At 45.5% G+C, this 70,584-nt stretch overlaps 3 protein-coding genes across 5 annotated transcripts; 2 read left to right on the forward strand and 1 right to left on the reverse strand.

Annotated features, from left to right (window-relative positions):
* Window positions 1-917: 917 nt before the first annotated feature.
* Window positions 918-16,153, forward strand: NME8 (NME/NM23 family member 8). 3 transcript variants are annotated; one of them, XM_057431444.1, is made up of 16 exons: window positions 918-985; window positions 1,081-1,138; window positions 1,862-1,968; window positions 2,411-2,482; window positions 3,491-3,607; window positions 4,200-4,266; window positions 6,096-6,175; window positions 7,755-7,847; window positions 8,273-8,374; window positions 10,119-10,267; window positions 11,229-11,407; window positions 12,040-12,184; window positions 13,021-13,128; window positions 13,992-14,143; window positions 15,108-15,252; window positions 15,862-16,153. In XM_057431444.1, exons 1-16 carry the CDS (start codon window positions 953-955, stop codon window positions 16,082-16,084), a joined length of 1,830 nt encoding a protein of 609 aa, XP_057287427.1. In that variant the 5' UTR covers window positions 918-952; the 3' UTR covers window positions 16,085-16,153. The 3 variants fall into 3 exon arrangements, with proteins under 3 accessions (XP_057287427.1, XP_057287429.1, XP_057287428.1); XM_057431445.1 differs by having other exon boundaries at window positions 938-985; window positions 1,081-1,129; XM_057431446.1 differs by lacking the exon at window positions 8,273-8,374 and having other exon boundaries at window positions 919-985.
* An 11,792-nt stretch (window positions 16,154-27,945) lies between these two features.
* On the reverse strand, window positions 27,946-37,174 carry SFRP4 (secreted frizzled related protein 4). The gene is made up of 6 exons (XM_057431472.1): window positions 36,394-37,174; window positions 36,208-36,279; window positions 36,054-36,119; window positions 33,329-33,527; window positions 30,531-30,594; window positions 27,946-28,545 (listed from the first exon to the last, which is right to left on the reverse strand). Exons 1-6 carry the CDS (start codon window positions 37,055-37,057, stop codon window positions 28,357-28,359), a joined length of 1,254 nt encoding a protein of 417 aa, XP_057287455.1. The 5' UTR covers window positions 37,058-37,174; the 3' UTR covers window positions 27,946-28,356.
* A 1,137-nt stretch (window positions 37,175-38,311) lies between these two features.
* Window positions 38,312-58,912, forward strand: EPDR1 (ependymin related 1). The gene is made up of 3 exons (XM_057431421.1): window positions 38,312-38,589; window positions 56,458-56,666; window positions 58,358-58,912. The coding sequence occupies exons 1-3, from the start codon at window positions 38,312-38,314 to the stop codon at window positions 58,546-58,548; spliced, it is 678 nt and encodes a 225-aa protein (XP_057287404.1). The 3' UTR covers window positions 58,549-58,912.
* The last annotated feature ends 11,672 nt before the right edge of the window (window positions 58,913-70,584 follow it).

The raw sequence follows: 70,584 nt of genomic DNA on the forward strand, positions 1-70,584 counted from the left end.
CCGTGTCATTCCCAGGCTGGAGAAAACGGAGATGGAGGAGAAACAAGCCTCGGAGGTGGAGCATCAGGAGGGGCTGGGGCAGGGCAATGGCCCTAGGGAGGTGGTTAGAGCCGTTAAGGGTGGGTGGCTGTGGGGTACACCCAGCCCAACCGCTGGTCCAGGGCAGGGGCAAGGAGCAGGGCAGGACAAAGGTGCCCATCTTGGGGGTGAGCAGCACCAGGGCTGCTGTGTGATGGTGTGCTTGTGGTGGAGGGTGCATGAGTACCCGAGCACCCTGGAGATGGGGAGCCTGAGCTGCAGTGTGGCTGCGTTCTCTTAGCATCATAGAATGGCTGGGGCTGGAAGGGAGCTTCAAGATCATTATCCATGCTCCTGTGTGTGTTTGTGCGTGCACAAAGGGGTGTGCACGTGCATTCATGCACCCCCAGGCGTGCTCATGGTGAGGCTGTCCCTGTATAACGGAGGTTCATGTTTGGGTGCCTGCAGAAGGATGTGAGTCTCTGCATGTCCTTGTGGACACATGCAGGTGTGCACTTGTGTGTGAGCTGAAGCGTGCAGGATGTTTTCCATCCATTCCATATTTCATCCGGTTTCACAGACCTCCAGGGTGGGGAACGGATGGTCCATTGCTACAGCACCTGTCATCCCATCCAAGGGCCCTGGGGCCTTTCTGAGACTGCTGAGGCCAACAGGATTTTCAAGGACCCCAATGGGTTAAGGAACTCAATTTTGTTGTGTTTCCTGTGCTACGTGGGCTTTGAGAATCAGCTGTATTTAGCCTCATAGACCACCAAGGTGGGGTATAAACTGCCATTGCTGTAGAGGCTTCTGCTGAGCTCATTTGTAAGGGAATCAGAAGGCAGTGCTGTGTTGAAAACTGTAAAACCAAGTTCTTTTAAAAACCTGTTAAATGTGCTTTGTATTTTGATACGTTTCCTATAACCACAGGGAAATGGCAGGCAAGAAGAAAGAAATCCAGCTCCAGGTACAGATTCTATTTACTTGAACAATTCTAGAGATTAATAGACATTTTCTCTCTCTCTTTTAAGGATGTTAAAATGTCAATTCTTTTTATTTCAGATGCAAATAACCAATGAGAACCAGTGGGGTGAAATGTTGCTGATGAAAGGTGTAGTAGGTACTGTCACTGTTTCCTGTTTAATCTCTCCTGAAGACATGTATAGGTTTTCATACTTACATATCCTATCATCTTTAACAGATAGTGGTCATAAATGTAGATTACCACCATATTATCTTTTCAAGAAAGGTTATACTAATATAAAGTATAAAATGTGTTTATTCACATACAGTCTTCTATTATGAATAAATACCTGTCAGAAGTCATAACCATTATTTTATCTGCTGTTACATGCTGATAATCAGAAAATACCTTTCTAATGTGGTGTTCTGTATGGTAGGGAGCTATATTTAGGTAGAGAGAACAAATCTGTAATGGGATCATAGCTACACAAGAGCAGCAATGGGAAAAACATGATCTGCATGGGCTCAGGGATGTAAAAATCGTGTAGAATAAATAAGATCGAAATCCAACAGTGGGGAAAGAAAAAGAGCAATTAAAAGGAAAAGGAATATGAGAGAAATGGGGTGGTCTGAATTAAGCATCTCAAACGGTATTATGAAGTAGGTTGTTGGTGCCAAACATAATTGAAATGAAAGAGGAAACCGTGATGTATTCACTGAACACATTGATGTATCTGCGGTGCATACATTGACTGAGAGGACTAAGAGCTGCATGTGAACGCTTCCCTGCATGCGTGTGCTTCAACACACTCGCAAATATGTTCCATTTGATAAGCTCCACAAGGCGGCTGTTTTGTAACCCCAAACTATTCCATTTCAGTAATAGATGTGTATCAAGCCTGGTGTGGTCCTTGCAAAGCTGTGCTGAGCCTATTCAGGAAGCTGAAGAGCGAGTTCAGTGAAGACGATGTGCTGCATTTTGCCGTGGTAAGGATGGCAATTCCATGGGGAACTTCTTCACCTTTTGTTTTAAATAGTTCTTTTGACCTGTCTGCACAAACAGAGCTTTCATTTTACTGTTCTTATACCAAGGTATCACAAGTTTTGGCCTGGTTGCATCTTCTTCTGCATAGCTCCTCACAAGACTTTGTTTAGGGATAGACTGGGAATGGCAATCAATGTGGAAGGAGCTATAATAGAAAGGGAGCTGATACCCCACAATATATTTCTTCATAAGATTGCAGAAACATTCAAAAGCCAGATTTTATGAATCTATGCAGGTTTATATATATATACTTTTATATATATATATATATATATGGAACTACACGATCTTAAGGTCCTTTCCAACCCTAACTATTCTATGATTCTCTCTATATATGCATATGTATGCACATGTAAGTAAATCATCTTTTCCATCTGACTTCAGGCAGAGGCTGACAGCATTCTGGCTCTGCAGTCATTCAGGAACAAATGTGAACCTGTGTTTCTGTTTTGTGTTGTAAGTACATCTCATCAGCCTCTCTCCATGTGCTGCCCAATTTTGCCTTAATTTTTCAGTAGATTAAAAAGAAAAGGGAAGCTATAGAACGCATACCTTTACATCTTACAGCGCATAACCCAGTATGTATGCCAGCGGATGTTGTTGACTTGAGGCAGGTTTTCATGCCTGATCTGTGGCTCTCGAGCACATGGCAGCCACAGGAGATTTTGGGTAGCCACAGCTGGGGTAGTCACTTAGTAAGAAAACTCTGTAAGTTTTCCAGGGTTGTCTCACATAAATTGGCTACACTGAAATGGGTATTTATACACGCTTTAACCCAGGGAAAAAGAGGTTCCTTTTCCTGACACTTTAAGAGATTTCAGATAAACAGCTAAAACTGCATTTTTCACACACAGGCAATTGGAACAATCACATGTTTTTTATCTCTTAGCAATGGATGTAAAAAGCCTCTTCTCTTAGAATGCCACTGTAGAACACTGCTCCCTTAGGAGGCAATGGTTTCAATGGTTTTTTGACTTGAGGGTGCTAAGTTTTAAATCTAGGATCTGAGAGCAATGATACTCTCAGGACACTTCCAGATTTGAATCTGAACGCTTCCAAACAAAGCTAGCAGCATCTTTGATTACCAGTAGTTCACTTCACTACCTCTGAATGTGGCAGAGCACTCCCTGACACATAATGTGAATAAAAGATAGAAAACTCCATGTTATGGGAATTAAGAGCTAGTAGATCCTATATTTTGCATTTACATCTGACTATATTATAAATGGTGAGCCTAGAAATAAACATGACAAATTAGGCAGAGAAGGGAGGGAGGAAGCAGAAGCAAGAAAGGTTCTTTCTGAACTAATAGAGGCAGTAGTAGCTTTAGTATTCACTTCCGTGGGCATAGAAGGTGGTCCTGCTGCTGGAAAATACAGTGAGATAAAGCATGTTTCAAAATTCAAGTAAATATGTAATGAGAGCAATGAAAACTCATTGAGAACGTTCTTTTCTCTTTTACAGAATGGCAAAATTATCTCAATAGTGAAAGGTGTCAATGCTCCTCTTCTAAGTAAGAAAATAACAGAGCTAGTGCTAGAAGAGAGAGCAATTGCATCTGGACAGAAAGAGCACACCACGGTACTCACAAACCAGATACTTAAATAAATGAGGTTTTATTACGCTTGCATGTTTTCTCTTAATCCCTGTGATAGGGGGTTTGGTCATGTTTAATTGTTTGTATTTATTTCAACAGTAAAGTGATAGATGTGAGGGTGGTTTGGGTTCTTTTAGAGATTTCTATTAAATAGCACTTTGTAAAAGCTTCAGAAGTTTACAGATTAGCCTATTAATGTAAGAAATGAAGAGATGGACAAGGTCATTGGCACATGAAGGGTTTTAGTAATCTTTTATTCTCCCAGGACTATTTTCCTTATTTAACTTAGTGCATCAGATGAAACAAAGACAGGGGGAGCAGTTATGGCTCATTGCTTGATTTTAAGTAGAAATGGAGATGAAAGAACTTCACTTACAGTAAAGGAAGCTTTTAACACTGTAGCTCAGTTAAGGAAAATCAGGTTGCCCAAAGATCTTTCTTAGACTTTCTCACTTTCCAAGGTAGCAAATATGTTCTAACATTAAGGTAAAATTGTTGTAAAGACCTGACAGCTGCGCTTGGTGGCTTCAGCTTCACACTGGTGACGTGCTTTTACTCCACTGGCAACTGCCGTAGGTAGAAGAACTTGTTTTGCATGAAGAGAAGCCACCAGAAGAGCCTGTTGAGGAGACCGCACCTCAGGGTAAATCTATTTGATTTCTCTTAGAAATGTTAGCAGGAAGAAAAAGAACCAATATCTCTTCAGTTATTTGATTAAGAATTGGGTATGTCAAGCACTAGGAGGCTCCTTTGATTGAGTTAGTAATATGAGAGGCTGTGGTTGAGAATATCAAAGTGACAGGAAGCTTTCTCCTGTAAGGAATTAAGATATCGGGCTGCCATCATCAGCATTTTCACCCCTGCTTTGTGAGCTTTCAGCACTTCAGAATAGCAGCAGTGCTGTGTGCCAGGCAATATTCCTGTGTAAAACCAGTGCCTCAAAGTCACTTCTACACAGCCCCTGTGTTATCTTTGCACTTTTGTTCAGGTGGGGTTTGTTAACCCTTGGGTGTTTGACAGGAATAACAAGACAGGGACAACCTGAGAGGATTGGGAGAGTTCATCTGTGAAGGAATGGCACGCTTGTATCTTGGATTATTTTTGAGTCTTTCACCACATTAAGGAGCTAAAGGACAGGTTTACATTACATGAACCCTGACAGTAGAATAGGAGCCCAAAAAGATTGAAAATAAGCACCATCCTGTTTGTGGGTCTCATACCTACCATTTAGGTCAGGCTTCTCGTGAGCTGGGACCTACATCTTTTCTATTCTTATTGTTATCTGTGGCTACTGAATGTTTCTACTGCTCCATACGCACAGAATGCCACTCATCAGCACTGAGATGGAATAAACTCCTCCATCATCCTCTTCTTTCTGATCTCACCTTTTTTCCCCCCCGTGAGAAGGCATTAGATCATAGTCATGGATTAAGTTGTGCCCCTTCTCCTTCCTCTTCCTGCCTTTATTGTTTGGTTCAAGTGACACATTCCTGACCTCAGCTTTAGCCTGTATTTTTTTCCCATACACCTTCCAGGACTAGTAGTACAGTATTACAAGTCATATAGCAGTTATATCCAGACTTCACACTACCCCACAGCACCTAAATGTGTGACCAAATCAGGGAACAGACATAAGTTTGGGTTCAGCTTCAGGGTAAGGGATCCCTCAGAAGCCATAATACACTAATATTTCATGGTAATATTCTACTTACCACGTGCAGGTGCCTATGAGAGTTCCCTAGTGTTGGAAATGAGTAGTAGTCTGGTGTTGCTGTTAGAGCTACCAGAAAGTTCTCCTACAGGCATTGAATTACATTCTAATGCTTCATTGTAAATCTCTGATCCTGCAAAGGCAATGTAATTTGTACTCTTTTCTGACCATTTTCTCTCACTTTGTTGGGATCTGTGTGCTATGGAGGTTGTAACACCATGTCTATACCTCTTGTTTTAAACATTACATGGTGTTAGCAAGCATGTGTTACTTCAACAGTTATTTATTGCAAATTAGTTTGGCATCCACAGTGCTAAGAAAAAACAAACATCTACTATGACAAGAAATGCATATTTTACTGGAAATCTCTAGTATTCATACAGGTTTTCACTTAGTTAATTTTCCTTAGTAACACTCATTCCTTTCACATTTCTAGTCCTGTACATATAGAGCTCCCTAGACAAAGCACCCATCTTAAGCTTTCCCATCCCACATGGCCACATGTGAACCATTTCTCCACCATATTACCCAGAACACCAGTGCTTTGTCAGGAATGTGGATTCCAGGGATAGCCAAGGACAGTCCTGCTCTCTAAGGCTTGCTCTAAGTGCTGGAGTCACTTTTTGGAAGCACTGTTTGGCCACCTCAATATTAAAACAGAAAACTATTCAGAGAAATCCACTTGCAAGCCATGGTAAATGTAGTTCTGCATTTACCTTGACAAATGGACCCATTGACACATGACTGTTTCCCTTTTCCAGAAAAAGCAGTCAAATATTCTCTTGGTATTATAAAACCTGATGATGTCTCAGAGGGACGTGTAGAAGAAATTAAAAGCCAGGTAAAGATAACTTGGTAAGATTCATTCATGCTGCTTAGTTAAGAGCCATAGTAGCAAGATGCAATATGAAGTAGATCCTAATTTATGCCTAGGCTTTAGAACAAGATCTTTTAACACTTCTCTGTTAAGGATGATATCAGCATGATAATTCTGACCTGAAATAATACGGTGTTCAGACTGATACTACTGCTTTAATACTTTATGTCAGTAGACAAGGTATGATGCATATTGTGCTAATCATCAACACACGAAATCTACACACAGAAAAGTGTCTTTTTCCCCCCTCACGCTGCAGCAGAAATGAGAACTAGAGACTGGGGTGGCAAAGTTAATTCTTCACACAGGCACACATAAGACAGCTAACCAGTTCTTTATGGAAAAGACTTTGTGTGCAGACACATATGGCAATACATAAAAGCATGCAGATGGTGAGGCTAGTTTATGTGCACTAGTAAGTGTACACTAATATTTGTCACTAGTGCAGCATTTACTCCTGAAGTGAAGGATGTGAATCCAGCGAGTATGCAAGGGCGCATCCAATGGTTCAGTATTTGTTGAAGCCATCACACAGTGAAAGAAAGAATGTTTTGCCTTCCACAATACAATGCTATAGTAATGCTCATTTCAGTTACAGGAATTTCTTAGTCTTTCTGTTACCAAAAAAATGCCTCCTAAGGCTTTATATCAAGACAAATACGAGTGACTTTTGCAGGAACGATGATCAGTGCTGTATAGCTTGTTTCTGCAATGACTCTGCCTTGGCCAGAAAGGAATGAAGCTCAGGAAAAGGCAAAAAGAAAAGCAGGCAGTGCTTGAAAGCAATGTAGCTGGAGCTGAGCAGCTGCCAGTTGGCTCTGCCTTTGCCCTGCCTAATGAGGGGTGCACTCACAATTTTTCCACACTCAGCAGCACCATAAGGGCTTTTAAAGAGCAGCATGTTGGTAAGCAGATTAATATGGGCATGTGGTCAGTACTGGGGTTGGGTAGCGCCTTTGTTGTTTAAATATCAGTGTATGGGAAACCTCACACAAGTGGACTACGAATTTTCACATAGGACACACAGGTCTGCATCTCCTCCACATACTTGAATTCAGTGCAGTGGTGTAGCTTAAAATAGATAAAAATATAATCTATTTTATGCTTATCTCCTTTTCCTGAAGCCAAGTACTTTAGCCTAATACAGCTGTTGATAAGTACACATTTATATGACCACTATGATTAGTATAGAGGTTACAATAACAGATTTTGGAAGTGGTGGCATGTTAATCACAACAGTTAAAATGAGTTCATTTAATGTTAAATAAAAGGGATTATTAACATATGAATGACTGTATAAATTGAACTGCACTACATGGTTCACAACCATTAACTTAGGGGCCATTGTAATCGTGAAATTAGCGAAGTGCTTTAAAAAGCTGGAACTTCAGCTTAGGCAAAGGTAGCAATTATTTGGAACATGTCAGAGAATTTTAAACTGAAGGTAGCTTCCAAAATCAATCAATCTTTAGCATTACAATAACATAAGATTTTGTATATATTCGTTTTCAAATGCCACTGAGTAATAACTAAATAATTGCAGATTACAAACGCAGGATTTAGCATCGAAGCAGAAGAGGAGAAAATGCTAACTGAAGAGCAAATCAGAGTGTTCTATGCCTGTAGAGCGAAAGAGGTAAAAACAAGCTAAAAACCTAAACAAAAGGAACGGGTAAAACATATCATTTTAGCTATATGTGTTTGCAAATCTCTGTCTTATACAGTTTTGGTATGTTGAAGAACTGAATTAATGCAGATTTAGTGCATAGAAAAAAAGGAGACATTCTCTCTCTCCTACCGACTCATACAGATATGGCTTGATAGCATTCTAACATTCCAACTCAATTAAATTGAACTCCAATTAAATACCAAGAGATTTTCCAGATCTGTCTGTTATCAGAATGTGTCGGACCCTTAGCCATGGCCCTAAGCATAGGCTGTCAGGTATGAAATGCAGCACAAACCCAAAGTCCAGCATCATCTTTATGACAGGGGGTATCTGTCTGACACGTACTCTTCCAGCCATAAAATGGTATATTTGACTTTTTTTCTTCTTTATAGTGTTTATCACAGGGTAGGACTGGAACTAAGCAAGTGAACAGGCAGGAAGAGAAAGCATCTCCAGTCAAGTTCATTTTTCCGGCCCTATCCTACATTAGGACAGTGACACAAGGTGGTTCCTGCTGAAACTAGAGGGGAAAAAGAAATCCGACAGTAATCACCAGATTCCTGCACTGTGGTTTAGAAAGGAAGTAACAGGGAGGGCTTGTGAGGAATCGTGAGCAGCTTTGTTTTAGTAAAGCTAGGACTCTAGACAGACACAGTTGTGAAACAGAGGTAAAAATGTCATCTTCTTGGGAACAGCAGCCAAATTTGACATTAGTTAGGTGTAAAGGGAGGTGTGGGAGGAACCAAGACAGAGAAAAAGCATGCAGTGCTCGATATATGACAGCACTGTTCCACCACAGCAGATCCTAGACAACATCAGGACAGGGAGAATAAAACTACTATGAACTACCAGAAGCAGTCCAGAGCTCCCTATGCACACTGAGAAGCCAATTATTTGCCATTCTTTCAGTGCAATTTTAAGCTGAAAAATAATCATGTTAAAGTGACAATAGGAACAGGATGCCCAGAGAAGTGGCAAATGCTCCATCCCTGGCAGTGTGCAAGGCCAGGTTGGACAAAGGCTTGGGTGATATGGTTTAATGTGAGGCATCCCTGCCCATGGCATAGGGTTGGAACAGGATGATTTTAAGGTCCTTTCCAACCCAAACCATTCTATGGTTCTATAGAATACAGATTCCTTTGTGCTCAGTGGGCAAAATCATCCCTGATTTAGTACCCTGCAAGCTTGCTGAAGGTCCAGAGGCTGCCTGTTGTAGCAGAATGGAGACTGAAGGCAAAAGACCTTCAGATATAATTGGAAGCAGAAATTGTGTCTTTTCAGTGATAAAGCTGGGTGATCCAGGTCAGCCAAATCTAACAGCCACATCTATTTCTCCTAATACGAGAAAGTGTACTCTTGAAGCCACAAAAGTACAGACACTCCTTTGATGCATTTCACTAAATGGTTTTGTACTTGTATACATTGTACCTCTTGTGAGTTTGGTCATCTTGAGACACGGGTTAAATGTGTGCATAGGTACAAAGGTTGAAAGAGAAAAGAAATAAATTGCAAGCATACATCTGAGTATTTAATCCTCGTATTATTACGAGAAAAACTTACCATACACAATGAGATGAGGCTGACTAGTAAAGAAAAGATCTATTCAAATATTAAAAAGCAGAGAAGATACTTGAGGAAGTTTTAAATATTGAAGGATAGGGTGACATGCAAGGCAAGAAAGATTAAAAACTCACAACAGCTACAAAAATCACTTTCTGATGAAAATGTACATTTATAGCACTGAAGGTTGAAACTGAAGGAATGAAACTAGCAAAGAGAATGAAGGAAAAGCCTACAAATGTCCTGCAAACATCTCAATGTTCTCTATTTGCACCCAGCTACGTGGGCTTTAGTTGCAATAATTATGCATAGAACTGTATTGCAGTTTGTTATGGCACACTGCATGAGCTACTGTGAGCAGACCGTTGGATCACATTGAGTTTCTAACTAATTTTCTTCATTCTTGTCATTTACATATTAAGCCAGTAGAACATGTGCTACTTTCTTAATGTAGTTCTATGACTTCCTTTATCTCAATTAAGTTTGGTTTAGGTATTTTACAACGTTGGCTCAAATGACTGATCAAAACCGTCCCAATTTAACAGGGGTTTGAGTAATGTATGCGAGTGTCATTTTAGAACAGGAATTAGGAGTTAATTTTGAAAGGATGGCTGTTCATTTCTCATGATAAACTCAAAGTTCCTGCAATTCATAGAGAAAAAAAATTATGTTTTTTAGCCCGATTTTGAAGATTTCCTTCAATTCATGCTAAGTGGACCATGCCACATTTTGATCGTCTCTAAAAAAAACCCAACTGATGCTATTCCTCACTGGAAAGAGCTAGATGAGATGAGTAAGAGCGTTGATGAGGCTGAGAAGCCAGACAGGTAACTACCAGTAGAAATGTGTAGATGCGATTCAGTTACAGTACCCAGAGTACACCATAAACCAAGACACATTCTTGCAGATGCTCAAGGGAGAGTAGGGGATGCCTGAAGCGTGCTGTGTCCCTTGGGACCACTCTGTAAAAGCAGGCAAACAAGGGGGGGAGGCGTTTGGGTTGTGTTCCCTCACCTTCAAGATGCATAAGAACATTGTATGGATTAACTGTTCACAAACACGGTACCTTGAAATGTCCATTTTTCTCCTATGCCAAGTGTGCGTTGAGAGTTGTAAAGAGGATGATAATGGCACACATGGCAGCCAACAAGAGTGCTCAGAAATTCAAATAGCAGATCAAGCTTTATATTTAGACAAGAGATTTGCTTAAAGCAGCATGGACTTAAATCCTGTGTTCAAATGAAAAACTTGTCACCATTATTGGTATTCCTGTTGGTGCCTGCTGTCTCCCTTCCTGCACAGAATCCCACAGCGGGGGATATTGCATTTTCTGTAGCTGGTGAAGAGTGACTGTATTTACATAGCTAAATGCAGGCAAGTAACAATAAGAAGTATCTCTGTTAAAGACAAATCTGTAGTGCTATCGGTTTCATGATCATGCTGCGTATGAATTAAGAACAATCCTTTTACTGATCACTCATCATCACTGTACACTTGCCAGTTGTAATTCTGTCTAGTGAAGCAGAAAGACTATTTTGAATAATCTAGAAGGAAGCTGGAAAACCTGCATGGCTGAGATTTCTCTCTCATAGCAAAGGCAATTTTGAGAAGATGAATAATTCTCCTCTCAGAAGCATTACTTCAGTCATGAATCTGATTTTAATGGAAACTTAGTTTGGGATTCTATTATTCTGGTTTGCTAAACTTGAAGAAAGTACATCTTCACAAAGTCAACTATTAACACAATGTATGCAGTGACTTAAATACTGTTACTTTGCGTGTCATTAGGGGGGAAGAAACTGTGGAAACTGGGGCTCTATTAAATGTATGTGATATGGAAGACAGCATAGAAAATGCCAGCAGACAACTTGCCTTCTTCTTCCCAAATTTTGATACCCACAAGACAGAGCAAAGAACAGAAAAAACTTTGGCCTTAATCAGACCATGTCTCCTAAAGGAAAGACGAGGTAAGAGTTGATCACTGCATTCTCTATCTAGGATATATAAAAGCCCTCACATTTTGAAGTTGAAATATCCCAACTCTATTAATGACATGTTCTTAGGTTGTATTGTCTCTACAGTGATCTTTGTCAGGAACAAAGTGACATGGTTAATGTTTTTGCTGTATTGAGAACGTACACATCAATGCTGTTTTGTTCCCTGGGTTGATTGTTCAAGAACATCTTTAGATTGTATATTTGGATGGAATGTCTCTAGAAGAGAAGCTAGCATTTGCAAGCTATAATATAGGGGATCATAATTCCCACCACAACAAAGGAGCTGATATTATTCCTGAATGCCAGGTCCAAGGTAGATCAACAGGAAGCTAAAAGATCTGATCTGTGTTCTGTGCTGCATAACTGGTGTGTGCAGGTCTATACAGACAATATTAAATCAGGAAATCTACTCCATTAGCACAAAACTCCATCCAACCAAGTTTACTTTTCTTCTCAGGCATGTATTTGCATTTCTTCCTAGATTCTAGATAGCATTTCTATTCTTAACTTGAGAATCTCTCTACTTGAAATAACCTATACACAGAAGCTGTGCAAATTAATGAATGAATGGCAACTTTGCATCATTTCAATATACTAAACAGAGTCAATCCTGCAAAGAATAAAGGATGATGGCTTCAAAATAGCAATGCAGAAAGAAATCACCCTAACTGAAGAACAAATACATGAATTTTACAAAGAGCATGTAGATCAAGACTACTTCCCAGTCCTTCTAGAGCAAATGACCAGGTACTTCAAATGAAAAATGAGAATGTGGATCTATAAATAAGAGTGACATTTTCACAATGAATAATTAGCCTCAATAATACACAATACATAAGACACCAATGTATCTGAGAGTTTAGTAAAATGCAAAACAGGATCAGACAATAGCAGATAATAATTCCCAAATATAGTGCACATATATGTTTGAGGGGAGATATTTGTAGAAATTGGTTTAATTGTTCAAAGCCTGGGCCAAAGTTTAATTTATATATATATTTTACTAAGGGTGATCTTGTACTCTCATCCCTGCCCGTGGCAGGGGGTTGGAATTAGATGGTCTTTAAGGTCCCTTCCAATCCAAATCATTCTATGGTTCTACATACACGAGGGTGTAAAAAACTACAAGCTACTCCACATACCTGTATGTAGGAAGTTGAAGGCTGGAGCCAATTCCATTGATGTGGGTGAAATCAGCTGAGCTCTGCCCTGCAAGAAGTCTTTATCCAGGCTGTGTGCTGGACTGGAGAGGAAAAATACACTATGTTTGGATATTGCCTTCATAGGAATTTGGGGTATGGCTGATAACTTAAGAGCTGATCAGCATTTTAGTGGCTAATAATAAAGACACAGCCCAATTCTAGAACATTCCTCCTGTTGTAGTAGCATTCATTTTGAAATTCAGATTTATGTTTAAGCCCCATAAGGTTTCATCAGACTGAAAGTGGTCAAACAGAGATTGGGTTTAAAATCCTCCAGTACCAGGCTTGTTTTCCTAACCTGCTCTGGGTGCAACCAAACGACTTTCACAACTTACAGAGAGTTCAGTTTTACTTTTTCATTCAAGTTTTCCCATCTCACAGTGGTCCAACTCTGGTACTTGCTCTAACACGAGAAAATGCTGTAGCGCGCTGGAGAGAGTTATTGGGCCCAAAGTCTGTTGAGCAGGCTATGAAGGAAAACCCAAACAGGTAATACTCACAATAGTAAACCATTGTTCACAGCATACTATTTACTTTCACATTCCTCATCTCAATGAATACCATATTCCAACTGGTGTAACTATAGTGCCATCCTCTGGGAGCTAATATGTATTTCTGCACTTTGTGAAGCTTTTCTTGGAAGAACTGCTGTATTATGCATAGAAACTATAGCATTTTCTGAGCAATAATGGCTGCTAAACATCGTGAAAAGGGTATTGAAGTGAAAGGAGATCTATTGAATCTAGAGTGAGGGGTCCCTGCCCTGGCAGGGGGGTTAGAACTAGATGATTTTAAGGTCCTTTCTCATCCAAACCATTCTATGAATCAGAGAAAAAATATTGGTAATACCTTGTTATTATTGCTTTTTTTTCCCCTTGAAATAGCACCCTTATTTTTTAGAACAGATGCTTACTTTCTCAGCTTAACAAAAACCTTGCATCAGCACAATTTTTACTTGTGATCAAGTTCCCCATACACATTTTACAAATAGACATCCTAGTTTTACCTGCTAATGGTAACTTTCTCTAAGAAATTACTACTGCATCATCTTACCTGTTGTTGGCAGAAGGGCTGCTTCACCAGGAAAGAGCTGCTTCACCAGGAGAGAGCTGCTATTAGCTTGCAAATATAACAAGATGAGAGTTGGGTGGGGTGGTGTTGATAGATCAGGTGGTTAATTTACAGGCTTGCTCTTTTTGTAGGTAATGGAGGTTGTCTTTACAAAGAGATCATCAAGCACTTATGTCACCACATCAACTTTCATTTATATTCACTGGGTTAAGGCTCATCAAATAGTTAAAGCTCAAAATGGTTATTCCTTTAAGTAACTTTACTCTTTTAATGACTCTTAGTTTACGTGCACAGTATGCTGTCAGCAATGTACCTATTGGTCAGCTGCATGGTAGTTCCACACCTGATGATGCTCAGAAGGAATTGGAATTCTTCTTCCCACAGGAGCACACTTTGGCATTAATCAAACCTGCCGCTGCTGCAAAGCATAAAGGTAAGTCATCTAGAAAGGATGGGCTATGTTTATTGATGTAATTTCCATGAAATATTAGCAGTAATTCATGTCAGATGCATTCTTTTTATTCCCTGGAATATTTTTGCCATGCAGAGAAATGCTTTTACAGGGCTTGCATACTTCATAGTGAGGCCTCAAATGTGATATTCCCTTTGCTTAAGCTCCCTGTAGCCCTTTCTTCATGAGAGTGGTGGTGAACTGAAGTGAGAGAGTGCTCAGCTAAGTTAAACTGTTTAAAAACCAGACACACATGCAAACTAGCTGCCCAGCATCCTTCTATGTCAAAGGAGAGAGGCTTTACAAATCCATGTTACTTATTTCAGACAGGAATCTCTATTGTTCAAAAGGGGTCACTGCTCCATTAGATGCATTCCCATCCCTGTTTTAACTTGCCATTAGACAAAGGGAAGGAGGAGGAAAGGTCAAAGCAAAAAGAACACCTTAAAGGTTTTGCTGCCACTTTTTTTAAGCTCTGCATCCTGGTGTTCTTGTCTGTCAGAGCAAATTCCAGTGCTCTTTCTAATGTTAATCTGTTATTTGCTTTTGTGAGTCTTTCTTACCCTCTTGTAATAACTCTGATTTTAGCAGGCCAGCTGGGGTGTGATAGAGCATTACAACTACAGTCCGTGTTCTGTCCAACATGAGAAGCAATAGTGAATGCTACTGGTATGGTTTATAATAGTGTGGGTTTGTCACCTGCGTTAATGCAGTGACAATGGTTTCTGAACATTTCAGGGGACTGTTGAAGTGTTTGTCATACTGCCCATGATTGTTTGACACTGTAAGGAGAACTTTAATAGCTATTGGTGATTTGTTTCTTTAAAAAAGCACCTAGTATTTTCTGAAGGTTTAGTTTGGGGAATTTTCAGCATCTGAACTTTAAAATGATTTTTGTATCTAAACCATTTCAATGAAGACTTGAGCTTTCTTGTTACCCTCCCAGATGACATCTTGCAAAAAGTGAAAGGTGCTGGATTTACCATCTCAAAGATTAAAGAAGAATCTTTAACTCGTGAGGTGGCTGCACAGTTTTACCAGGATCACAAAGGAAAACCCTTTTTTGAAGACTTATTGTCCTGTATGACTGAGTAAGTGTCTCATTATACAACCTCGAGGTACATAAGTGCACACCAAACTTCACATTTACAGTGCCAACAGAACAGGCTACACCCAAAGTGGGCTGAGGACTTGACACTCTGACACTCTTTCTGTCAAGTTTAGTGGCTGCTGGTATGGAGAGCTCTCCTTTTAAAAGGAAGATTTAAAATTCTTTTAAAACCTATGGACAGTAACTATTATTTTGGGGGTTTTGATTGTTATGCTGTTGGGTTTTTTCCTTTCTCAAGAAAAAAGAACTGATTGCTGATGGGATCCTAGTTCTTCTCATGTAGGACAAATATCTTCCTTATAATATTGTTAGTATAGCTGTTGATAAAACAGTATGCATAGTCTCATTTCAGAAATTATTGGGTAAGAGCCTTTTAGGGAAAAAAGTACAAATCCAAATAGCTGATCATCAGAATAGTTTTTGCTTTCAAATCCAAGATATTGTCTTGAAACACTCTGAAACAAACTTTGAACAGTTTAAAAAATTTAGATAGAATAATGCTTATCATAACCCTTCATGGTACTTCTGAAGTCAAAGCTAAGCCTGCATCTTAGAATAGCGTAAAAGTTTCCTTACATTGATTTTACAGGGGCCCATCAGTGATAATGGTCTTAACAAAGGAAAATGCTGTGGAAGAATGGAGGCATATAATGGGTCCAGTCGATCCAGAAGTGGCTAAAGAGACCTCCCCTGGATCAATTCGAGCTCATTTTGCACAAGATATTTTGTCTAATGCTGTTCATGGATCATCAACTAAGGAACATGCACAGAAAAGCATTGAGTGTGTATTTGGAGAGCTCGATCTAAATTGAGCGATTAAGATGCAGTCGCTGAAAACTGATGCTCAGGTCATTAAATGCATTTGTCTGCCCAACCACCTATATTTAAGTCTGTGTTTTATGTTTTCCTTCATAGTCCATCCATTCTTTTATCAACCACATTTTTATTATCAGCATTGCATATTGCAAAGCATATCAATGTAACGAGTAATACCTGCTACAAGTTTGATGTTAGTAATGATTTCTTTTATGTGTGGTTAGTAAGTAGTTTTTCTTTTATCACTTTAGCAGATTTATGCCTTTCCTATAATTCCAGGAGTGTTCTAAGGTGTTTCGTATACAACTAGCTTAAAAAAACAGGGTCAAAGAAGATCATTAAAACACAATTAATGACATGTCCACTGTGATGCCAGTTGAGTCCTCCAGTTCAGGGAGCCTGCAAAGGAGAAATGGTGCAAGGTAGTCAAGGCACTGCTACAACATTGTCAGGGAGCAGCAGCAAGTGTGAGAGTGCTCCACAAGGGAGAAGGAGCCCAGAGCCAAGCATGACCACAGCACAGGCTGCGCTGAGCAGCCCTGCAGCATCTGAGCAGAGCTGGGTAGCCACATCCATCAGGAATCCCAGACAAAGCAAGTGATGAACCAGGTCCAGGACCCATTGGAAGGTCCAGTCAGGAATAATAGGCAGACAAGTATTCCTGCAACACAGTTCAGGAAGTGATTAAGCCCAAGTGTGAGCTTAAATGTGGCTCCCAGGCACCTTGGCCAATGGTATGGGTGTGCATCCCAGGAGAGGCTGCTTGGGGCTATTAAGACCTATTGGTTCCCTCAGGGCCCTGAAAAACATTTGTGATGTTTGCTCATCCTTTCCCTAAACATCTTCTAACGATTACTGTCACATGTAGGATAATAAACTAGATGGTCCTTTCCATTTATGCAATTCAAACGTGTCAGATGAAGCAAAATATAAAGTCAGCTGTTACTTAACAGCTATTTTTGACATATACCTCCTTGCCAAACTAGTGAATTTGTATCCTGCCTCAGTCTAACTTGGCTGGCCTTCATAAAGAACACAAATATCCTTCTGTAGCTGATAATTCTCACTTTAGCTGTCTGAGTCTGTGGAAGGTTGACATACTAAAGAATGGTATTCAGTTAAAGCAATTTACTTATAGCATTGGTTCTAAGTGCAGTGTCCAGAGAGAACAAAGTCTTTCTCATCCTTTCTTTATTGTCCCTATTCTATTTAAAACAACTAGCTGCTTTAAAGAGCTTCCTGACAAATATTTCTGTTGTGATGGGGCATTTGTTATTATAGACATTCCTCCAGCAGAAGTTGGACTGAGCATTCTCCTGGTGGCCCATTTTCACCTACAGCTGCTTCACTGCCATAAACTCAACTTGAGGCCCGCTAGCCTGCAGGAAGCTGTGATTAGTGCAGAATTAACGTGTCACCTCAGTGAGGTGAGCTCTTAGAAGCATATTTCAGAATTCCTGTATGTTCTTTGGCTTGGATTTTTTACTTCAAAAACCCATTAAAGCTGTTCTTCCTGGCATTATTTCTGGGTCTCTTGGGTGCTGGCACATTGTACTTTAAACCAAGAAGCAGCCTTAGAAAAGGCCTGAATAGAGTGACTTCAGATACATCGATTCAGTTCATTTCCCAAGATCTCTGCTAGTGTTAATGGCTTCTCTACCACTGGGGCAAATACAGCATTCAAAGGTTTAATGCTTTGGTTTAAGCCATGGTTAGACACACCCTGGTCAGATCTGTCGTTATCTCAACCCTTAGGGCCCCACGTTGGGCACCAAAAAAAGCTGTTATGGTTTAAGCCCAGCTGGTAACTCAGAACTACACAGCCGCTTGCTCACACCCCCCATCTTTCCCCCTGCTCCTGGAGGGATGGGGAGGAGAAGGGAAAGAATGTCACTCCCACAGGTTGAGACAAGAGCAGCCCAGTAACTAAGGTGTAACACAAATCACTGCTGCTGCCACCAATAATAATAATGATAAGGCAAATAACAAGGGGAGAGAACACAACTGCTCACCACCCACCGACCGATACCCAGCCTGACCGAGCAGTGATCTGACCCTTCCAAGTAACCCCCCAGTTTATATAGTGGGTATGACGTGCTGTGGTATGGAATACCTCTTTGGTCAGTTTGGGTCAGGTCCTGTCTCTGCTTCCTCCCGGCTTCCCCTCCTCCCTGGCAGAGCATGAGGCTCACAAAGTCCTTGGTCAGACTAAACATTACTGAGCAGCAACTGAAACCATCGGTGTTATCAGCGCTGTTCCCAGGCTGAAAGTCAAAACCACAGCACTGCACCAGCTACTGAGAAGGAGAAAAATGACTGCTGCTGCTGAACCCAGTACAAAAGGTTACATGGAATCAGTTTTTGACAGGAGCAGAAATGCTGAAAACAGAAAAATGTGTTTATGTATTGCGAACATTTAATTCATTAATGCTTATTTTCTTCTCCTAAATATGTTCTTGATCTGAATGTCTTTTAACAGCTTTGGAAAGGAGGAACTGAAGAGATACATTTCAAAACAATAAAAATAACTGCTTCAGTCAGCTGATGAAGAGATTCATGTTCACAAAGGTTTTGTATCTTTGAGATACAGGCTTTGGTAGAATCATCCAAACAGCAAGCATTCAAAAGCATGGTCATTTTGATAGTCAATAGAGACTACTCTGTCCCTTTAACAGTTTAACTCAACACTCAGGTGTTGTGCACACAGTTTAGTCTGCCATCCACTCTTCTTTATATTCTATATTACTGTGACATAGGCAGAGGTGTAATTTCTAAGAATCTGAGGATTTGTGATGGGATCAGCAAGCATTTGCATTTATAGGCAGGAGGAACGTGTTCCATTGAGCATCACAGATTCAGATCTTCTTGCAGTTCAATTTACACAGCTCCTCTGCCTACATATCTTAGGGAATATCTGACTCTGTCCTTTTACCTCTTATCTAAATGCCAGATTGAAAGTGAACATGTCCTTCACAACCGTTTATTTACAGAATCACAGAATCCCAAGGATTGGAAGGGACTTCAAAAGCTCATCTAGTCCAACCCCCCTGCAAGAGCAGGGTAACCTAGAGTACATCACACAGGAACTTGTAGAGGCAGGCCTTGAATTATCTCCAACGTAGGAGACTCCACAACCCCCCTGGGCAACCTGTTCCAGTGCTCTGTCACTCTCACAGTAAAGAAATTTTTCCTGATGTTCACATGGAACCTCCTATGCCCCAGTTTACATCCATTGCCCCTTGTCCTATCACTGGACATCACTGAAAAAAACCTAGCTCCATCATCCTGACACTAACCCTTTACACATTTGCAAACACTGATGAGGTCAGCCCTCAGTCTCCTCTTCTCCAAGCTAAAGAGTCCCAGCTCCCTCAGCCTCTCCTCATAAGGGAGATGTTCCATTCCCTTAATCATCTTCATGGCTCTGCGCTGGACTCTTTCAAGCAATTCCCTGTCCTTCTTGAACTGTGGGGCCCAGAACTGGACACAATATTCCAGGTGCGGCCTCACCAAGGCAGAGTAGAGGGGGAGGAGAACCTCTCTTGACCTACTAACCACACCTTTTCTAATGCACCCCAGGATGCCATTGGCCTTCTTGGCCACAAGGGCACATTGTTGGCTCATGGTCATCCTCCTATCCACCGGGACCCCCAGGTCCCTTTCCCCTTCACTACTGTCCAGCAGGTCAGCCCCCAACCTGTACTGGTACATGGGGTTGTTCTTCCCCAGATGCAAGACTCTACACTTGCCCTTGTTGCATTTCATCAAGTTTCTCCCCTCCCAACTCTCCAGCCTGTCCAGGTCTCGCTGAATGGCAACACAGCCCTCTGGTGTGTCAGCCACTCCTCCCAGTTCAGTATCCTCAGCAAACTTGCTGAGGGTACATTCAGTTCCCTCATCCAGGTCGTTGATGAAAATATTAAACAGCACTGGACCCAGCACCGACCCCTGAGGGACTCCACTAGTCACAGACTTCCAGCTAGATTCTGCCCCATTGACCACAACTCTCTGCCTTCTTCCTTCCAACCAGTTCTTGATCCACCTCACTACCTGCTCATCCAGCCCACACTTCCTTAGCTTATCCATGAGGATGCTGTGGGAGACAGTATCAAATGCCTTACTGAAATCAAGAAAAAACACCTCTACCGCTCTACCATCATCCATCCACCTAGTTACTTGCTCATAGAAGGCTATAAGGTTGGTCAAACATGACTTCCCCTTGGTAAAACCATGTTGGCTGCTCTTAATGACCCCCTCATCCTTGATATGTCTAGAGATGGTGTCAAGAATAAGTTGTTCCATCACCTTTCCAGGGATGGAGGTAAGGCTGACTGTTCTATAACTACCCAGGTCCTCCTTCTTGCCCTTCTTATAGACTGGCGTGACATTTGCCATCCTCCAATCCTCAGGCACCTCTCCTGTTTCCCATGACTTACCAAAGATGATGGAGAGTGGCTCAGCAATGACCTCCGCCAGCTCCCTCAGCACCCACAGGTGTATTCCATCCGGACCCATCGATTTATAGATGTCCAGATTGCTTAACTGATCCCTAACCCAGTCCTCATCCACCAGAGCAAACTCCTCCTTTATCCTGACTCCTTCTGGGGCTATAGGAATCTGGGTCCCCTGGGGAGAGTCTGCAGGAGTAAAGACAGAGGCAAAGAAGGCATTCAACACCTCTGCCTTCTTTATATCCTCTGTCTCCAGGGCACCCACCTTGTTCAGCAGTGGGCCTATATTGCCTCCTGTGTTAGTTTTATCCACTATGTATTTGAAGAAGCCCTTTCTATTGTCCTTAACCTGACTTGCAAGATTAAGTTCAAAGGAGGCCTTAGCTGTCCTAATTGCCTCCCTATATTCTCTAACAATTGTCCTATATTCCTCCCAACTGGCCAGCCCCTCCTTCCATAATTCATAGATTCTCTTTTTCCGCATGAGTTTGCCCAGCAGTTCCTTGTTTAACCATGCTGGTCTCCTGGCTCCCCTACTTGACTTCCTACCCATTGGGATACTCTGATCGCGAGCTTGGCAGAAGTGGTCCTTGAATGCTGACCAACTATCTTGAGCCCCTTTACCACCTAGTACCCTTTGCCATAAGACTTCCCTTAGCAATTGATTGAAGAGGCCAAAGTTGGCCCTTCGGAAATCCAGAATTGTGGCCTTGCTAGGTATTCTATTCCTCCCACACAGGATCCTAAACTGCACCATCTCATGGTCACTGCAGCCCAGGCTGCCATTGACCGTCACCGCTTCAACCAGACCCTTCTTGTTGGTGAGTACCAGATCCAGCAGTGCTCCTCTCCTAGTTGGTTTGTCCACCATTTGCATTAAGAAGTTATCATCAATGCACTGGAGGAACCTCCTAGACTGTGAATGACTGGCTGTGTAAGTCTTCCAGCAAATATCGGGGTAGTTAAAATCCCGCATGAGGACTAAGGCATGTAGTCACAAGGCTGCTTTCAGTTGCCTGTAGAAAGCCTCATCAACTCCTTCGTCCTGATCAGGAGGTCTATAACAGACCCCCACAACTGTGCCCCCCGTACCAGCCTGTCCCTTAATTCGCACCCACAGACTTTCCACTTGGTCCTCATCTGCCCCTGGACAGAACTCAATACATTCTAGTCGCTCTTTCACATAAAGAGCAGCTCCACCACCTCGCTTTGCTGACCTATCTTTCCTAAAAAGGACACAGCCATCCATGACCACATCCCAGTCACGTGAGCTGTCCCACCATTTCTCTGTAATTGCCACCAGGTCATAACCTTTAGACGGCACACAGACTTCTAACTCTTCCTGTCTATTCCCCATGCTGCGTGCATTGGGGTGCAGGCATTTCAGCGAGCAGAGCACGCTAGTGGGACCCTTGGGAGGCGGGAGGCCTTCTGGTCTTCATTCATACTAGAACATTGTCCCACTAGTTCAAACCCAGCTACAACCCCCTCACACTTTGAATCTAACCTAGAGCTCTGTGAGTGAGCTCTGCTAACTCTTGCCCAGGTACCCTTTTTCCCCTGCAGGACAGGGTTTAAACAACTACCCTTTCCCTCAAATGAAACAATAGATTGAGAGTCCTCCCTAGTCTGCCATCCTTCAAGCCCTAGCATGTTTCTCTTGGGCTTGTCCCCAACAGGCCCAGTTATCTCCCCTTCCCTAGTTTAAAGCCCTGTCAATGAGCCCTGCTAACTCCTGCCCCAAAAACCTTTTCTCCCTCTGGGACTGATGTATCCCACCTGCCACCAGCAAACCAGGTATCTCATATAGCAGCCTATGATTGAAAAACCCAAAACCCTCCCTTTGGCACCAGTCCCGTAGCCATACATTAATCTGCAGACTCTTCCTATTTATCTCTTCACCCTTGCTTGTAACAGGTATGGAGGCAAACACCACTTGTGCTCCAGACCCTCTAACCAGCCGTCCCAGGGCCCTGAAGTCTCTCTTCATTGCCCTTGCCCTCCTTGTAATGATTTCATCACTGCCAACCTGAAAAACCAGCAGCGGATAGTAGTCAGAGGCTGCACCAGATCAGAGAGTTTCCTTTTAACATCTCCAATCCGAGCCCCAGGTAGGCAGCAGACTTCCCTGTGGGATGGATCTGGTCACAAATGGGCCCTTCTGTTCCCCTCAGAAGGGAGTCACCCACCACAATTACTCTTCTTTTCTTCCTCATTGAGGAAGTTCTAAGGCCTGGGGGTGAGTGACAAGCCCTAGGTGACTCACTAGATGGATCTACCCCTCCATCTCCATTTACCTGGCCCTGTAGTTCCAGGACCTCGTACCTGTTATTCAAGGGCAACTGGGAGGGAGAAAGGGATTGCGAGGGTTTTCACTTACTTCTCCGAGGAGGGACCTCCCTCCGTACCTCCTTGTCCCTTAAGTTCACTCCTACCTGATGGTAGGAGGGAAGGGGATCCATCACTCGTTCAACCACCTCCCCCTGCCCCTGCCTTAGGGCATGGCTCCACCAATCTGTTTCACTTCGGCATTCTCTGATGGCTCTCAACCCTTCTGCCTCCTCCCTCCGTTCAGCCGCCTGCCCGAGCAGCTCATTTACCCGCTCACACCGCGCACAAGCGGGGGCACCGCCTCTCCCCAGCGCAAGAGCCGGGCTGAGGCATTCCCTGCAGCCAGAGACCTGCCCGGCCGCGGGTCTGCAGGAAGGCTCGGCCCGGGTACCCACGTTACTCCTCACTACAGCTTCTGACCGTGCTGTGACCATGATCCGTGCGGGCCATGGGTCCGCCTAGGTCTCTCCTCACAAGCAAGCACTCCTCCCTCCTCCCGCGCTCCCGCCCGGCCCTCTTCACCCCCTCACCGCGCTCTGCTCGCCCCGCTCCCGGGGCAAGTTTTCCCCCGCCCAGGGCTGGTTCCGCTCCTCGCGGCCCCGCCCGCTGTGAGTCCGCTCCTCCCGTGAGCGGCGCTGCGGGCTCCGGGGCAGGCCCTGCCGGGGACCCGAGGCTCCCTCCTCGGTGGCTCCCGCGCTGAGGCTCCCTGGCGCTGATCCCCCCCCGCTCCGCTCCGGTGTTGCTGCGTCCTCTCTCAAGCCACTCAGCGCAGCACAGAATGGTTCAGCACAGTGTGGTGCAGCACAGAATTAGGTGGTGCAGAGATGTGAGCACAATTCTGCCACGCTAACAGAAGACAACGTAATTATTCCTCTGATTTTTGTCCCAGCAGGAGAGAACGGAACCGCAGGGCGTGTTCATTTGTACAACAGGCCACATGCTTCCTTGCTTGGGAAACTTAATGAAGTCACAGTTTGACAGTAAGACTGTATCAGAGATGCGTTTCAGTTTAGAATGATAACCAGTTAGGTTGCGGTTATGTGCCGCTGCACTGGTTTTCCTTTGCTTTGGCTGGTGACTGAGCTACCCTGGCAAGTCAGACCCTGCAAGTGTCTATTCACTTTATCCACAGTTCTTCGTAAGCAAGTTACTAACTTCCTGATTAGCTTCCTCAGAGGATAAATACTGATGTGCTCTGGGTTTTCATCATACCGTAATCAGGACTCAAAACACTCAGGGTGGTGGTGTGTTTGGGGCATCTCTTCATCACTCTGATGCATCCATTAACCTGTCATCCGTAACACAGGCTGTCTGGAATATTAAGGGTACTTTTGGTTTTGATTTTAGTAATCTCATCTAAAGAAAAGGAGTGTGCCCTCCATTCCAGATGTTTTCCTTTATGCTTTTTGCCATACTGTCTTATCCACAAGCCTTTTACCAGTAACAGCAGGAGCCAGTCTGATATTCATATAATTACCTGGAAGCCCCTGAAGAATACCAGACAAGCAAGTTCAAAATCCTGCATCACCTTCCAACAAGGCTGCTGTTTAATATCAGAGAAATTACAGGAAATACAGTGTCAGCAATTGAAAATGAATGTAGTTTATCCACAGAGCTTTGACTAGGTCTAATTAGAAGTAATGTACCTCCACAGAAATTAATAACTTGCCCATTATTGGCGTTTTTTACTATAAATGGAAACAAAAATCTGAATGTTTGTTGACCAAGATTGATGGATTTACAGTTGTTTCTAAAATTAATTTGGGCTCATGTGGTTCACCCAAAAAATCTGGCTGAGGATCGCACGTGTTGGTTGTGAGTAATTGGAGTAAGTATTTTTTCAGGTTTCATTCATTTGGCATTTAGGTTCCAATGGTGGATAAAATAATTTAAGAGCTGTTTGAGTATTTTGGCCTGGAAAATCTTTTTATTGGTGCAGGAAGTATTCCTCAGTTATACGCAATGACTGGACAGAAGTCGCACCACTGAATTGAATTGAAGTGACCGGGTCATTCAGGTCCTGTTGGAGGGGAAGTTATGGGGTTTGTTAAAATGTGGCTCATAAAAGAGTTGTGATTTGCATTCACAGTGAGCTCAAATGGTGCCAATTATTCACATTTTGAGTAAATATTTTTTCAGGTTTCATTCATTTGGAACCAAGGTTAGAACATTCAGTGCAAACAGTCAATGGTGTTTCTTACTGAACCAGGCACATGTGTGTGGGAGGTGTGCAGGAGCCTATGTTGGGTGTTGCAGGGCAGTCTTTATTTCATATGCAAGAAATGCCAAGGCCATTGGTAGGAAGGCAGCTGCAGCACCACAAAAAGCTTTTGACACTTCAAGTTTGGGCCTCTTTATTTCTCAGCTGCAAATAGGTGCAGGGATTACTTCCAACCATCAGCAAACTATTTGCCCGCTCTGCTAAATGGAACCACAACGGTGATGGGGTGCACTGACACAGCAATGACTACGTCTGGCCATGGATGTGCAAGCAGAGCTGAACCCGACTGCCTCCCACAAGCTGGGGAGCAGAAGTGGTGAGCAGGCCATGTGGGCACTCATTGCCTGCTTGAACGGCCCTCGCTGCTTCCGCATCCGTTTCACATCTGCACAAAGGAAGGGCAGCAGGCTGTGGGCTGGGGGGATGCTCTGGGTCTGGATTGAGCTGGCATTTGATGCTGCAGTGGGTTAATAATTGTAAGGGATGTTCAAACTGGAGTGACTTCTGTTAGCATTGAATTGGGTTGACCCATGGCTTCTTAAAAAGTAGAACAAAATGGGTTTGGGAACACACCCTACCTTATTTACACACCCTGTGTGCACATCTGTTCTTTTTATTACGATACCCCCCCACTTTTTGTTGTATTGCCTTTCCATGGGAGCAAAACACCTCCTATGGTGTTTTCACCATATCAGGATGAAAGTCAGTCAGCATAAAGCATACATAAAAATGTCAAGGAGTTTGCTGACATCAGGCTCGGTGCATCAAAGTTTATTCCAACATACTGGAATGGTCAGTCTAATGATGGGAACTTACAGAGGGAATGGTGACAGCTCTCTGCAGAAAATAGCTCCTGACATTTTCTTCTCTGATATCAAAAGGTTTTAAAGTGGTAAAATAATACATAACGTTGCTATGCAGTCTTGCTGGTCCACAAGTTTCACGCAACAAACACCACACTTGACTACGTTCACTTGTTAAAGTGAAACATCACAGCTTTGGTGTTTGTTATTTCACCATCACATCAATGGGGCTGCTGTTTGTTATTAATAGCTAGCCTTATGTGTATTTATTGGGGTACTTTATGTTGGCATCAATAGGTAACCAGAGCTTAAGGACTCCTACTACACACTAAGTATTTTAGGAGCTTTCCAATCATACTGATCTTTTAGATCATGCTCACTTAAGTCAGCATTTTCAAACTCACCTGATTTAGTTGTCTGCAGTGAAATCCTGCCTCTTTTGATTTCCATTTCAGCCTTTCTCTTTCACTGCACAGGATTGCAATTTCACCTGTAGGCTGCATTTAGGCACCTGAGTTTGGGGTCTGGCTCTTTAGACACGTCAAACACGTAATTTCCACTCAAGTCAATAGCTGCAATATATATTCAGCATTCCCAGCACCTAGATTGAATTTTGGATGTAACTCTGCAGATGTTCCATGGAGATAAAGTTCTGCATCTGCCCAGAATTAACAGGAAAGGCTACATTCGAATGCTGACCTCTGCACATTTTAACCAGCTGCTCAAAGCTCAAGAAACGATCATGTAGGGTTATTTCCCTCCCCAGACTACCCCATATACTATTATACCCCTTCTCTGCAACACCTCTGTCCCTTTGTTTTAAGCATCTAACTTGGCATCTATGTCCTCAGCTTGTGTTAGCATACTTGCAGGTACAGTACTGCTGCTACCAAAAACTCTCTGGCATATTCCGCCTTGAATTTCACGCATGCAAACGCCACTGGAATTCTTGCAGTGACAAAGACCAACACACTGACGTGACCAAATGTAAATCCTTACTTTAACCTACACAAGGACGCCTGTTTTATTTCCTTCATCCTGACATAGACCCTCTGTATTGTAAAAACGCTCATTTTGGTTTGTAGATACCAGAATTGCCAAGTCTCATCCTTCCTTTTGCTGCTGGAATTCAGGAAGGTCTTTCAGATGTCTAACATGAGCTCCTATGATGTCAATGCAGGTGAACAGAAATCAGACTGTGCTATCCATACTGCCTCATCCAAGCACAGCCTGGGAAGGAGAGCATAAACCCTACCTTGGAGTTAGGTTGATCAGCTTCATACCACCTTTGCCATTATAATTCCTCAAGCAGCGAATGTTAAGTCAGTAAAACTTAATACATAAAAAGCATCTGCTTTGCCTGTGACCCTTGGCAGGGTGACTGTTACCTCCTGATCAGCAGAACTGCAGGCAGTTGTGTCGAGAAGTCCATTAATGGGGACAGGCCTTATTGATTTAGTCAGTTATTTATTTATTCTGTATCAGAGAAAGGCTTAGAAATACGGTGCCAAACAATAAAAAATTACCCAAATGAACACTGAGCCACACGAAGCCCTGTCTTCTCCTTCGTCCTGTACAGTAGCTGTCAGTTACATTTAGAACACTGCTTCTAGTCCAGTTCTCATGAAGAAGCTATATTACAGCAAACAGAAGTGTTACTTTCAGGAATTGTGCAGATCAGCTTCACTTCAATCTGTCCTTTGAAAAAACACTGATTTTTTCAATTAGGAGCTTAAATATATCTGAAATTATTACAACAGAAGCCTGAAGAACAATTAAAAAAAAGGAAATGTCTGCTTTCAATGCATGGTTTTGCTTTCTACACAAACCCACCAGATTAACCCTAAGCGTACTTTTTGGCACACACATAAAAATAATCACATAATGCATACCCAGATGCTTACTGGTAAACTATGCTTTTGAACAAGGGCTGTGATTCCAAAGAGCAGATAGATTCAGCTCCAGCAGTAATTGCTGCCTGACATGTCAGCCAGAGGTTACCTTCCCTTTCCGCTCCCCCAGACTAACTCCTCAGCTACTACACCGATGCACTTTCTGAGGAGAGAGCACTTAAATCACAGGGCTCAGGTTTGCAATGCAATGGTTGTGAATGCCCCATGCAGCTCTCCAACCTCTGGCGGGGAAGCAGAGCAGGCAACCGGCACAAGGAGTTAAAACCACTGGCAGCCAAGGCTAGTTTTAGCTAGAACTGCAAATCAGAGCCCTAAGATAAAGCTCAGCCTGAATAAGCCTGCCACGCGTTAACACAAACCTACCCCCTATGGCTTGCAGTGGCTTGAAAGGAAAAGCAAACCTTGAAAAAGTAAAGTGCAGCAAAAATGTCTATGCAGAAACTGCCAGGAGTTTGTAAGTCGATGAGTTCTGGATGACTAAAACCTGCTGACCAAGGCAGATTGCGACCCTCATCGTGCGGGAAGAAAAGTCTTTCACCACTTGCACGCTCATACTTTCTTCGGGTTGATTTCTTTCTGGCCATTTCTTATCTTCGTGGCCTTTTTGGGGCCACTGACCAGCGGGTTGGTGGTTTTGGCTGATGATTTCGGGGGTCCACTCTGAGCACTGCGCCCTGCGTTCTGGCTCTTGCTGCGGGCCGTTCGCAGCTTCTGTTCTTGCAGTCTCTGCTCCCACCTCTGTGGAAATGCGGAAGACAAAGAGGCTGCATTAGGGAGGAACGTTAGCCATAAATAATAATGTCTTAATCAAAGCTAGCCTGAAGCGCTGATAATAATGCTGGTTTTAACAGGTTTGTGCTCTCTCCTGCAGGGCTGTTGATGTCAAGCATGTAAAGGCTGTCTGCAGCGAGAACCTGCCCATGTTCTTGGGTGGGAGAGCTTCCGTGATGCCAGCTGATGGAAATGACAACTGCACATCTTGTGTGCATGCTGCATGGGTGTGTACATCCCATGCCTTTACAGCAATCCAGGGATGCTGGCACCCTGCTGTCAAAAAGACAGGATCTGCACTCCTTTGCACATCCTTTCTTTGCTCTCCTGCTGAACGTGCTTGCCTTTTCCTCAGACTATCCTTTCACAGCACATACTTAAACACACAGCTACAATGAAAGGTGGAAATTCCCTATTCCATCTCTTCACTGACCCTGTTGCAACTCGGACTCTTGTCCTGGCTGGAGGAGAGACCAGCCATGCTGTGGTTGTGTTAACAACTGTCTTCTGTGGGCCACAGACAGCTCAAAGCATTCATTTTCAGTGGTAACTCAAGATCAAAGCTGGATGCAAGCCTTCAGAGATGAACGATGGGTGTTAAAACAAAGCCACTGTGATACCTGGCTCCGTACTGGCTACCTCTGTGTGATCAGGGTCAGTGCATGCATCTGTATAAAACACAAACTATCAGCAGGCATTTACCAGTGTCCCACTCAAGCATGTTACAATGAGGATTTGATTTCTTAAGCTACTCATATCAGAGGGAACAATGCATGCTTGAGAAGCATTTTGTTTGGCACACATGCCTCTACTTGACAGCCTGGAAATGAACGTCCAAACTGCCTTCAAGACACAATTAGAGATGACAAAGCAGTGTGAGGAGGCCACTAAAACACAGTGTGCCAGTAATGGGCCATTAAGCTGACAGCTAAGGGACTACAGAAGTCCCAGTCATATGTCAGTGTTCTCCTAAATCCCACGTGGGACCATCTGCAATTGCAATGGTTTTATTTTTGAGAGATTTAAAGCCTGGGTTTTTTTACATATGGGTTTTACATGAGAAAGTGAGGAGAAAAAGGAATGCCAAAAGCATCAAATACAATGTCTGCAAGAAGCAGGTCTGTGATCCTGAAGCTTCTACTGACAGATAACCTGCACCTTTGTGCCTCCTCTTCAGCAACTGCCAATCAGACTGTAACTAAAATAAATATACATGTTTGTCCTTAATGCTCTGAAACCTCTCCTAAACTCCAGAAATAGCTTTCTTCCACCTCTAAAAGCGTGAGGAAGAGTCAGACATTGTCTTGATCCATCCTTTCTTTCCATCATAAACAGGAGTTTGCACGCAGGGAGTGACAGCAAACACTACCCTGAAGCCCCCAGAAGCAGGGGCATCTGCTGCTCCTGCCTCCCAGCTCTCTATACCATAGACTTTTCCTTCCAGTGTCCCCTGAAAATGGTGAGGGGATGCCCAATACTTCCAGTGGGTCGCTAGTGGGAAGCACATGGTGAGAAATGTGTCTCTCAAGCCTCCAATCTTTAATGCAGCCAAGCCCATTTATCCACTGCAGTGGTTTAACTTCCTTTCTTATCTAATGTGAACTATGTACTCACCTGCCTCTCACCTATCTGACGGTTATGTGCCTTAGTAGTGATATGAAAGAAATCCCTTGAGTCACTATTGTAATAAGCCAGAGTTCACACAAAGACCATCCAACCATCCTACTTAGGGACAGTTTGCAGACAAAAGAGAAATAAAACTTCAGAGACCCTAAAATGCAAGACTAAAACATTCAGATTTTCACTTATATGTCATTTTGAGGTATGGAAGTGTTGAAGTGAAAATAACAATGCCCACAGGTGTCACAGACATGTGAAAGTCAAGCAAGTTATTGAGCGCTGAGGTAGAACAAAGGTGTTTAACGTTCAGTCTTTCCCCTGGTTGTATTTACCTTGAACCTTTTGTTCAGTTGATCCTTCCATTTTTCAACGAGGCAGCCCTCAAGAAGCATCAACCTGAAGGTTAAGAAACAAACACACGTCACAGGTATTTCTGATTTTGATTCCTGAGATGTCATTCCAGGTGATTTAACACAGACTGAGGTTGGGGTGCTCCAGGAGGTACTGGTACCGGTGGTCTCTGTGTATCGGATGATAGGCAGAAAACTGCTTTTCTCCGTCCCTAAATACTTCCCAATGGATTCCTACACGCTGACACTGACACTGCTGAACTTCTACTCCCAACTCCATAAGAACAGGAAAGAGTTTTTAAGAGAAATCAGATTTTAGAGCCAACACTGCAGCGCATGGCCAGAATTCAGAAAGCATTCAGAGCCCTTTGGCCTCCCCTGCAGCTATTCTGCAGGGAAAGTTGTCCTGGCTTGGTCACTGATAAAAAGCAGTGGTGCGTTAGGTAACATCCATGAAACTAAATGTATATGTACATATATTGCTTCCCAATGTCCATTATATGTTGGTTTGTGTTTGGGTGCGGAAGAGTAGTTAAAAGTAATGTATTTTACTTCTGAATGAACTAAAATGCTGTTTCACATGCATCAGTTACTACAGAACAGCTGATGAATGCTGAAACATTATCTGATCCCTTACAATCATCTCAATTTCTACCTCTATATACATGAGGAGTTATACATAGAAATATATGCAGTATTATATATTGCCTGCATGGAACTACTTAATTAGTGCTTTGAAGTGGACTGTGGAGAAGTAGGGGCAGTAGTACTTGCCTACCAATGAAATCTGGCTAGGTCCTGTATGAAAATACTGAGTCTAAGTGTTATCAACTGAAGAAAACAAAAATGTTAACTATTAAATGTATATGCATTAAACAGCTTGCGAAAGAGTTTATTCTAGAGCAGCCTGATGTCATACCTTCTAAGTGCCAACCTAGAAACAACTATTTCATTGCACAGGGATGCTGAATTAACATGCAGGATTAAAGCTAAGGCCACATCATGATGAATGAAACCACAGCAGAGTGTACATCTGATGCAGCTTCTGTTCAGGTCAAATTGTTGGCTGAGACCCTAACCTTATTGACAGCCAATGGGTTTTTTTTGCCATTGACTTTGGTGGAGATACAGCTTCCACTCATTTTGCTTCTGGCATTTTAACAGGCTGCTGTAACTCAAAACCTCCTGTTTTCATGCCACCGAGTTCAACAGGAAACACATATAAAAGTTTCTGTTTCTTTTTCAAATCCCTTTTAGTACACTATATGAAATTAAAACCCTCAGTGACCTTTAAACAAACATCACAAGATACTTTGTGAATGGTGTGTTTTTCCATTGTAATGGAGAGGCAGATTGCAATCCTTCGCTTTTGAAATATCCCCCTCCTGACATCCTTCTGAGAGCCTTCTCCAGCAAACCTCTGCAGCTCAGTGCTCTTCAACCACAATCTTGGTCCTTCTGTGTGACTCAGAGAACAGAACCCCAGACTGGTTTGGGTTTGAAGGGACCTTAGAGCCCATCCAGCTCCAACCCCTGCCACAGGCAGGGACACCTTCCACTGGAGCAGCTTGCTCCAAGCCCCTGTGTCCAACCTGACCCTGAACACTGCCAGGGATGGGGCAGCCACAACAGAGCATATATCCCCCAAATGGCTAACACAAGTAGAAGGCTCTAGATTAACCTTTGTGAAACACTTCCACACCTGGAGAGGTAAAGTGCTGTGTAATATTACAATACCATGATTGTTAGCTCAGAAAAGGAAGTTAAGGTAGTAAGGTATCAGATGGCAACTTTTCCAATGGAATGCTTTTAGAATATCAAGCTAAAACTCATTGAGAATATGGATATGGCCCATCAAGTTCTGCACATAGATGTTCTGTGGTCCTTACAAGTGCACATGATCAATTTACAGTCACATCACTGCATGTGATGGCAGGCTACACACTTCACAAACAGCCTCTGATGCACAGCACACAGGCACATGGACCTACCGGTCCTGCTGACATCTGTTGCTACAGCTACACTTGGGGTGCTAACGGGGATGGGATGACTCCTTCCACCTCAGAGGCCCAGAGGGAAAAGGGAGCTGTGATTCATCTCTCCCTCCCCTCCAGACCAGCATGCTGGATTTCCTCCCATGCCTGGGGCCAGGCTGACTGCCAGATGAGAGGTCTGCTACAGTTTTGTTTTGTCTTTTAATCATACGGCAGCACTGGCACGCTGCTCCCAGAGTATTTACTTTTCAGCTGCCATCCGGGGCCTGGAGCTCCAAGGGCTGCAGTTTTGGCTGGTCCTGGTATAGCTGTGGGATCAGAAACATCCCACTGATGGCACTGGTCCACACTATGGATAGGCTGGTGGAGAAGGCCCGGCTCTCCAGCAGCTCTGTGGAGAGGAGATGGGTATCATCTCCTGTCCCCTCCTCTGCGCTCAGTGAGGCAGAACTACACCTTCCACGTGGTTCTGCCAACACGGAGCAGCATCTCCAACCACCATCAGGCTTGTAGCTCATAGCTATGGAACGTGGTCCTGGGAAAATGCTCCCAAACAGCTGGAGATGCCTCAAGTGCTGCACAATGCATTAAGCAATACCAGGTTTTATGCTCCATGTGCGAGCCAGGCTTTATGAACACCGTGGAAAGAGTTAATTGCCAAAGTAATTGAAACACGTGTGGGTTATGCTAAGAAAAACTATCAACAAACCAGGCTCTTGATGAGGAAAGCTTTGCTGGTCCCACTTCCCGCCCATCACTTCCCTGCACCACATCACCAGGGCTCACCTTGAGCGCCATTCATAGCACATGATGAGAACATCCTGCTTCGGCTGAAGGGGTGGACACTGGCAGGAGGAATTTGTGATAAGCGGCACTTGGGACAGAGGAATGGGTGTCGAGGACTTCAGGATGTCTTTGACTTCAACCACAGTGGTGATTTCATTGCAGTTCCCTCTTTCGACACTTTTTACTTTGGCGTGAATGACTGCAACGAGAAAAGGAGAGGCGTGAGAACAGCGAACGGTCTGAGGAAATTAAACACATCTCAGCGTTAAATAAAACTGATTCAATTGGAAGCTGTTGTTTTGGCTGTGAACCTGCGACTGCTTCATGTGTGGGCACGTACAGTGGCTTAGAATAACAGAGGCCTGATCCCAATTTGGTTTTCAGTAGGACTGTTGACAACTGTGAAGTTAAACATGTGCTTAAATCTCTGCCAGATCAGGCCAAGTGATCTCTCCTGGAACCACACGCACAAAGAGCTCCTTTGACTCAGACTTGAGCAACCCCCGGCATAAATAAACCCCATTCTATAGCCACATTTGGCTATTTCCAATTAAGTAATGAATAATTTACCCCACAAACAGTGTGAATTAAGTCTTTTCAGTAATAAAATCATTTTTCCTGTAGGTTAGATCCAGGAACCAAAGTCTTTTCTTAGACAGAAGAAAGAAAAGAAGGTTTGAAACAAGCAGTCAAAACCCAAAAAGCTTAGGAATGCTGTAATGTGCTCTATAAAAGGTCTGTACTTGTTTTCTTCTTTTGTCTTTGGATTATTCATTAGTAGCAAGATCTTCATATAAAGCAGACTCTGAAACGGGTTCTTCTGACTCCGAACACACAAACAGTCATATTTTTACCTTTTATTGAGGAAAACTGCCTACCTGTGTGGGTGCAAGAAGGTGAAACTCTGTCGATTGCTCTGAGGATGGTCCCTGGCTAACTTTGTACCTCTGAACCCTGCACCGCAGCATTTCACCCCTTCTCTCTTCTGACAGGCACCAAATCAGAGAAATGAAGCATAGTTTTTGCATGAAAAACTCTAGGTCTTAGAAAATGCCACAATAGGAAGGGTCCTATGATCACAGAACTCTTCAATGAAAGAAGCATGAGAAGGGTATGTACCACGGGGTGATGCTGTCCCTGGCAGCCACCAGGTCAAAAGCCTTCCAATGGATCTCACGTTCGGAGCAAACGTCACGTGCAGAAAAGAGGAGGCCAGCAACTGCAGTGCAGCCTGAGGGTTTTGTGCTAACTTTATCAGGATGTGTAACAGCCACAGAACACATGAGGGATTTCAGCTGAGGAGACTCACAACCTATTTGCAAGTCTGATTGCAACCAAGGTCTGACCAGCTACAAACACTGTTTAGCTTTATATAGATGATTTTAAAGGATATATAAATAATATATGCATACATAAAATAATATAAATATACTTATATATTATTTTAAAGGGAAAAAACCCACCCTGATTTTATTTATTATTTGTCTTGCCTTGTCTCTCAGTTCATTTTCCATAGGAGCATATCTATTTCAGGAGGATGAATAAAAACCTGCCTCCCACAACCAAAATCTTGATTTCACAAATTCAATGGAATCTCTATTTCATTTCAGAATACTAATTTTGTAGCACTGCTTTCTCAGATATTTCAGCCCAGTGTGGAAGTTCATTGTCCTACCTGAACATACCACTATCTTGTACCAAGGTAGATTAAGGAATAAGAAAAACATGTGATACAAAAGCATCAAAATGCCATAACAAAAAAGCATAAAATGACCTAAGTTAGATGTTCTGATTTTTTCCCACCAAACTGGGCTTGGATATTGTTTTTTTTTTCCTATGCTAACAAAGAAGTTAACTACAAGCCTACTTTCATCTGCTATCAGACAAAGAGGAATGGAATGGACATAATCACCCTATTGCAGAAGAATCGAATAAATCCATTGAAGAAATGACTGCCATCTGAGAAAAAAACCATGAAGTGCAAAAGACCATGATACTACATGGTAATTCATAGCTAATAGGGGTTTAAACAGATGCTTGATCTGGTATTTACCTAATCTTAATCTGAGTTCTTCCTGACTCCCAGCATCAGAAAAACAGAGAGGCAGGGGGAGGAAGGGAGAACAGGGCTGAGTATTTACTTGTATTGCCAATATGCCATGCAATGTATGATTAAACTATCAGCCAGCTCCTCACTGGATGGTGCAAATTGTTCCTGAATTCAACAAACTTCTGACAACTGCGTGCCAGGTGAAACTCTGGCTGGTAAGTAAATGGATATATGGATTTCTAAGCACTAACTTTTCACCCTGCCTCCGGTACGTTCACATTTACAAGTTTTATTTAGGTGATAAACCCCTGTCCATCCCACCCGCTGGATGAAGGCAGGAGCTGGCAGAGGGTCCTGCTCACATTAGATTGAATTGCACTTTGCAGCAGGCACCCTTTCTGCAGAGCGACCGGTTGATGCCAGCTCACATCACCAACATCTGCTTTATCAGAAACACACCGTAACCTGTGCAATGACTGCTGCTGCCTGCACGGGTGTGCGCAGTGATGGGGCTTGGGAGAGGAGGGCTGAGGTGTCCTCAGGCAAAAACCCACTTGGAAAGGCTGCGCTGGGACGGTGATGGGGCCTGGACACACAGGGAGCTGCCTAACTCGTGGGGGGGCCCAGAGGGCGGTGGGATGGGCAGAGAGAAGCATTCCCCCCCCCTGCACTTACTGTAGCTGTAGTTCTTGGCCAGGTAAGTCGACAGCGTTGGCTTTGTCTTTTTGCACCTGCATCGCTCTTCAAAGGAAGAGAAAAGGAAACGGTTGAGGGGTGCCAGGGGTGGCTCTGCTCCGGGGAGGGGAGCTGGGGGGTGCCTGAGGCTCACCCTGGCCGCGGCTCCTGCAGTCGGGCTCCGGGGGCACCAGCACACCCTGCGTGAAGTCTGTCCACTTCGCATCTGAGAACAGAGGGAGGAAAGCTGCAGCGGGGAGTCCCCCCGGGCAGGGCTCTACGGGTCCCGCAGCCCCCCGGGGGGAGAGCGTGGGGGTTCGAGGGGATCCCCGGGGCTCACCCTCCGGCAGGTCGGTAACGATGGCTTCGGGGGAGATGCAGACGCCGCGGTCGTAGACGGGGAGGTCGTCGCAGGCGAGGCTCTCGGGCCAGCTGTGGTTGTAGCGGCGCATGATGGGCTCGCAGCCGTCGCGGGCGCGCTGGCAGACGGAGCGGCACGGCTTGATGGGGTCGTAGAGGAACTCCAGGGTGCAGATAGGGGCGTACATGGCGCAGAGGAAGAAGGAGAGGACCGGGCTGCAGCCGGTGGCCACCAGCTCCTCGTACTGCTCGATGGCGAGGACGGCGTTTTCCTGGGTGCTGTGGTGGAGGTGGTTGGGCATGCGGGTGATGTTCCAGGGCATGGGCCGGCACATGGGGATGCGCACCGCCTCGCACGGCGCGCCCTGCGCCCGCGGGCTCACCCGCAGCCACAGGGACACCGCCACCAAGGCGCGCAGCATCCTCCTCTTCCTCCTCCTCCTCCTCTTCCTCCTCCTCCTGCTCCGCCGCCTCCCCGGCTGCAGGCAAGTGTCGGGAGCCGCCGCGCCGACAGCCATGGACATCGCGGGACCGCATTTATACCGGTGGCACGAGTGACGTGGGGCCGATCGCGCTCCCTTGGCAGCACCGCTCCTCCGGGGGTGTGTGTGTGTGTGTGTTTTGCTGTGCAGGCACGGTGACATCACCTCCACCCCGTTTAATCCCCCGGCGACATCACTGCGTCTCTCGTCCGCGGCCCCGGTTCAGTTTTCATCTGTGTCATAAATTCCTTCAGGTGGAAGCGGGGGGAGAAGGAGGGGGACGACGGGACGGGACGGGACGCACCAAACCCAAACCACACGCGTCTGCCGACGCGGGCAGACGGGAGGAGGCGGTGGCGGGGGGGACGGGGGACCCGGATCCCCCCCACCCCTTCGCAGGGATGAGCTTTATGGACACGGAGCAGAAACTTTATGCGGGTTCGGAGGAGCTCCGGAGTGCAGAGTGACTGGACTGGGTTCTTGGTGGTGGTGGTGTTATTCTATTATTATTATTATTATTATTATTATTATTATTATTATTATTATTATTATTATATTTCCTTGGTGATCCGTGACCATTCAGCCCTGATGCAGTGGCTGGAGCAGCTCTGCTCTGGAGCCAGGCTGAGAGAGCTGGGCTGGGTCAGCCTGGAGAAGAGAAGGCTCCTGAAGGGGAGACCTGAGAGCAGCTCCAGTGCCTGAAGGGGCTGCAGGAAACCTGGAGAGGGGCTTGGGACAAGGGATGTAGGGACAGGCCAAGGGGAATGGCTTTAACCTGCCTGAGGGGAGGCTGAGATTAGAGATTAGGAAGAAATTCCTAAAGTGAGACCTCCGTCCCCTTTCTCCACCGTGGGTAAACACCTTTGAGGACCCCGCGGAGACAACGGGATTAACTCAGTGGCGGTTCATTGCAGCAGCCTCGGAAAGCCTCAGCCGAGCCAGCGGCGCTGCCCTGCTCAGCGTGCCGGTGGGACACGGACTTCTCCTCCCTCCGTGTGCCAGCAGATCATCCAGAGCCGAACGGAGAGGGCAGGGGGAGATGAGGGGGAGGCGTGTGCTTGGTGGCAGAGCGTGGGGGGCCACCAACACTAAATCAGTTAGCCCGTCCTGCCGGGGGGTACACAAAGCCCACCCAGAGGCGCCAGAAGTACCGCAAGGCTCGGTGCCCCTCTCGCATCACCCCTTGAGGAGCAGCGCTCACGGCGGGGCAAGCAAACCCCCCCGGCTGCACCGAGCGTGGCACGGGGGTCCCGTTCCCCGCTGCCTCCTGCTCCCCCAGCAGCCGCCGCCTGCCGGTCCCCGCGGAGGCGATGCGGGTTGGAGGCGGGCCGCTCCCGCCCCCCCCACCGGCGCAGCCCGTGCCCGCCCGCCTGCGCGCTGTGCGGGGCCGGCCGTGCGCGGAGCGGAGCGCGGAGCATGGCGCGGGCGGCGGCGGGGCTGCGGCCGGTCCCGGCGCTGGGGCTGGTGCTGGGGCTGGTGCTGCTGGGCGGCCTCCTGCTGCGGGGCGGCGCGGCGGCGGGGGCCGGGGCCGGGGCCGGGGCCGAGCCGTGCCAGGCGCCGCGGCAGTGGGAAGGGCGCACCGTGACCTACGAGCACGGCACGGGCCGCAACACGAGGGCCGCCGTCTCCTACGACGGCCCCAACCAGCGGCTGCGCGTCCTGGAGGAGAGGAAGGCGCTCATCCCCTGCAAGAAGTAGGTGTCCGCGGCCGGGAGGGGCGGCCGGGGCCGGAGGCGCCTCCGGGGGGGGGAATTCGGGCGATGCAGAGACGGGGGGGGCGCTGCGGGAGGGGACGGAGCGAGGGGGCCGGCAGCGGAGGAGCCCCTCGGAGGGGTCGGCGGGGCGCGGCTGGGGGGAATCAGCGACGGGCAGGAAACGTGGCACCGACGTGATTCACGGCCGTGGCACGCGTGTGTCTATGTCTGTCTATAATCTAATCTGTCTGTATATCTAATCTATATCTCCGTATCAGATATATCCATATCTATATATATAAACTATGGCTCTAACCTACATGCATATCTATATATGTAATATATAATATGTAATCTGTAGATCTAACACGTAATAGCTAATCTACATCTGTACCTAATAGCTAATCTATGCATCTCTCTATATACTATATAATCTATAACAGTATCTCTAAATAGATACCCATAATCTATATTCAGTATAATTTCTAATCTATACCTAATCTTTGTACTTGAAATCAAATCTTTATATTGGTATCCAACATCTAGATCTACATACCTAACGTCTAGTATCTATTTCTATATCTATATCAAGATATATATATCTCATTATATAATGTATATCTGTGTCTCTCACTCTATATATCCCGAGAGATTTATGATAAGCAGTGTCAGCATTTTGCCTTCAGGGATTTTCCTTTCTCCCAGTTGCTGGTTGTTTTTTTTTCCCCATTCCTTTTGTTTGTTTTAATGGAATGGGAAGCGAGTCCAAAAACAGAGCCCAAACTGTGCGGTAACGTGGGTATAATGAGGTCTGATGAAGAGATTACTCTCAAACACAGGAATTATGTCGCAGGGGGGGTTCTAGCCCAGGAATTAGCTAATAAGGTTAAGTCACATTTCACAAGTTCTTTGGTCATTCTTGCTTCCTGCAAGTGGTAGGTGATCAGTGCAGGAGGTCAGGATGCCACTGTTCTCCATGGTACACACTGCACCGGCTGCCCAGCCCTGGAGGACCTCCCCGTTCTTAAGTTATTCAGGTTTCCTCTGCTAAGGCCATAACAAACCCATCAAAAATCACTGTGTCATTGCTGAAAAATCAGTGTAGGAAAAAGCTGACCGAAGCAGGGCCTCTCTTTGCTTCCATCTGCCAAGCTCAGGCCCTGACAGCTTGGGTGGAGGAAACGATCAGCCCAGAGAGGCCTGAGTGAGTGTGAAGTTTCTGGGTACCAACCATCAGTAGCTCTCAGACCCTGTGTCAGGACCTGCCGGTGTGAGGGCAGCCAGTCTGCCCATACCCCCACCTGTCCCATCTAAAAGATGTTCAAATAAGTGCCTTATTCCTAGGGACGTGCAAACCATGGTGAAGGCCAGCCTGCAAGTGCTGTATCATCCTAACTAAATGGTCTCTGCTGTTGAAGAGATCAATATTCCTTTTTCCTGCTGGCATTTTTTCCTCACAATGACCAATTTCTTACCAACATCATATAGTCATTGTTTTCATCTTCCCAAAGCCTCGGTCCTTTCTCTGACAGTCCCCAAACACTCTTAAAACTGTTCTGAGATGCTTCATTTTCAAACAAAGTTTTCCCTCATCGTGAGCTTTTTTCTTTACTCCTGTTTCCATCTAGGAGCCGTATGTTAAAGGCAACATACAGCTGTTTGCTGATGGTTTGATAACATGCAACATAAAGGCTGTGCTCAAACTCCCCTAGGTTGACCTTTATGTTTGACAAGCTCAAGAGTCTGATGCAAGTCTTTTCTAGCTTCTAAGTTGTCTTGACCTCATTTCTTCAAGCTTCTGTTTGTTTTATTTGAAGCCTTTATTTTAAGATTGAATAATTATTCTACATTTTCTGGGCCAGATTATGGCTTTTGCCAAATTCTGCTCTTTTGACAGCTTTGATCAATATTTGCTCTGGATGCAGTTCCGTCTGGGCTGATAGGGCTGTAAGGAGGCAGGTGCCCTTGAAGCATCTCTCTGTTGCCTTTTCCTGTATTAGTTTTCTGTTGTAGACAACCTCTGGCCTCAGGGATCCCCGCTGACTCCAGGCTGTCCATGACTTCAGCCATCCAAAACTGGAGGGTGGCTTCATGTGCACAGCTAGCGTCTGCTAAGGGTGTGACCCAGCTTCCATTGAAGTCAACGGAAAGACTCCCATTGATTTCAGTGTGTGTTGGATCGGGTCTGGAGTTGGGATCATCACTTTGCTGTGGACACAGTGAGTCATAAACTGAAGCCTTCAGAAGTCAGAAGCAAAGGGACTTATCCTGTCTGTTGAAACGAGCCTCTCCCCCTCTGCGCTTTGACATTGACAAGAAGAGGGTAAATCACGCCGAGGCAGTGACTACAAAAGCAACAAGAGAAATAGCTCTGTCCTGGTCTCCAAGGAAGTTTCAGCCTAAAATCTCACAAATGGACACATTTTGCTCCTACCAGATGTAACTTACATGCAGCAATCGGGGTTGGCCAACAACCACACTCTTACACAGAGTGTTTTCTGGAGTGGAAGTTCATCGGACATTGCTCTAAGTTAGTTGATGGAGGTTAATCAGGGATACAAGGAACTGTCTGTGTAGAATGGCTTGCAGGCTCATAACCACAGGACAAACCCCAAAGCTTCCAGTTTTCACTGTAGATATATGTTTCAAATTCATGTAAAATGCAATGTGGCATTTCCATATGTACATCAAGCCAGTGTTTTAAGTAAACTCCTAAAACGTAACCATAAGGTGACTCAGTTGTGGGGATGAACGCAGAGGGCAGAGACAGTCTCCTCTTTTGGTGTTGTGTAGCCCTCAGCTGATACCACGAGAAGAGAAAAGAAAACTAACAGAGGTTTTTATTGAGTAGATGGGGCAACTTCCTGTTTGGAAGAGGTCAGAGCATTAGGGTTATTGCATGATATGGAAAGAGAGCACTTGAAACTGTTCCCTAGAGCTCCTGAGGCGGAGCTGCGTCATGTTACCTGTTCAGCACAGGAACGTAGTTTTAATTTTTTAATTATTTTATATTATTTATTATAATAAATATTTAATTATTTATTATAATATTTTGTTATTTTTATTATTTCTAATCCTTTATTCCTTACTACATGGAGTTACGTCCTTTTGTGCTCTCTGTGTATTCATCCTTCCTCACTCTTGTTCACCCCTCTGTTGGCCTCCGTCTCCGGATGCTTCCAAAACAGGTAACAGGCATCAGAATGGTTTTGCTGTTGGGGCAGATGTGTTTCATTTGAAGGTAACATCTGCCGGTTCAGACTTGGATAGGACATCACTGAAATCCTGTCACTACAGAAGGTCTAAACCAGAAGTCCCACTGACTGCCTTGTAGCCAGAACTCCACATGTCCTGCACCACCTTTCATGGTCTTGGAAGGACAGAGCAAGAAGTGTAGTGCCTGGCACTGCTGAAGCCACCCAGCAGGCACTAGCGGTCAGTTTTGAAGGAGGAAAAGGGTGAAGTGGGGAGCAGAGCAGAAATCATGCACTGGTGTTTGAGAGCTGGGGCGTTACTTGCCAGATGCTGTGTTAATAGAGTTTAACTCTTATCTTCCATTCTGTTTTTCCCGGGGGAGGCCCAGGAACAGTTTGTCCTATGATAAATGTGATGGTGGGGAGAACAAAAGTTCTGTGTGGCCAGGAAAGTCAGTAGGAGGAATAAAACTGTGTTCTCTCTTCTATGAGTGTATCTGAGCAGCTACCATTTGTACAGCATGCAGCACATTGGGATGCCTGTGTGTATGAGACTGCTAGGGTTGTCTTAACAATCATAACTACAGAGCAGGAAAAAACAGCGTGGGGATATCATATCAATGCTTATTGAACACTTTTAAACTGTAGTTTCAATTGTATTTGCCAAAGACAGCCCACAGTCATGGGCAGGATTAACTCCTTCGCTTGGCAGCAAAAGCTGCTAGTACAATAGAGGAGCAGCAAAGCCGTGTTTATAAGGAATGTCTGGTATTCCAGCGTGTGTCAAGCCCTGTCCTTGACTGAAGAGAAGCAGCATCCGCTCAGGTGCAGGTACAACAGCATTCGTCTGGAGCAGAAGTGATGACTGTTCAAAGTAAACAGCGTGTCGGACTTCCCTCAACTCCTTCCGAGTTGTTTTAGGAACTGTAAAGGAAAACCAGCAGTGTCTGACCTATTAAAATCCTATCATGCATCCATTCTGTGGTCATTATGGTGACTCAACTGGCAAAGTATTGAGCTGCCCGGAGCGGCTGCAAGTTTGTTTCCCAGCCTTGGTTTTGGGAGTGGTTTCTGCAGTTTAAGGTTTAGGGGAATGAACGGTGGTCATGGGTAAAGTCTTCCGAATTGGCCAAGTTACTTGGGAACCCAAGCCCCATTTTTGAAGGTTGTGTAGTGTGTCACACTGCTGAGAGCCTTAATTTGCAGGGAAACAGAGAATTTTCAGCAGTTTCGCTAAATCTAATGTGAGTTCTTGGGATCTGAAATGCTTCATTAGCTGCTGTGTCTAAAAGTCACCTTTGAGAATCAAAGGTAGGTACTCAAACCTCCTCCATTTACTTTCTTCGTGTAGATGCCAAGTTCTTTCAGGTGTCTGCTGCTGGTAACGCCTGTGAGTTTGGAAAGCTGGCACTGGAAGGATGCTGTGATGGAGGCAGGCTGGCAGTCAAGTGCTAGGCAATAGCCTGAAGCATGCAGCAGTTGTTCTAGGGAGAGTTGTGTGACACTGGGATGCGGAGTTGTGTGATGTTGGGATGCGGAGTTGTGTGATGTTGGGGTACGGAGTTGTGTGATGTTGGGATGCGGAGTTGTGTGATGTTGGGGTACGGAGTTGTGTGATGTTGGGTACGGAGTTGTGTGATGTTGGGTACGGAGTTGTGTGATGTTGGGATGTGGAGTTGTGTGATATTGGGGTACGGAGTTGTGTGATATTGGGGTACGGAGTTGTGTGATGTTGGGTACGGAGTTGTGTGATGTTGGGGTACGGAGTTGTATGATGTTGGGGTGTGGATTGTGTGATGTTGGGGTATGGAGTTGTGTGATGTTGGGGTATGGAGTTGTGTGATGTTGGGATGCGGAGTTGTGTGATGTTGGGGTGTGGATTGTGTGATGTTGGGGTACAGAGGGTTATCTGTAGAAGCCTCAGCTTTTGCATTTCCATCATAAGCCGACTTATGACTCAGTTTACTGAGTCTCTCAGTGATGCTTCCTGCCAAAGCAGCTGGTTCCCTGGAGAAGAGCACTGTATAAGGAGGCAGCCATGGTCCGCAAGGGCTGCATGGAGGAGGATCTCATCCCACCCAGACTGTTCATTCTGTTTGCTTCTGCTGACAAAAGGCAATATCCATTTCCCTTTCCAAGTTCTTTATCTTGCTGGAAGTCACCCAAGCTTATACAGTCGAGGAGGCAGTGAAGTAAATTGGGTTCATTGTTGTGGATGGGCTGGTGGGAAGACATTGGAACACAGCTCGGGGAGGTGATTGAAAGTCTTGAGCCATCAAGCTGCAGTGCTAACAACAAGTGGACTCCATCGGGGGAAGCTGGGCACCCCTGGCTTAGCAGTGCATCTGCTGTCCTGTGCTTTGTGCTTTCCATAACTTCCTCGGACAGCAGGATCTTTGTCTGGGTTGTGGGCTGGAGTGGACTAAAGTGGGCTGGGCTAGGCTCCATTGGCCTGAACTGGGCTGGAGCTGTCTGAGCCTGGCTGGACACATCTCAAAGGAGCTGGACTGGGCTGAACTTGTCTGGACTGGGCTAAATGGACTGGCCTTAAGTGAGCTAAACTGGGCTGGACAGACCTGGGCTGGACAGGGCTGAGCTGGGCTAATCTGTGCTAAAGTGAGCTGGGCTGGGCTGGACTGAGCCAAACTGATCTAAACTGGGCTACACTGTTCTTGGCTGGGCTTAGTTGGGCTGTACTGGGCTAAACTGGGCTGGACTGGTCTGAATTGGACCAAACTAGGCTTAACTTGGCTAAAGGAGTCTGGGCTGGGCTATACTGGGCTAAAGTGGGCTGGACAAGGCTAAACTGGGCTGAACTGGGCTGGAGTGGGCTGAAGTGGCCTGAGGTGGGCCAAACTGGGCTAAACTGGGCTAAACTGTGCTGAACTGTGCTGGAGTGGGCTGAACTGGGCTGAGGTGGGCTAAACTGGGCTGAAGTGGGCCAAAGTGGGCTAAACTGGGCTAAACTGTGCTGGAGTGGGCTGAACTGGGCTGAGGTGGGCTAAACTGGGCTGAAGTGGGCCAAACTGGGCTAAACTGGGCTAAACTGTGCTGGAGTGGGCTGAACTGGGCTGAGGTGGGCCAAACTGGGCTGAAGTGGGCCAAACTGGGCTAAACCGTGCTGAACTGTTCTGGAGTGGCTGAACTGGGCTTCACTGGGCTTCACTGGTCTGAGGTTGTCTAAATGGGGCTGGACTGGAGTGAATTGGAGTAGATTTTGCTGGGCTGAACTGGGCTAAACTGGGCTTGAATTGGCTGATCAGGTCTTGGCTGGGCTGAGCTAAACCGGGCTGAGTTGTGCTAAACTGGGCCTAATGGGGCTCAACTTGTCTGGGCTGAGCTGGAGTGGGCTGGGCTGTAAACTGGGCTGAACTGGGTTAAACTGGGCTGGGCTAAGCTAGACTGGGCTAAACTGGGCTGGACTGGGCTGGCTTGAAGTGTGCTACAGTGGACTGGGAAGGGCTAAAGTGGGCTGAAGTGTACTAGGCTGGGCTGTGTTGGGCTAAACTGGGCTGGACTGGGCTAAATTGTGTTTAACAGTGCTAAAGTAGTGTGGACAGATGTGAATTGGGCTGAAGTAGGCTGAACTGGTGTAAAGTGTGCTGGGCTGAGCTGAAGTGGGCTAAAGTGGGCTGGACAGGGCTAAGGTGTGCTGGAGCGGTCTGAATTGGGCCAAACCCTGCTGAACTGTGCTACATTGGTCTGGACAAGTCTGAATTGGGATAAATTGGGCTGAACTGGGCTGGGCTGGGTTACCTTGGTCTGGACAGGGCTAAGCTGGTCTGAATTGGGCTAAACTGGAGTATACTGGGCTAACCTGGTCCAAACTGTGCTGTGTTGGGCTATATTGGTCTGAACTGGCTAAACCAGACGTAACTGTGTTAAACCCACCTTAACTGGGCTGGACTGGGCTAAACAGGTCTGAACTGTGGTATGCCAGTTTGAACTGGGCTAAACTGGGCTGGAATGGTCTGAACTGGGCTAAACTGTTTTGGGGTAGGCTAAACTGTTGTGAATTGTGCTAAACGGTGCTGTGCTTGGCTGAGCTAAACCGGGTTTTCCCAGATGGCAGGAGAATATTCTTTGGAACTCAGATTTGCCAGAACAGAATTCCCTTGCTTAGCAGTTCCAAAACTAAAGAGACCCCATCATCCAAACCTGAATTCCATCGATACAAAATGATCTCCAGGGATGCTGCTGCGATGGGTCCGGGAGCTGCTCAGAGGAGCGCCCGGCTCTGCTGGGTGCTGGTACCCAGGAGCAGGGCACGGGCTCCTCCTGCCCTTGGATACCGGGGCACGGAGCGGCCGCGGGGAACACGAGTGCCTCCGGCGGGAGGGGTGGGAAGGGGGACACGGTCCCCGCCGCTGCCAGGCTGCCCCAGACCCCCTCGGTGCCCCGGTTCCTCGGTTCTCCCCCGTGCCGAGCCGAGCCGAGCCGTGCTGTAACACTTCCGTCCCTGCCCATGGCAGGGGGTTTGGAACGGGATGATCTTAAGGTCCTTTCCAACCCTAACTGTTCAGTGATTCTATGGTTCTCATAGCCAATAGACACCTGAGGCACCACCTGCAAAAATCAGTGCAACTCTCCCGGCAGATTTCACAGGGCTCTGGGTCAGGTGCATGTATAATTTGGGGGCAGCTCTACAGCAGATTTATCTGTAATTACAGAGCTGGTCGATGGAGATGGGAAGCAGCAGCAGTTACACGAGGATCTGCTGTTACGCTCTGGCAAGAACAGTTGTCTCTTGATAGCCAGGAGGAAACATGAGAGATCTGATGGGCAGAAAAGGGGTTTCTGCTGATGAGCTTTGCTGGGGAGAGGAATCAGGAGTTCCTCATGCGGTCTTTGAACAGGAAGAAGTCTCTGGTAATGCTGGGCAGCTCGGTTGTGCAGTGGTTGCACTGACACACTGCATCGTAGGCGATGCAGGGCACTGTCCCTGTGAAGAGGTACCCTTTCCAAGTATCTTCATGTTGAACATCCAAAATAGGGGGCTGGTCGGTTTGGAAAATCCCGTCCATGAAAGAAGGTGATTAGAAACAGCCCCCCCCACACATACGCAAATATGGGACTGGTCCCACTTTACGTAATTATAGGGTCACTTGTACCTTAAACCCCAGTTATTTTCATACTTGTTATAGGAATGCCATTCTGGCATGTACAGAATTCACATTAATTAAGAGAAGCTCACAGAAACCTCTGGCTCCCCGGCAGTGTGTGCATGACACTGGGCTCTGGGTCAGGAAAACACCCCAAAATTAGGTAGGCATACCTGTTTGCTGAGGACTTGGGTTTGTATTTGTGTCAGATGCTAAATGGTAAAGCTATTTCTGTCATGTTTTAAGCAGCATGGGTAGTCTAAACATGTTCAATAGGTCTAGTGACCTTTTCCTGAGTAATGGAAAACTTTCAGCTGTGCCAGTGCAGTTTATGCCAGAATTATTTACAGGCCTTGCCCTCTTTGCTGCTGCTGCTTCTTAGGACTGTCTTGAGTGAAAAATAAACATGTCAGGGGTTTAATACAATTAAAATGGCAATAAATAGTGTAAAAAATAGAACTGTATTCTCAGCCTTGCTTGCTTCAGCTGTGGTTTCCGTGATGGGCTAACAGATTACCAGGGAAAAGGTTCTGCATCAAATACACCGATGTGCACCCTAAAGCAATTACTCCATGCTGCGAAGAGAAAGGTTTTGAAATGTATATTCATCTGTTAGCTAATTACATGTTTGCAGCCAGGCTGATTTTTAAGGTCTGCAGTGTCTTATAGGAACCCTCCATAAGCAATATCCATGATGCATTACGTGGTGGCTGCTGAAGGTCCCCCACAAAAGGCAGAGGAGCTGTGGGTTATCCCTGTTGTACTAACAAAACCCACAGTAACTCAATAGAGGACAAAATGCAATAGTTTTGAGAAGAGCGATTTTAGCAGACAGTTCAACCTTTTAATTATTCCCTTTGCATGCACGTGTCTTGTGAATCCTATCTCCCCACTCCTGGTTTTGGACAGGGTTTGTCTCTGACTCATTAGTGTGATAGTGTAATTAGGCCTACGTGTAAAAGTGAACATTGCTGAGGATCCTCAGTGTGCAGGAGGTAGCACGGTCCCTCAAATCCCCGGGGTCCCCATGTGAAGTAAGATGGAGCCTCAGCCCTCAGAGCAGATGCGCAGTTGCCACCACTGATTTGAGAGGTCTCAGGAAGTGACCCCAGAGGTTGTTCAGCCCCTTTGGGCAGGCAGCAGTGTCAAGGATTTAAGTCATAGAACTGATGAAGTCAGGACTAATTGGTTAAGCTTGTCTGTTTCCCACACGGTAAGACTGGGAAGGTCTCTAAGCCACCATATAACCTGTCCAGCCTGGGAAGTAAAGCTTCATTTGGGATGTCTCTGACCCTTGGGTTTTCTTACCAGTTCTTGTCAAATCTGGAATGTAAAAGGACACACATGCAGATGTTTTCAGAGTATCTCCTAAGTAACCTCTCCTTGCTTAAGGTGAGTGATGCTGTTTTCTTCCAGTGCCACCTTCAAGTAACATGGAGGACAACTGTTACTCTTTTTTAGCTTGTATACCGGACAGATTATAGTCGGTCCTACCCCAGTCTTCCTTTTGTAGCATAAACATGCTCAGTTTCTGCATAGGTCCTGTTTCTTAAGCATGACACCATTCTTGCTGTTCTCTGAACTGCATTCTAACAGTTCCCTAAAGTGTGGCACCCAAACCCAGGACTCCATTACTGCTCTGACCTCATCAGGGCTGAGCAGAGCAAAAGAAATGACCCAGAACTGTAAACTTGACTTTCTAAATCATGCCTGTGCCACATCTCAATGGGTGTGTGTTTAAAGTGCCATCTGCTCTGTAACCATGGGGCAGTTAATATCTCTTATTGGTGGTATGTTTTCTCTCACAGAGACATTCCCTTCTTTCCTGTGATCCTTTTCTTTTGCACGTTTTCAGTCATCTCCATCCCTGGCGGTGTTCAAGGCCAGGTTGGACAGAGCCTTGGGTGCTATGGTTTAGTGTGAGGTGTCCCTGCCCATGGCAGGGGGGTTGGAACAGGATGATCTTAAGGTCCTTTCCAACCTTAACTATTCTGTGATTCTGTCTCCACCTGGATTTTAGGGCACCAACAATTTGTGTTTGAATCCAGTGATGAATCGATGCACTCAGCAAACAATACTGCTTTTGATACAAAGCTGCTGAAGGAAGAAGAAGAGCCCTGCACAAGGACTTCTGGATGAAACGAAGAAGTTATTTTTATGCTGGAGGGAGAATGAAGTGCAGTGTCAGGACTTCAGGGTGCATTTGTTCACATCTTTCACAAAGGTTGTTTAAAAATAAGCTATACTCGGATCTTTGGATAAAGATGTTAGAAAATTGAAGTGTGCTTGACTTCCAGACTGTATTGTCTGATTCCCCTGGCTGGCCTGACTTCCAGACTCCCTCCAAAACAGACCTGGTGTGTTATATGTTTTACACTGGACAGATATCTGAAAGACCTGAATCATCCCTCTCAAGTAAATCATTGCAGATGGAAGGTGGAAACCATTACATCTTGGGTCAGTAATCTGGTACAAGTGGACATCCTCACAATTTTTTCCAGGGAATATTCCATTGTGAAAGAGAAGTTTGCTCTATCACAATAGGGACCTACTTGCCATCTGTTCCAAAGGGCACTCTGTTCCCCAGATTACTTTTCATGCAGGAATGCATACTGGAAAGCAACTGAATGGCCAAGTATATGCATAATGGGACTTACAATCTTGGTAAAGAGCAGTATAGGTCTCCTGCATTTCATGTAGTCCCTGTTCAGGGTATCTGAAGGTCCTTCTCTGTTTATACACAGGAGTTAAGAGGTGTGAGAGGCTGCAGTGCCAGGTCCTAGCTGAAAAATTGGTGTTTATTTGCACTACCCTTTTATTCCACAGTAAGTGGAAGAATGAGGTTGTGTGAGTTTAGTCATTTGTGATTAGGGACTTCATTTTGCTATGTCTTTCTGCTGCGTACCATAGGTATTATCATACTGGGGCAGAGCCAAGATCCAATTTAATATCCTGTCTCTGAGCCTGATTCAGAGAAAGGTGTGAAAACTCCAGATAAATGTGACAATTAGGATCATAGAGTCATTGAGGCTGGAAAAGAGCTCACAGAGTGCCTTAGTATCATTGCGCGCTCAGAAGAGAATTACACATCTCAGTTTTGAGCGTCCACTCTTTCAAATGAGTTACTTACATTTTATACATATATTTTATATATATATATTGTATATAGCACAAAGAGGATGAGAAATATAATAAATGATAATGTACCTCTGTAATTTCTTTCCTTATTATTTGCCCTTCCTAATGTTTTTAGTGTATATTGAGAGGTGAGTCCTGGCCTTCCTCATTCTTTTTAGTCTCCTCTAAGCCCTGCTGTGATTTTCCAGTAACCTTTATTATTATTAACCTGCTCAGGGGCCAAGGCCTCACTGTGCTAGACGTTTACTGCAAACCCAGAACAGTAAAATAAGCTTGACTGCGAGTACATTTTGATATCCTGTGGTTCTACTCGTATATACCATATTCCCTAGGAGGTGATTTGGTGATTCCATTTAATTCATTGGACAGCATTATGGTATTCTGGCCACATCTGCCATTCCTTAGCACACAGATGCTCTCTATTAAGGACAGTGCATCTTTTAGCCCCTTCCAAAACAGGACTCCCTTAAACACGATGCCTTATTGCTTTCCTGCGTTTCAGCTTTGATTCGAATGCGTTGTTCTCAGGGGTGCAACTCGGTGGGCCAGACTGATCATTAGGGAGCGTCAGGACAGCCAGAAAGGGACAGCAGTGGAAACAGTGTTCTTGCTGAAGAGCTGCGTTTCCTTTAGTACTTGCCAAAGTAGCTAGTGTAATTTATAGGAATACAATAAGACGTTGCATATATCTTTCATTGAGTTCAATAATTAGAGTCACAGAAATCTGTCACCCTTCAGCTGCTGTAACTTTGACTTCCCAGCTTTCGAGTCCTGTATTTATGGTTTCCTTTCTACGTGAACTTAATAATTAACAGGACTTAAACTGCCTCATTTGGAAGCTGGTAGTGCTGGCCAAGTTCCTCATATACCTTGCTAATTAGATACCTGATACATAAGGCTTGGCCACCTTGAAAACCAGGCCCTTTACAATCTGTGAGTGATTTAAATCAGGCTAAACCCCACTGCTTTTACACACTCTCAGGTTACATTTACAGGCACATGTGTTCGCACAGTCCTGTATTTGTACAATATACCGTAGGCCGGCCCCGCTGCCAAGCGTGTGAGCTCAGATATGGTAAATGACTGTTGTCCTTGAGGTCTGATGCACCAGAAGAAAAACACAAGCCTGAAATTACCGAAAACTTCCTGGGAAAGAGGAGAGGAGTTCCCAGAACTCCACTGAGAAGCGGATGCTGCACAGCTCTGAAATGAGCTTGCCAGAGCTTTCCAAGGGGAGATGAATGTGCTTGACCTGATGAGTGTTTATCAACTGTCTGCTTGGCAGCTTTGCTCCCTTGAAAGTGTTCCTAATCTGCAGAGCTGAGGAGAGGAGGGGTTGTAGTTATCCTTGCAGTGAAAGTTCCCATTCTCCCAGGGCATCTTTCTTCAGTAAGGAATGTGTAAAGCGGCATCATTGAGGGGGGTGTTATCTGGAGGGTACAGGATTACTCAAGGATGTAATGGATGGACCTGTCCGTGCTCACTAGAAGAGATCACTTGTTTGGGGCATTTTTAGTGCAATTTCTTCTCATCAGAACTTCTTTCGTGGTGTTTGAAGGTGTCTTTTTACCTGGCAAAGGAGTAATACCACAAAGGCAGACTGATGCTTCAAGCCTTCAGTTAATCTCAAAAGAGAAAGCAAAGTTGGCTTTGGAGCAATTACAACGACCCCAACTTGGTATCTTAAATAGCAAATACTGATACACATCATACATGAAATTTTGCTTTTGTTTTTCAGTTGCTTTATAGTGCTTATGAGGTAATGTAAGTCCTGGCTAACTCAAGTGGGAGTTTTAAGGATGCAGTAATTGCAGCTGAGAAAACTGGATCAACAGGTTAAAGCCCTAAATGCATGAAACCCCATATGGCTTTGCAGGAAAGGAATGCCTCCTTTACAAGAACCATTGTTCCGTTGTTTTGGGGGGCAGGAAATGTGGTTTTGTGCTTTGTTAATACAATGCCTCACTCAGATGGTTTCTGATCCCTGCTCCGTGCCTCTTCAATGCTACAGCAATCAAAAAAGGCATTTTAAGGCTCCAGTGCTGTAAGTTACTCATCCAAAGCCACAGAGCAAAATGGTGCTGAGGTAGATTTAGCACACAAGGAATTTGTTACCCAGCCTCAGCCTCAGACCATTATTTCGCTTCTCTCTAGCAAATGACCTTGTCTGATGTGCTCCAAGACGCATCACGCGGGTCTTGGCGTGCCGCTGCCAGCACTTCTGCTCCTCTGAGTCACTGTGAAGGCAACTGGACAGCAAGCACCTCCTTCCTTCCAGGTTTGACGCTCAGGAGGAAGCCTTTGGAAGTGTGGAGGAAACCCTGGGGGTCATGTGGAGTTGATGGGCAGGCTGTGATGCTTCAGGAGTGGCAGCTAGGAAGGACTCAGCATAGGGCAGGACTCGGTGGAGACTGAGTACCTGGAACAGAGCTGGCGGCATGTTCTCGAGTCTAATGACTCTTTGTCCTGACAAATACAAAAAGCAATAATTCATTGTTTTGAGTTGCATCGATAGCATACAGAACAATGATCCCTGCAGGAGACAAGTCATTCCATGCCTTTATTGGTTTCCATCATTTATGTCTCTGTGTTATCTGGGCTGACTCCTTGGAGGCACCTCTCCCTGCTTCCCCAAACTGGATGAGGACTCTCAGAGGTAGGATGGTGTTTGGATGCACACCCACTCCTCACAGTATGTCTTCATGCAAGTGCTTTGCCTTGTGATTGCGTGGGCACGGTATTCTGCCCTTGCATTCAGTTCGGTTGGTCTCTTATTCAGAAGAGAGTACAGAATGCAGTGTGTATCCTGCCTATCTGACACGATTGCTTCCAGCAAAATCCGTGGACTTATTTGAGCAGGATATAGTCCAGTGTTAAGAAAACCTTTCAAGCATAGGAGCAAAAACCATGTCTGCGTGTTTATATTCTGGAGTTCATCCATTTTCAGGCACAGACAAAGGGAGTATTAAGAACCATGAGAGAGTCCTGTTAAGGGTATAGTGTACAAAGGGTGTGAGGCATAGGACAGGGTAGGATGGAATAGGATAGGAAAGGAAGGGAAATAATCTCTGTCAGGCAAATAGGGTAACCTGTCCAAGGAGCCTCTCCAAACCTGCTTGCAGGTGCCCAGTGAACAGGTTGAGGCCCTCTTGAAGTTCCAGTTGAAGAAGTGAAATTGTTATGAACCCAATGTTCGAGGTGGGCTCAGGCTGCAGATGTGTTACTTCTGAAAACACAAACTGATTACAAATCATTTCCTCTCCAGTTTCTTTGCCAAGACCTGTTTGCAGGGCTCTGTGCTTCCCCTCAAGCAGCCAGTGAAATCTCGGGCCCCTAAACCAAACAGAGGCACTATTCTTAGGGCTTGGCTGGTAAAAGGAAAGAGAAAAAGGAAGAAAAGCAAATTGTTTTAAAATATTTTGCTTCAGAATTGTCATTTGTGCATTCCTGCACATTTTGGTATTAATTTTGGCTGTTTAGGAGTTCTCTTTCTAAACCAGCAACTTGACCATTCACCTTTCATACGCAGCTAAACTCGGATCCTGTGTGATCTTAGGGTTTTGTTGCTGCTTCCAGGACGCACACAGGAGCAGTTTGCTTTGAAACTGGGATGTGGGGTACCCCTGGGTTGAGCACTGACAGTGTAAACCATGCTCACGGCTTACCCATGAGTACAGCCACACACTGTGCAGTCTCATCCTCTGTGTGTGCTGAGCTCATCCCAGCAGCCCATCAATTCATACAACTGGTGTCTCTTGTCTTCAGTCCCCGAACCAAAAACGGAGGTGATGGAGCCTCTTGCTCTGCAGAATGGGCACAGAGATGGATGTGGGCCCTCCTTCTGCAAGTATTCAGGCCGTCTGTTGGAGTCATGGTGGCTATCCATGTGCTGGCAGTTAAATACACACGTTCATCAGATTGAAGCTTGAACTACTGCACAAGTTTCACTTGAATAAAGGTGGCACATTCCCCTCATGCAATGATAGCAATTCACAGGTTGCAAAATGGAGAACAAAAGGTAAATATTCTGTGGAATGATTGATAAAGGGTAAGGAAAAAGAAAATGTGAACAAAATGCTGTTAAAAATGCAAATAACATTTCTGTGCTGAAGAAGTTCTAAGTAAGGATTTAAAATGAAAAAGAAATGGAATGTTTCATTCCCAGTAGTCTGCAATGCTTTGCTAACCTTGCTCCTTTGCTCGTCCACAAAATGACTGTATTATCACTCACATACCTCAAACATGTTATTGGACTCATCCGTGAGGCATTCTACATCCCACTTTTATCAGATGAATGGGAGTTGAGTCATTGCAGCCGGGTTGCAAACACATAAATAAGCGTATTTTAGCATTCTTGTGAGGATGGTCTCTGGACTGGGTGGGATATAAAAGTTAGATGTGTCCTGATGTGGTCATAGGAACCAGCTTATGTATATGAATTCTTCAGTAGCGTATCACGGCTGTGGAGACATTGCCTTTGATGAGGAAAATGGCAGGTGAGTTCAGGTTGGTGCAAGAAGCAGGAATATTGTTAAGATACAGACATGAGGACAACTTAGACAGGGAAGCTAATACAGCCTCTGTATGTGTGTGTCCATATGGGGGAGTTCTTGGTGACTGCCTGCATCATGGAAAGCGGGACAACCCCATGTTGTGCAGGGTCATGCGTGAGAGGTATGGTCACTTCCTGTGGGCCTGCTTGTCCCCTGCTGCGTGCTTCCTCACTGCTCCGTTTGCTAGTGCCATTTATTCTGCCTGTGTTTCCACACATGCTGCAGAGGTGATCCCCTCAAACGGTGGTGGGGATGTCCCTCAGATGCTTTTAACCACGCTTTATAGCCCTTCTCCTAGTGCTGCCTTTAAAAGCTTCTGTGCCAGTGGTGGGTGAAGTGATTCCTGACCGATGCAGTTGTGTAGATCAGCAGTTACACCTGTAAATTGTTTTCTTGGCAGCCCTATTTCATGTAAATTTGCATCCTCCCCAAAGCAATGTGAAGACTGCAAAGAGAAACATGCAGGGGATGGGAAAGACCACAGAGGAGGTCCCCTCTTGGTTTTGTGCATCATCTCTTCAATTACGTGGACTGTGCAATTGCGCAGTGCTTTCCACCAGCATCCTCCTGTCTTGCTGATGGCACGGGAATTACAGATGGAAAGAGGCGTATTGCAGATAGGCAAGATGAAACTGTTCAAGGGGATTAATGCCATCCCTTCCTTTTCTTCAGAGTCACTGCGTAACAGTGGACTGTAGCCAAATACTTGAGCTGAGATACCCACAGGAAGCCTCTAATAGAGCGTACACAGGTTTGGGGGGTTTAGAGAGTGACTCCTGGCTCTGCTTTGCAAAAGGTGCAGAGCACACATGAGGGTGTTTTGAGTTGTGCTTTGAAGTACTCATGGTCTGATGTGTGATGCCAAGTGCCCTGGAGAAGGCAGGCTTCTGGTGGGTCTGTGCTGGTACCAGCTGATACTGCTGTTAACTCTGATTTCAGTTTCTCTCTGTTTCTGTCACCGGTTATAAGGTAGGGACCATGCCACCTCCTCTTTGTAGGTATGGATGCATATACTGACTATAAGTAGTAACTAGATGAAAATGTCCATGATGGTGTTTATTATCCCTCCTCATGGAGCAGGGCTTGGGCACTTCATATTCTATAGAAGATGGTTTTCAAATCCTTATTAAGTACCCACTTTGTTGACCTCCCCTTCTAGTCTCTGGTGCTCATTGATTTCCACACGTCTCCTTACCTCTGCCTTACTGTTTTGCTTTCTCCTTTCACTACTTCTTGAACCTGGTGGCTTCCAGAGAGAAACTTTGCCATTGAGGATGGAGAGCCAATCAGTTCTGCACTTGGTCCATGTCCTTGCCCCATCACCAGCATGTCTGTGGAGGAGCATCTGTGAGGATGGCAGATACCAGATCTAACCATCACAGAGAAAGGCTCTACCCCAGTCACAGCAAATTGAATCTATGCAGCCTATGCAAGCAGATTTTTTTCCAAAGGCTTATAACTTGGCCAAATCTGGGCAACTTTTAATCAAAACTTTTCCCCTGCCAAATTTCAAGTGCTTTCTCCAAAACATGGAGGCACAGGAGCTGTTTAATGAAACAGCTATTAAAGCCCGTAACAAAACGGGCAATAATAACATGTTTTCCTCTCAGATGTTCTCAGAAAAGTTGCTCTGTTGTTCTCAGAAATGGCTGAACCGGTTCAGCCTGGTTTATTTGTTCTGGAGAGAGTCAGCTGAGGCAGACTTTCAGCATGGGAAACTTCAGCCCAACTGGTTAGCCCTTCTCCAAGTGGCAGAGTTTAATGCAAGTGAAAATGGACTTAAACTGAGAAGTCAAAGGCAAGCTTACTTACCAGCAATGCTCCTTGCTTAGCAGAGAAGAAGACTGTATATATTAACTGCTTTTCTTTTTGCTGTTTCAGATTTTTTGAGTATATATTCCTCTACAAAGATGCAGTGATGTTTCAGATTGAGCAAGTTACAAAGCTTTGCTCGAAGGTTGCTCTGACAGAGCCGTGGGATCCCTATGATATTCCTGCCAATTCAACCTATGAAGATCAGTACTACATTGGGGGACCTGGAGACAAAATTATGGTACAGGAATGGTCTGACAGAAAACCAGCCAGGAAATGTATGTATGTGCATGGGTTTGTTTCATCTGAATAGTAGTCATTGTCTCTGCTACCCAGGGAAAAATAGAACTCTGTATGACTCACCCCAACTTTCCACATTTCTATAATGCTGGCTGGAAGAAATAGTATCTCTTGTCCACAGCATATGACTTTATTATCAATGTTTTTTATTAAGAGAGTGTTCTGTATCTCAGCAGGATCAAATATGCCCAAGGGACTTGAATGTATTTTAGTCTGCATCATACAGATTTTGGCATGGAACAGCATCGTTTTGCTTCTGAATCCAGAATTTATTTATAGAAGAATTGGTGGTGTAATTAGGGGCACACTCAAACTAGAGTGGGCATAATAGAAACAAAGCAGGTGTCAGTGTGTGTCTACACGCCGCTATCAAGTGTTACTGTAGAAGACATTCAATACATGGTTCTGCAGCAGTGGAACATCCTTAATATTCAGTTAAGTTCTGTTATCCACTACACTAGTAAGAAACATCAGCACTTGGCAGCTGAACACCAGCACCATGAAAGAAAGTAGCCTGAATTTTCCAAGGTACCATAGGTACCATGTTTTGGAGGCATAGCAGTTTGTTAGCACATCGGCTTCAATGTCAGGTGTGGTTTACTGGTGACCCACACAACTCTAAGAAGAATTAATGGCACTATTCAGCTAATGCAATACTTCTGGTTATAGACACCTAATGTCTAGGCTGAACCTGAGCATTTAGCCAGGGGAAAAAGGTTTTTTTTCTTGACTATAAATAGAAAGAATGAGGTAGAAAACGAAGGATAAGATCATTAGACCTTTGTAACTAGGTCTGTGTATCCTCTCGTATTCCACAAGAGGCAAATTACCACTTACTCCAAGAATTTTGTTTTTCAGATCCGGTATTTGTTGGAACTTTTATGGAACTTAGTATCCAGATGCATTCAGTTAATGATGTGCGATTTTTATCCTGTACTATTTTGTGTTTCCAGTGCTTTTCTGTATGATCATTCATAAAAATAATGTCTTCAAGTTGTCACATCATCCTCCTTTCAGCTAATATGGGCTTGGATTCTAGAAATAGTATTTCTGTTAAACTGACAAAGGTTTCAATGGAGATATGGGCTACTGTGATTTTACCTTGACAGAAGACGTGTTGAGGACAAGAAGCCTCCATTCCTGCATATTCAAAACCAAACTCACTGAGGTGAGAATGTTGTCAATAGCAGTGTGAGGTGAAACGTCCCTGTGATACCCAAGCTGGTGGCACCAAAATTTGCCTCCTGGGGAAACAGAGCATTTGAATGGCTTTCCTGGTGAAGTGAGTAAGTGCTGCCATAGGAGTGGCATGAGAGGGGAGAGAAATCAGAGTTTTGCAGAACTCAGTGAACCTTGGGACTAAGCAGAAGTCACGGTCCTTCAGGAGGGGTCTACTTGAAAGGTGACATTCCAATCCCATGATTTCAAATGTGCTTGGCACTAATGTGTTCAAGTTTAAGACCGTTGTGCTGCCCAGATTATACCAGCTTTGTGGCCTTGGTTGGCGTTGCCATGCATGTGGACAGAAGCATGGGCAGTTCCAGCCTATAGGCTTTGCTTGAGGAGCAGCCACCTTTCTGACTGACGTCAACATGACACATTGATTAATTCATTAATTCATTCATTCTTTTGTGTCATCTAACACAGTCCTGTTTCTGCTTGGTTACAGTGGAGTCGTGGGTTGGCGTTTACACAGTGACGGACTGTTACCCTGTACAGGAAACCTACACGAAGAACTACAGCGTGACGACCTCCACTCGCTTCTTCGACCTACAGCTGGGCATTGCTGACCCCTCGGTGTTCACCCCTCCCAGCACCTGCCAGACAGCCCAGCTGAGGAAGATGGAAGGTGAATGCTGATGGTGAACCCTGGCTGCGAACACATATGAGCCAAGAGGATGGCTCATTAATAGCTCCTGACATCCAACCTCAGTTTTCAAGCTTGTTGTGGCTCTTCTGGGAATTACAAGTTTTCACTTGAAAGGGAACATAAACATGGAACTGAGCAAAATATATAACACTAAAGTTCTCTTTCATCACATTAATGTGTTCAGTGATGCACTTGTACAGTAGAGTGACCACTGTTATAATATTTACAGATAGTATTTATTTAAGCTGTGGCTGATTTTCCTTTTACAGAGGTTTGGTTATTCATCTCTTCAGGAAGACGAAGCATAAGCAGACTGCAATACTGGGAACATCTAGAAGGAAGAACTAGATTTTGTTGTTGCTGTTGCTTCTGGGGTTTGAGGGAAGGGGAAGTATGCTCTGGGTAAGACTTCATCCCTACCTGAAAAATACCCCGTTTTAAACAACGCACATCAAAAGTGGGGAAATCATTCTATTGGCTTAGTTTTGCTTTCTGTTTTTCACTTTCTGCCCGTCAGGAAGCTGGTAGTCCAATGTCTGAGCTGATTTCTTTCTTTCTGAAGGGAAGCTGGAGTAACTATTCATGGAATTCTAGTTGACATGCAGAAAATGCTTGCCTGGTACTTGGGATAACAGTGTGAAAGGGAGGGAAAGAGGGAAAGGTACACCCCCAGAAAAGCAAGCCAAAGTTTTCTTACATTTACTACACTTTTGGTACTCCGGGAGGGTGCAGTGAGACATTCCCCAGTCACATTTTACTTCAGCACTCACTTTTCAAGGGAATACTAGTTTTAACCTACGCAAAGAGACTGAGAGGTACTGTGTCCTAAATGGCTTTAATCCTTTGTCACTATTCTCAAAAGTTTCTGTACTCAGAAGGGTATAAAACCAGCCCCATGATTCCAGGTAGAAGTGAGAAAAAAGCCGTTCTTAGTGTGCAGTTAGTAAAGGCTAAATCAGCGTTCACACAGTGCCTGGGGATGCGGATGGAGTGAAAGGTGGAGCTGTGTGGCCAGTGTGGGGAGCTGGGAGGGAGTTTTGGATGACCCCTGAGCAGTGGGGCTGCAAGCTACTGCAGTCCAAGCAGAAATGACAATCTTGCTTCCTCTTGCTCCCACTCCATTGATGCCTGCCTTGTTTGCTGCTCCGTCAGCATCTCGAACCTCATTTATTAACTCTGCATCCTTTCCTGGTGGGCAGAGTGAAAGCTGCTTTAAGGTGAATAAATAGCTAACCAAAAAAAGCCTTGCTTTCTTTTGCTTTAGAGAACTCAAACCAAATCTGTGTGCACCTTCAGGCCCCCAGAAGCGTGGAATGGTGATGGGGTTTGCCCTTTTACCAAATGAAGTAAATTGGCTTATTCTATTGAGTCTAGGCATGCCTTTTAGTTATAATTTGCAAATATGTTTAAAGCCATATTCTTGTCCTCTTATACGTGTAGGGTACTTGTTTGCTGCAGAAGTTGTCCCAGTGCCACGCTGGGAGGTTTGATGTCTGTGGAGGGGAGATGCTGGGCAAGGCTTTCAGTGCTTTGTATGCTCATAGCTTCTTGTACGTGAGCAAGTGGTACAGTGGTTACTTTGCTTTCACAGCTGCGGTCAGAATGGCATTTTACTTTGCCTTGTGCCTAATGAAAGCATATACACAGAGCTGCTAAAGTTTAGGTAGCTGATTAGAGCTGTTCCCCTGGACATGACCATTCCACTGAAACTTGCTAGCGGGAAGAAAGCTTGGGTTTCCTTGGATTTAGAGTGCATTTAGTCTGTGCTCGCCGCCTGTATTTTTTGTGACAGCCTAAATGCTAACTGCATATTGTTCTCATTAGGGCAATGATTAACACACATTTCTTAATATCTGTGTCTTGTTGGAATCTGGAAAACATAATAAATCTGGCTAGCAAACATGAAGCTGTGGTACTGCATCGTTTGGGATGACTTTGTTGTGGTGTAGCAGATAGCTGAGTAATCAGGGTGTTTGTCTTACGTTTTGCTGACAGTGATATCATTTCTAGCAATAACACTAAATGTTCCTTTAATGTGGATTTGCGAAAGTCTGGTACACAGAACGGAGCAATTTTATATGGTGAAGTATGCACCTCCAAAAAATCCCGTTGATTTCATATTTATGCTTTGCAAATTCAATAAAGAGAGTTGTCAAAGATGTCCAACAGCAAATTTGGGGATTACGTGTTAGAAATTAGCCCTGAACCAAATACGAAGCACAAAATGCGCATGGTTTGTTACCTTGGTTATCGTTTGCTGCCGTTCGTTGTCATGTACCACAAGAGACATCTTGTCTTCATGCAGCTATGCCAGCGACTCCATAAGGATGAGCGTAAAAGGACTTTAAAGTACACAGATAATGTGCTGCCACCGTGAAGTAAAAATGGGGTTTTCATGTGTCTGATACCCAGGGGAATTTGTTCATCATGGTTACCTGGTATAAAGTTAATAGTAAATTCGTATGTACATGAGTTATATTGTATTGGAACAGTGGCAGACCCGGGGAGCTGGGGACCCTGTGGGACAAAGCTGGTTTTGTGAGATTTCCAGTCCTTGCTGGTTTCAGCTGGGCCAGAAATAGTGCAAACAGAGCCCTGCCTGCCATGTTTTGTATGCCTGCCTGGAGGCTTTGCTGAAAGCAGGATGTGCAGAAACACAACATTGTTTTACTTCAAGTTAACCAAACATTCCTGAACCTCAAAACAGGTTTAGTTTGAGTTTGGGGAGGAGTTCGGGGCATTTGGTTCAGTTCCTATTTTAACAGTTTGCTTAACTCTAGTATTAGGGCCAGATTTTGCTGCCTCAAGCCATGCTGCACACCATGGAAGTGCTGCCATTTACCAGGGCGTGCCAACTTTCATGAAGAACGCAGGAAGAAATACAATAATCCATAGCCACAGTAAGTTTTAGCCAAGAAATCTCTTAAACAATGCACTATTCTTATTTTGGGATGCTCTAATGGAAGTGGTTTGTTTTCCACCTTGAAGTTCATTTCATTCGAGTACTCACTCACTACTTGCAACCCTCCATCTCTTTTCTCACCACCCCTTACTTCCTAATGCCAGTGGAGCCCACTTCCAGAAGAGCATGTGCAGCCCTCACTTCCATTGATTTCAGCAGAATATATAAATACCTGATGGATCTGCTCTGGACCTGACTTCCTTGATTTTGCCAGCAGTCTTATCTCAAGTGCTAGAGTGGTGCCAGCCATAACCAGATGTGAACAACATACAATGAACTACGCGTAAGTGACCAGCAGTGGAAGCAGAATTGGCTCAGGTGCAGTTGCTGGTGCCCTGAAATTCCAATCAATGAGTCGTCTTGGCACAGCTCCTGCATCACATCCCTCACCTCCTGCATCACATCCCACATCTCCTGCATCACATCCCACATCTCCTGCATCACATCCCGCACCTCCTGCATCACATCCCGCACCTCCTGCATCACATCCCTCACCTCCTGCATCACATCCCTCACCTCCTGCATCACATCCCGCACCTCCTGCATCACATCCCGCACCTCCTGCATCACATCCCTCACCTCCTGCATCACATCCCTCACCTCCTGCATCACATCCCACATCTCCTGCATCACATCCCTGACCTCCTGCATCACATCCCTGACCTCCTGCATCACATCCCACATCTCCTGCATCACATCCCGCACCTCCTGCATCACATCCCGCACCTCCTGCATCACATCCCGCACCTCCTGCATCACATCCCGCACCTCCTGCATCACATCCCTCACCTCCTGCATCACATCCCGCACCTCCTGCATCACATCCCGCACCTCCTGTATCACATCCCACATCTCCTGCATCCTCGGCCACAAACTGGTTCTGGAGACAAGCTTCAGGACCTTCCCACATGACAGAAAGGCATGTCAGGAAATCATCAGGTAGTTGCCTGCTCCTTAGCCATGAGGAATAAAGATTTCAAAAGAGCACTGCCTCAATGAAAGACAGAGGTTCTTGACTGTAAAGAACCAGAGGAGCTACCTTCCCATGAAGCTGCATGCACAGCATGGACTTGGGCACATACAGATTCAGTCTTCATGTCTGCACTTATACATAGGAACAAATGAAGCAAGCTTAGAAGGCTCTTCAAACACTTCTGATCATTTACTGCTTTGTAAGGGTAGAGGAAGAAAAGCTTATGATCCAGTGAGGCTCGTTATAATGAGATCCAGAGTCTCATTATGATCAGAGCCTCTGATCCAATGAGTAGTCTCAGAAAACAGTGACAGATCTGTAGGATAACAATGCGGCTATGAAGCTGCTAGGGGATATTTCCAAACTTCACTGGGTTTTTAATGCTGTTACTTTGAGTGCATGCTGGTTTAACGTGCTCCAGGCTAAAGACCCATGTGGCTTGATATGGCTGTTTCACCATAGGAACTGCGTACTGGATGAAATGATGCACATAGTTACAGTATGAAGTTTTGTTTGAAGTAAGGACCATCAGCCCAGCAGGGCACATTTCGCAGGTGACCTGCCTGTGCTGCTGTAGGTACGGATGTGCCTTTCAGGAAGGTGCTGCCCGCTGCCTCTGAGCACGTCAGAGGACAGAAGAGTTTCTCTTCTCACCATCCCAGCCTCTGCCTTACATGTAATCAACTCCTGCGTGTGTGTTATACGTGCGGGCTTACCCTTTGCACCCTACGGGCCCGCTCTGTGCATGGGGTTGTTGCTCATGCGCTCAGCACCCGGCCATCACCATTAATTGGGCTCAGCTCAGGCTTTGCTGACGCCATGCAAAGGGGCCCCGGAGCAGAAGGAAAGGCAAGGGAAGCCTGCTGGGCTCTCCCTGCTCCCCGCCGGGGTTTTCCCCATGCTTTCCCAGCGCTGAGGAGCAGCTTTGACGTTCCTGAAGCAGCACAGCCGGGTTGCCAGCCCTGCGTTACAGCCCGTGTCACGCTGACGGGCTTGGGTTTCACCCTCTGCACTAAAATTATCCCTGAGGCCAGGCCGGGGACACGGTTCGGTTTCTGGTAGAGAAAGGAAAGGATCCCATCACCCCCTTCGCTGCCATCCCAGCCTGGCCGGCAGGGATTTGTTTGGGCAGCCACAGTGCTCCTCAGCCTGTCCCCGCTGTCCCCTCTCCATCCTGCACTCCCCAGGACAAGCAAGGGTTTAGCAGGGGCCTTGCTCTCCCCACTCACTGGGCTAGAGGGTCTTCTCCACTTCCCTATGGGGCTTGCAAAGGTGTGGGGAAAGCCCTCCCTCTTGTCCCACCACCGCCGTGCCATTCTTTATGTGGTTGCTTCAGGGCTGGTTCTGTTAGTCTGATGCGGTGACTTTCCATTGCGATGCTGAGCTTGGGCCTTGCCACTGTTGTTTTGGCAGGTAGTGATCCTTGTTTATTGCTGCAGTGTCTCATACTCAGCAACTTGTATAGGAATAGACGTTTCTGATGCCGGCAGCAGTTTGCTGCTGCTTGTGGTAAGAGCACAGGGAGTGGAAACACTGAAAGCAATGATGAATGACAGCAGAGATCCTGTTACTGGTGGCCCAACTGCCTACCACGTACCAGAGGGAGCTCTGAAGAGGATATAGACACTTTACCCCAAGAAATACCCCACATCTCTCCAAAGGAGAGGAGCTATGCTGGGCAGCCTGCATTGCATTGACTTTATGAAAGTAGTATGTTGTACTAATACTGTATGTGTGACCATAGCTCACTGTGTCGCTTCATAGAGGGACAGAAAACCAGATGTTTTCTCCCAGCACGCTTCTACAGAAATTATGTAAAACTTAGTTATTGGCAAAAAGTGTTGACTTTTGAATTAAATAAATGGTATGTACGAAGTTCAGAGACTTGTGAGGAAACAAAAGCTGTATCTATAAAACATTCTGTAGCTTTAAGCTAAAGCTTTTCATCCTTAGAACTTCTGCTTTAAAGGAAATAAATAATGCAGCTTGTCAGAAGGGCTGAGCTCTGAACAACTGCTTTGAACTGGTACCCAGCTTTCAAAGAAGCTGCTTCTGTTGTGGGCTTGAAGAGGGGATCCTGCCTAAAGATTGCTTCTTTTCCCAGCCATACTGCTTGAGCTGATGCAAGGTAGTGCCTCTTCCTACAGACACTCAGTACGCTGCAGATATCCAAAGAAAGATGGTGTTTTATGCCAGCACGGGACCTGTCCTGAGTCTCTTTCAGTTGAATGTGCTTGCTTGAGCACAGACTATGAGCAGCCAGCAGTGTCTGTTATCATGGGGGAAAGCTTACCCAAACTGGTGCCTGTTTTCCCTGTTTCAAACTGCTGGGACATCCTAGACTGGAAAACCCATCCAGGAACCTATAAGGTTCATGTTCCATGTAGGTGACAGTGGGAGAAAAACAGCAATGAAAGAGTGAAAGCAAGAAGGGAGAGGAGGCAAAATTAAAGCGTGCCGACAGAGTGGCAGCCCAGAAAGCAGCCAACACATCCCAGATAAAAGGGGAAAATGGAAAGGAAAAGAAGGGAGGTGATTGAGAGCCACCTTTGCCTGCCCCTTCTCAGCCTGTTTATGGCTATATAGAAAAGACAGGGGGGACCAAAGTCAAATGTAAAGGTTCCTAAACATCAGCATTACTTTTCAGGCAATACACATCCCTGAAAGCCCTGACCGGCCAGACAGTGCACCCATTGGGTTTGCTCATGTGGACTCAGTACCCAATGGCCCTCATGGGGACCAGCTCAGGGCTCTTGAGGGCCCCACAGGCGGAAGGAGGGTTTGGGTGGATTTGACCTTTTAGGTTCACTTCAAGGAAGTACCAAACATTTTCACCTCCTGCTGCAGGGGATAAATGGAGCGCGAAGTCGCCTGTAGCGGGTGGAAACCAACATTCAGTGCTTGTGACCCTGTTCTTTCCTTTCCGAGAAAAGTTTTCTTAACCGAGCTGCTGAATTTGGACACTGAAAGCGCCCAGCTCCCTCCCATTTAATTTCCACCTTGGGCTGGCTCACACTGGCACAGCGATATTGCCCAAGGGTGATGTGTTCCAACAGTCTCACTCTTCCAGATGTGGATGAAAAGGGTGGGCAGTGGGAAACATTAGGGGGAATGATCAGAGGGAGAAGCCCAGTACAAAGGGAGGCAGGACATGTTCCCGTGCGCTGCTGCCATTCTCACCACGAGAGCTGGACTGGGGAAATGGGGAAGGAAGCAAAGCGCTGCTCTGCTTCAAAGGTTGAGTGATATTATCTACATTAGAGAAGCATTAGTACGATGTCAAACATGTTGCTCACTAGTGAAATCTCCTTCTCTGGAGGATCTCTTTTAGGAGCAGAAGGAAATGTTGGATGTTGCCTCCACGGCGAGTCGTCTCCCAGCCAGCCAAAAGCACCAGGCAAAGGTGGCCAAGCACAATACATCCTCTAAGCTTCCTCCTTTATTTCTACAGCAGCTGCTTGGAACACGGCTGCCCAAGGGCTTTGGAAGGGGAAAGACAAGTGGCATGTGTTTGGTCAGGTGTCTCAAGTGCTAAAGTGAACCTTGGGCCACCTGAACCTGAGGGTGTGAGCAGAATCGCTGCACTCATGTGCTGTAAACAGCACTTGCTTTATGCTGAAACCCCTCACACTGAAGTGCCTTGCATAGGAAAACATTTGTAATGGGATGCACGCCTCAGATCAAGCCATCAGTGGCCGTAGTTAAAGAAAAGCCAAGAAATTGTTAAAGAAAGAAGAAAAGCCAAGTAACACCCGCACTTCCACACAAATTTCCATCTACACTGGCTAAGTGACACAACCATTTTTCTTTTGATGTTGGCAGTCAGTGCCAATTATATAGGAAATTGTTACTTCCAGTCCGGATTGTTGCTAGATACAGCATAGTATGGGAATGCAATTACTTCAGCTAGAGCTAATTATTTCACATGCTGGTTCAGCATTCATTTGCCTTGGGAGGCCTTTGCAAAGAGGAAAGCATGATCTTCACATGCACTGCCTACCAGTTTGTTTTCTTCCACCTCAGACATCCCCACAACAAAATAAATATCTAGGGTATAATCCCTTATCCCCTTTTTTCTTTACATAACCTGAATGCACATATGAGTTTTGGCACAAACCTACAAAATTACTAGAACGATACCTTCCTTGCTCTTTCAGTACCCAAAGGACTAAATACTAAAGGGAAAAGAGATTTGCCAGGGTTTTAGATGAGATCTGAACATCTTCCCACAAATCAAGGGAGGCAAACAGCTCTCAGAAAGGTGCAGGTCACAAAAGAGCTGTGGAAGTTGTACCCAGTGGCTGAAGCATGTTTTTATCCCATATAAACATGGCCAGCTGCACAGCTTGGTTTCGGTGGGACAAGGGGATGTGATGGTGATAGCAGCAATGAATGCACTGCTTGTGCTGTTTGGAAGAGCTGTTATTTGCCTGTGCACTGGGCATGGATCCATCTGCTCTAGGTCTGCTTTCCTGTTCCTGGCAAAGGTCACTATTTCATCATTAAGTTTTGTCTTTTCAGTATCAGTTACATATTTTCAGGGTGGTTGTACCATCTGGGGGATGAGTCAGGGTCTGCCTCTGACCTGAAGGAGGCTGGGTTCAGCTGCCACCCCTTCTTTCGGCTCCGGGCAGTCCCGTTGTTTGGGTTATTCTACATGGCAGGCTTCAGGAAGAATGTGTGGTCAGGTTAAAGTATGTCCTGTGGAGGAAGGATGTTCAGAGACCGGCACGTTCGTTCCCTGCTGCGCCTGGGTGAAGGACATTCACCAGGAAGGTAAACAGCCCCTAATTCATGATGTTGCAAGAAACTCCATGAGCAAACTGGGCTGGAGAGGTGGAGTTCATGGCAACCATGCTGGATGCTCACTGTGCCATTAACTCCTCGTCACAAGAGACATGGGAGTGAGCCAGAAGCCAGCATTCCCCATGCAGTGTCAGTGGCACACAGCTCTCCACAAGGGGTAGGGGATTTGCAGCTTTCTGTAGCTGTCCAGCTTGCCTTTGCCAGGCTTCAAATGAATTTGCACGCCAAGCTGAGGGTTGCATCAGCCTGCCTCTGGCTACCCATGCGCATTGTCTTCATGCGTGTGAACATCTGTCCTGAAACAGAGTCCGAAACATAAAATCAAGTTGTCACTTGTATCTTCTGTGATGTGTGTCCTTGAATGTGGTTTTGGGGCTAAAAAACCCTTGACATTTCAGGCAAATAAAGTCTAATAGTTACTGAACTGAAGTGGAATATAGAACAGTTAGGAGAGCAGAACAGAACAGCATAGCATAGAACAGAATGGAACAGAGCACAACAGTACAGTTCAGCTGGAAGGAACCTACAATGATCATCTAATCCAACTGCCTGACCAAGAGCTAAACCACGGTATTAGGGCATTGCCCAAATGCCTCTTCAGTGCTGACAAGCTTGGGGCATCAAACACCTCTCTAGAAAGCCTCTTCCAGGGTTTGACCACCTTCTTGCTAAAGAAATGCTTCCTCATTTCAGATCCGAACATCCCCTGATGGATGCAGCTTTGAGCCATCCCTGAGTGTCCTGGCACTGGGTACCAGGGAGAAGGAATATCCTTCTGGAAGACTGGAAAACTCCAAGAAGAAGCAGCAGTCTCCTAAATTCATGCACTTCTTGGAGGAGCACAGGCCTCTTGGCTTTATAGTTCCTAGTCTTTTAGTTCAGGTTATCTGCAGCAGTCGCAGAGCTCAGCTGCCACCCATTCAAGCTTGTCAGTTCAAGCTTATGCTTTCCTGTCAACAGTCCTTCCTTCTGTACACATGCTACGGCTGGGCTCTGCTCCAAGCTCTCTCACACCACTTTGGTTCTCCAGTTACTCCATCCCACTGCTCCCAGTGGTTTGGGTGTTGTAGAACACTCACAGGTATATTGCAAACACTCATTTTATGGTACTAAAATGCTTGATCCTTTTTCAGATGGCAGGTGAGAACGTCTCACCCCTCACTCTTAACAGCACATTGCATCACAAGCCAGATGATCTTTAAGGTCCCTTCCAACAGAAACCATTCTATGATTCTGTGATTATGGATGCATCTTATGCATGTAAGTACAATACAAGGATAATATTGCCAAGTATGAAAGCACTGATCATTATTAGTGGGGTTATTGACATAGAAACTATTGTTTAGAAGACTGTTCATCTTACAGGCAATGGTTTTTACGCCGTGTTTTGAAGTTTCCAGCACTGCTGTGATCATTATATTAAGTTTTTCCAGTCTTATTCCTCTATTTTCCTGTAAAGCTTTGTTTCAGTCTACCATTAAAAAAGGTTGACATCTGCTCATGAAACTCGTTTCTATTTTGGTTCTATTCTTTGTAGCAAATCCTGGCATGGTTACCAGCAAGCGTGATGCTCAAAGCATACACCCTTAAAACACATTTATTACAGAAAGCTTTTCGCTTGAACTCCTGCTGCCCTGGTAGGGGTCTTCCTAAGTTAAACACAGCATCTCCAGGAGCGAAGTCTTTACGGATGGTGCGAGCTCATTCTCATTCTGTGTTTAGCTTTAGCGTTGTTTCCACAGGATCTAAAGAAGTTAAAAAGCAAGTGGAAGGCTAAATCACCAGGGAGATGGAACAGTGCTTTCATGACACCTATAAATCTTCCTGAGACATTCTGAAACTGCAGATAGCTCCTTGGCTGGGTTTGATGCTAGCGGTCAAGAAGCTAAGCACCACTTTGACATTTTTAAACTGCCTTGAAATGGGGCTATTTTTCAGTCGGAATGTGGATGACTCACAGCCATCAGGAAGCAATGAGTCTTTGTAGGGTGCAAACTGGTGTCGGTCCACAGCATCCAGTGGAGCTCTGGTGGCTGGTGCTGAGCGAGCCGCTGACTCTTACCTGCCATTTGCTACCTGTGAAATGCAAGCAAAAATCTCTTTTGGGGCTGGTGAGGGTGGGGAGCTCTGGAGGCCATATGAAGAGAGCTCCATGGGGCTTTGGACAAGGGCCTGTAGGGACAGGCCAAGGGGAATGGCTTTAACCTGCCAGAGGGGAGACTGAGATGAGCTCTTAGGCAGAAGCTCTTCCCTGTGAGGGTGCTGAGGCGCTGGCACAGGGTGCCCAGAGAAGCTGTGGCTGCCCCATCCCTGGCAGTGTTCAAGGGCAGGTTGGACACAGGGGCTTGGAGCAAGCTGCTCTAGTGGAAGGGGTCCCTGCCCGTGGCAGGGGTTGGAGCTGGAGGAGCTTTGAGGTCCCTTCAACCCAAACCAGGCTGGGATCCTGTGGGTCTCTACAGCCAGCTCCGTTTGATCTCTATTTTCACTGACATCAGCAGTGGCCTGTTGGTGAGCTGCATCAAGCAAACATGACTCCCCTCAACTTGGCCAAGTCTGTCCATGCAATTACCCCAGGGGACCCATGGCACGGCACCGGTAGAGTGACTCCATCACGTCGAGTGCTCCCTGGCATGATGAAAGCAGGATGCTTTCACGTAAGCCGTGGATGAGCTCACCCTTGCACGCACTGTCATTGCCTTGTCACCCCGCAAGGCACAGCAGACGCCAGTTGCATAAACACACGCCATCACAGACCTGGAAGCCCCATGCTGGCACGGTGCCCTTCTGTTCCTGCAATTAATGAGCTCCCGGCAGGAGGCTGACGGGAGCTCAGCATCCCGCAGGAGCACAAGCCAGAGCGCGCAGGGGTGGCACTCGCTGCCATGAAAGCTCCAGGGAAAAGGAAAGCAGAAGCAAACAGCAGCCTTCTGCCAAGAGCTGCACTTCATAAGGTCAAGGCTCCGCACAAACTGGCTTTCCTTCACTCAGCTCGGTGCTCAGCAGCATCACTCACGGGCTCTGTGACGTTGCCTGGGTGTCCTGCTTGGTGCGCAGACCCCATTTGCACCTAGAACACCATGAAAGGTAGTCCCCATCCAACAAACAGGAAAGGTCGTGTTCAGCCTCCCAAGATATAGTGCACATACAAACATGCTGTGAATCCAAGAAGTCCCTGTTGCTTGGGGTTCCCATACAATGTGCTTTATGGCATCCCGTGTTAATAATGTGGATAACCAGGGCCTTGAGAGGACCCAAGCTTTGCCTACAGGGATGTTTGCAAGGAGG

This window comes from Pezoporus wallicus, unplaced genomic scaffold (assembly GCF_028554395.1).
Source record: "Pezoporus wallicus isolate ANWC-B61680 ecotype Strahan unplaced genomic scaffold, APGP_CSIRO_Pwel_v1 scaffold_11491, whole genome shotgun sequence".
NCBI lineage: Eukaryota > Metazoa > Chordata > Aves > Psittaciformes > Psittacidae > Pezoporus > Pezoporus wallicus.

Coding starts and splice junctions, on each gene's coding strand:
- NME8 (XM_057431444.1), top strand. CDS start 953: ATGGCAGGCAAGAAGAAAGAAATCCAGCTCCAG. Junction 2,483..3,490: donor CTGTGTTTCTGTTTTGTGTT/GTAAGTACATCT, acceptor TCTCTTTTACAG/AATGGCAAAATTATCTCAAT. Junction 11,408..12,039: donor TCTCCTAAAGGAAAGACGAG/GTAAGAGTTGAT, acceptor TATACTAAACAG/AGTCAATCCTGCAAAGAATA.
- SFRP4 (XM_057431472.1), bottom strand. CDS start 37,057: ATGTCACCGTGCCTGCACAGCAAAACACACACACACACACACCCCCGG. Junction 36,120..36,207: donor CTGCAGGAGCCGCGGCCAGG/GTGAGCCTCAGG, acceptor CTTCCTTTGAAG/AGCGATGCAGGTGCAAAAAG. Junction 33,528..36,053: donor GGCCAAGAACTACAGCTACA/GTAAGTGCAGGG, acceptor TTCTCGTTGCAG/TCATTCACGCCAAAGTAAAA.
- EPDR1 (XM_057431421.1), top strand. CDS start 38,312: ATGGCGCGGGCGGCGGCGGGGCTGCGGCCGGTCCCGGCGCTGGGGCTG. Junction 38,590..56,457: donor GCGCTCATCCCCTGCAAGAA/GTAGGTGTCCGC, acceptor TTGCTGTTTCAG/ATTTTTTGAGTATATATTCC. Junction 56,667..58,357: donor CAGAAAACCAGCCAGGAAAT/GTATGTATGTGC, acceptor GCTTGGTTACAG/TGGAGTCGTGGGTTGGCGTT.